General features: G+C 41.0%; 4 protein-coding genes across 7 annotated transcripts; 2 read left to right on the top strand and 2 right to left on the bottom strand.

The window, feature by feature from the left end:
- The first annotated feature begins 252 nt into the window (after positions 1-252).
- On the top strand, positions 253-2,479 carry LOC121197622 (sodium/bile acid cotransporter-like). The gene is made up of 5 exons (XM_041061308.1): positions 253-632; positions 792-996; positions 1,294-1,472; positions 1,948-2,168; positions 2,472-2,479. Exons 1-5 carry the CDS (start codon positions 253-255, stop codon positions 2,477-2,479), a joined length of 993 nt encoding a protein of 330 aa, XP_040917242.1.
- Positions 2,480-3,042: 563 nt separating this feature from the next.
- On the bottom strand, positions 3,043-10,178 carry LOC121197688 (sushi domain-containing protein 4-like). 3 transcript variants are annotated; one of them, XM_041061404.1, is made up of 12 exons: positions 9,982-10,178; positions 9,440-9,518; positions 9,203-9,344; positions 7,807-7,998; positions 7,496-7,687; positions 6,973-7,164; positions 6,188-6,382; positions 5,736-5,927; positions 5,073-5,273; positions 4,857-4,989; positions 4,310-4,707; positions 3,043-4,228 (listed from the first exon to the last, which is right to left on the bottom strand). In XM_041061404.1, exons 3-12 carry the CDS (start codon positions 9,318-9,320, stop codon positions 4,203-4,205), a joined length of 1,839 nt encoding a protein of 612 aa, XP_040917338.1. In that variant the 5' UTR covers positions 9,321-9,344; positions 9,440-9,518; positions 9,982-10,178; the 3' UTR covers positions 3,043-4,202. The 3 variants fall into 3 exon arrangements, with proteins under 3 accessions (XP_040917338.1, XP_040917339.1, XP_040917337.1); XM_041061405.1 differs by lacking the exon at positions 9,440-9,518 and having other exon boundaries at positions 5,079-5,273; XM_041061403.1 differs by lacking the exon at positions 9,440-9,518.
- A 253-nt stretch (positions 10,179-10,431) lies between these two features.
- On the top strand, positions 10,432-37,047 carry fsip1 (fibrous sheath interacting protein 1). The gene is made up of 10 exons (XM_041061178.1): positions 10,432-10,593; positions 10,695-10,752; positions 10,899-11,068; positions 11,192-11,273; positions 11,386-11,478; positions 12,389-12,513; positions 12,740-12,859; positions 15,296-15,457; positions 27,736-27,888; positions 36,926-37,047. The coding sequence occupies exons 1-10, from the start codon at positions 10,432-10,434 to the stop codon at positions 37,031-37,033; spliced, it is 1,233 nt and encodes a 410-aa protein (XP_040917112.1). The 3' UTR covers positions 37,034-37,047.
- Positions 37,048-39,683: 2,636 nt separating this feature from the next.
- On the bottom strand, positions 39,684-48,090 carry LOC121197147 (thrombospondin-1-like). Of its 2 annotated transcripts, XM_041060569.1 has the most exons (23): positions 47,923-48,090; positions 47,716-47,799; positions 46,829-47,388; positions 46,586-46,664; positions 46,339-46,428; positions 46,121-46,230; positions 45,660-45,785; positions 45,147-45,243; positions 44,875-45,048; positions 44,604-44,780; positions 44,343-44,516; positions 43,971-44,251; positions 43,668-43,886; positions 43,455-43,562; positions 42,868-43,027; positions 42,645-42,763; positions 42,106-42,340; positions 41,746-41,973; positions 41,383-41,654; positions 41,183-41,280; positions 40,944-41,083; positions 40,792-40,847; positions 39,684-40,748 (listed from the first exon to the last, which is right to left on the bottom strand). In XM_041060569.1, the coding sequence occupies exons 2-22, from the start codon at positions 47,777-47,779 to the stop codon at positions 40,840-40,842; spliced, it is 3,519 nt and encodes a 1,172-aa protein (XP_040916503.1). In that variant the 5' UTR covers positions 47,780-47,799; positions 47,923-48,090; the 3' UTR covers positions 39,684-40,748; positions 40,792-40,839. The 2 variants fall into 2 exon arrangements, with proteins under 2 accessions (XP_040916503.1, XP_040916502.1); XM_041060568.1 differs by having other exon boundaries at positions 39,684-40,847.
- Positions 48,091-61,605: the final 13,515 nt, after the last annotated feature.

Below are 61,605 nucleotides of genomic sequence, written 5' to 3' on the forward strand. Positions count from 1 at the left end.
ATGATGAGGGCAGCTATTATGCTCTTTGCCTGCAAATAGAGCAAATGCTAAAATTACAGCAGCTGTTCCTTGCTTTGCCTGTAGTAAGTGAAATCTGCAGTCAGTCTACATGCAAATGTAAACTGCTAGAACATGTCTTTAAGTGAAAATCTCCAACAAACAATTAATTTGTTATGTATGAATTTCATTTCCTCTGTGGGACAGGTGAAAGCCACAGAACAGTAATCACGCAGTACTGGGACAAGCGCCACAATGAACGTGACAGAGATCTACTCAGGAATAACAAATGAAGGAAACGCTTCTGGCAATGCAAGCCTGGCTGTCGTGGACTTTGACTCCCCCCTAAACAAAATCATAAACTCCCTCGCCATCGTCAGCCTCTTCATCACCATGATATCCCTCGGCTGTACAATGGAGATTTCCAAGATTAAAGCCCACATCTTCAAGCCAAAAGGAGCAGCCATTGCACTGCTGGCCCAGTTCGGCATCATGCCCCTCACTGCTTTTGGTCTAGCCAAAGTCCTACAGATGGGCCCCATCAAGGCTGTGACTGTGCTCATATGTGGCTGCTGTCCAGGGGGAACCTTATCAAACATTTTTTCCCTGGCCATTAAGGGTGACATGAACCTCAGGTAAACCCTTACTGATGTACTGATTCCTGTCGTGTTGGAAGATAGATAAACAGAAACATACAAAACAAGAGCCTTGTTTTGCATGTACCATTCGAGACATTTATACCTCAGGCACCTCAGGCTAATAATGCTTCTTCTTCTCTTTGATATCCTTCCCAGCATTGTAATGACTACTTGCTCCAGCTTTGCAGCCCTAGGTCTAATGCCTTTGCTGCTTTACATCTACTGCCAAGGTTTCCCCGGTCTTGAAAGTGCTGTCCCATTCACCGGCATCATCACAGCTCTCGTGCTCACCATGGTGCCTTGCGGCATTGGCATCATCATTAATCACTACAAGCCAAACTACTCACCAATGGTCAAAAAAGTGAGACTGTATTATGTATTCTGGTACTTTTCCTACTGTGACATGTTTCCAGAGATGGATTACTGGACACAAAGCTGTGTTTACCAAAAACTATTCCTCACATGGTGTGGGTGTAATTTGTGGTCAAAATTTAGTATCTGCAACAGGAAGCTGTAGTCCTTTAATGCTAACGAAGAGCAGACCTTGATGCTTCTAGATGATGTTGGGAAATAGGGAAGAAGAGAGAAGTCTCAGTGTTTTCATGTTCTGATTCACACTCTTCTAACACACTTTCACTCAAACCGTCCTTCTCGACAGGTTGGCCTCAGCATCCTGATAATCTCCGGCATCGCAATGTTAACTCTGTCTGTCATTGCCATCAAAAAGATTCTATGGATAGCTCTCACAGCAGATGTTGTGGGAGTGGCTGCACTGATGCCACTGATTGGCTTTTTTCTGGGATATGTCATGTCAGTCATATGTGGATTTGATGCTCAGTAAGTGAATACACACTGGATATACCTACCTTTGAGTCTGTTAATCAGCCAGTCTATACAGTAGCTTTGTCCCCGTCACTACATACTAAATGTGCACAGTGGGCTAAAGGCCTAGACTATTTTTTGCAGTACAATCAATGTACTTTACTGTTATGAACTACCAGGACAGACAAACAGCTGGCAACAAAGATGAAGCAACATGTTTTTTCCAAAGATTATTTATGTTTGTTTCTATTGTGGAATGTCTCGCCACCATCTGCATTTATTTTACATTTCTTGCAGCTGTGACAAGTTCCCCCTTTTTTCTTTTTGAGAGAGCTGCAAACATTACCTATTTAACTTGTGACTCCACAAATTGAAAACACAAATGGCATTAAACAAGACGCACATAAATGAGATGTTTCTTATAGAGCAGTTTTTAAAAGAAGCAGTGAAAATCATCAGATGAACCTCCTGAAACATCTTTTTCTTTTAGATGCAGTAGGACCATCTCCATGGAGACAGGGTGTCAAAACATCCAGCTGTGCTTTGCCATCCTAAAGATGGCCTTTTCCCCACAGGTCATGGGACCCCTGTTTATCTTCCCCCTGATATACATCACATTCCAGTGTGCCGAGGCCCTTCTCCTGGCCCTGTGCTTCAGATGTTACCAAACATTCAAGGCAACAGCTGAGGGTAAATGTCACAGCTGCCTCTGTATTTTTTTTTTTTGCTGGGGGGCTGGGGGCATGGACTTTCTCCACACATTTGCAGCCATTGATCTTTTGAATTCAGATCAAACAGAGCAGAAGTCTAACATCGTCCTTTTCTTATACAGTCACAAGAACATACTAAGAGCGTTAACGTTTCACAAGAGGAGGTGAAACAGCCATGACAGGATAGCAGATGACAACCCAGCGCTGGAGGGGAAAAAGAAGAGGAGCTGAATCCTACATACTGAGGATGTAGCTATTCAGTGCACCTCACTGGCTCAGTATGATCTGCTTACTCTTCACTCAGTCCTGTGATACCAACAAAAAAATCATCAAAACATTTGCAACTAATACTTTAATTATTTACTCAATCAAGCCTACATGTGGTTGTGCATGCTGAAGTAGAAAGCTGACTAAAAATAATTTTGTATTTATATTTTTGTATTCAAATGTCTGGTAAAAGACTGAAACTCAGTAATTGTATTAATCAATTTTAACATATTTTGATGTTGTTGAGAATGAATTGTTGACATGTAACTTGCTATTAAATACTTTAATTCAAACATGTCAAACCTAAGAGAGAGGTCAATTTTAGACATGAAAATCTGTCCAATGAAAAGAAAGGAAATAGGCAATTTGAACATGTCAAATAATATTTAATTAAAATGATTGTATGGTATATACAGAGCAAACTTAACTTAGAACTTTTTACATATATTAAAATACCATCTTCACAAAAAAAGAGAAAAAAATTAAATTCCTCAGTCCAAAAGTGGACAGGACTCAATGGACAGCCAAACAAAGTGAACACTGACGTTACACTAAGCTATACACTTACTCATTTTTTGTGCTGGATCTGTCCAGCCACTTTTACAGTGTCACATATAACGTGCCTGCCAGTAGAATTCAAACTGAGGTGGCAAGGTGAAAAGACCTTCTTCTTCTTTTTTTTTTTGTTTCTTTTATAAAGTTTCCAAGAGCTGTGGAAGCATCAAAAGAAGCCACGGCTGATCAACAGCGTTCTGGACACAAATAAATAAAAGACACGTTTCTGTTTCCTGACTTAAAACAGAGTTTCTAAGCAGCCTGAATAAATTAAGAAGATAATATTTTCCAGTATACAAGTGATGTGTCTGACAAAGCCACACATAATATCACTAAGCAGTGGAGGCATTTAACTGACATTCATTTTTAAAACTCCTTATTGTACATATTATAGATACCTGTGCATAGAAGTGGAAAGCTAAGGCCATTGGGGGAGAGGGTATGAAAAAGAGGATACACGTGGAGATGCAACTCTTTGTAGGGGTGAAATGCTTTGAATACAGGCCCAAAAAAATAAGTCACTTAAAATATTTGCCCTCAATCCAGTGAAAAACACAGCAGAGTGATCTCTTGGGTGGACAAGCCGCCTTGTACTGTACAGTGACGTGTAGAATGATGTGAGTATGATTAACAACACCTTAAATAATGATATATAATTACAAAAACACAATGCTGTGAGTGTGCATGACTTGGACAGCAATCTAGATTACCTAGCTTTCATACTTCTTTTCCAATGTGTGCCTTCAAGGGTGTGATACGATATGTGGTTAAAGAAAAGTAGCAGTAACCAAAACACTGATGAGATTATTAGCTCCCAAAACGAGTCTGCAGTTTTGCCCATTGATCTGAAATAACATCAGTCATTTTTTTTCCCAGCAGCCTTTTAAGACACATTCCTTCAGAGATGCCTGCTCCTTTCTGTTTTTATTCTACATTTTCAAACTGAGCTTCAGACATTAGACATACATATGTAGTGTAGGAACTCCTATAAAAAAAAAAAGTAAGCATGTATGTACATGTTGAATCCCTTCTCTGTTCTCCTTTGGGATGGTCAGAGGAACTGTTCTGAGTGACCCACAGCTTCACTCAGGGCCTCTTTAGCCCGGCTGTTCTGTGTTGACAGCTGTGTTGACAAACTCTCAAGAGGCTTCCACCAGTACAGGTCAGTAGCAACTCTGGTGTTCTCGCTTAAGTCCAAAGCTCGCAGCATTTTTCAGGCCTCCTTCAGCAAGGGCATATCTGTAGAGAACAGACAAAAAGGTCTGCATCAGTACAAAGTGGGGAATTTAAATATGTAGGTGTATTTGAAAAGGGTTTTACCATCAGAGTAGTCCATCTCAGAGTCCAGAGACAAGCTGTGTTGGTCGCTGCCTGCAGACGGCCTTCTTTGTGAGGATGAAAGAGCTGTAGCGCCGGCGTGCTCCAGAGCCCAGGCAGAGGATGAGGGTAAGGGTGATGAGGAGGATGAGGCCGGTGGTACGGAGTGAACCACAGCCATCTCTGACTGCTGCTGTTTGAGGGAAGAAGGCCTAGAGGGGCCAGCCTCCGGCGCTGTGGCATGCTGACCCTCAGACAGCACTATTTGGACTCGAGACTCAGAATTGAGAGCTGCAGCTGAGGCTCCACCACTGCTCATAGCCTCCTCATACGAGGGTAGAGTCACCTGGACTCCTTCCACCATGATGGACACGGGCTGGCCGGACACACCCTGATCACGTCTAGGTGTTGAGGACCAGAGAAAACATTAATTAAAATCTCTACAAATCCTTCAAAATTAGTTTCCTCAATGTAAAATGCCTAATGTAGCCCGTGGTTACAATGGTACAATGCTGGCGGTGAACAAACATGACTTTGAGGGCAAACTTACCGATGGAGGGACTTGAGTTTTGGCTGCAGAAGCACAAACAGCACCACGAGGAGCAGGATCAGGGCCACTGAGCTTGCTGTTGATGCCACTATGGACAGGGCTGGCATCCCCAGTGGTAAAGTTGGATCACGGTCTGTGAGACATCAACAGTTGACTCAGTTATCTGTACAGAACAACTGTAAATATTTATCTAGAAGTCCAAATGTGTCATCTAACCTTTACCTTGCTCCATGAGGCAGCTGAGCTTCATTTGGCTGTCCCATTCCCCATATTGACAGGTAAGATATTTATAATCTCCCTTCAGAATATAACCTTCATCACAGAAATATTCAATCACAGTGCCATGAGAAAGTCTTTGGCATTGGGCGGGGTGGCAGGTGTAGCCCCCATTCTCTGGCTCGTATGGAGGCTGGCACACTGTCCACGGAAAGAAAGAAATGCAATGAATATATCAGTGCTAAAAGCTGTTTCACTGCGCTATGAATACTAAACTGGTCCGAATCCTTTTTGACAGTGACTACTTTGTGTCAGTGGTTAATTACACATCTGATTCCCTAAAATGACAAAATTCCCTCAAGGCTCCGTTTTAGGGCATCTTCTATTCAACCTAAAATTACCAGCAATTGTGCAGACAACACACAGATTTATATAACAATATTACCAAGTAAATGTGGTGTTGTGTGCGGTGAAACAGAAAGAATTGCTTTTTTGGAGCCAAAAACCAATTCAAAGTAAGTGCTCAGCTTCAATCTTTACACATCACAAGCCAAGCCAGAAATCTTGATGTAGCCAGGGACTCAGACTTAAATTCTAACAGCCACATAAAAACCATTACAAAAATATAACTGTAGCCAATACTTTAAAGGGGTTTGTCTTTACCGTCACTGCGTATGCAGCGAGGAGGTTCAGGGGACCAATGTCCCTGAGCACTGCATGTGAGGACGCTGGGTCCGTCTAGTAGGTAACCAGAGTCACAGCTGTACTGTAGCACCGTACCCACTGGGAACCGGCTCCTGTTAGTTTCCGTCAGATTAGCTGAGCCATGCTGCACCATGGAGGGTCTTATACAACCTTAAAAAAGGGACAACATTCAAAAACACAGTTACTATCTGTAATTTATCTTTAACAGCAAATATAGGCTTTGTCTATAAAGAACTTTTGATTTATAAAAAGAAAAGAGTTTAACATATAAAAGAAAGGTAAAAAATAAATAAATAATAAAATAGGCTGCAGTCTGGGAGACAGATAAACAGCTGACATGCTTATCTGTACAGCACTTTGTAATTATTATTTATCTAATAATTCAAATGTGGCATCTAATCTACCTTTACCTTGCTCCATGACGCAGGTGACTGTCATTAGGCTGTCCCATTTCCCATACTGACATGTATGGAACTTATTGTCTCCCTTCAAAACATAACCTTCGTCACAGAAATATTGAATGATGGTGCCATGAGATAGTCTTCCGCACGGGGAGGGGTGGCAGGTGTAGCCCCCGTTCTCTGGCTGATGTGGAGGCTGGCACACTGTCAATGGAAAGAAAGAAATACAATAAAAATAAATGAACTCCAGTGTTACTGTTTCACTAAGGTGTCAACATCTAGTCTTGGTGTATCTGCTTGTAATAAAAATGTACTTTGGTCTCCATCCTCAGATAGTCTGAGTATGCTACAATCTAGGCAGACTACTGGTCATAACATGTCTATTTTTGCTATCACAGTTGCGGGATGTTGATTTAAGACACAAAATGCGTCTCTAAACTCCTGTGGAGCTGGTTTGTGTGATCAGAGCCCCAAAATGTCTCAAACTGAATTTACAGGAGAAGTTAAGGTTGTTTTTGCTCAATTCAAATCAATGTTATTAATGTAAGCAAGCCATAGGTTAAAATCACAGATGTAAAATGAAATACAAACAAAAAAAAAAAAACATACAGCAGGTTTGAGAGTGAAATCAATTTTGGCAACTAAATCAAAAATACAAAAATGATGAAAAGATACATCTAAAAATGCCACCTGCTCAATCAGGCTACAGTAAATACTGACACCTGGTATAGGCAGTGTGTGCTGTGTATGTGTATTGTGTAATGCAGAAGTACAAAAAGGAGATTTGTCTTTACCGTCACTGTGTATACAGCGAGGGGGCTCAGAGGACCAGTGACCCAGTGTGGTGCAGGTGAGGATGCTGGGTCCGGCAGGCAGGTAACCAGGGTCACAGCTGTACTGCAGCACTGTGCCCACTGGGAACAGGCTCCTGTTGGTGTCTGTCAGATTAGTTGAGCCATGCTGCACCATGGAGGGTCTTATACAACCTTAAAAAAGGGACAACATTCAAAACAGTTAATATCTGTTCTTAAATCTTTGTGTTTGTGTATAAGTGCTTTCTGAGTAAAAGAGTTTAACACAGATAAAGGAGCATTAAAAATAGAACAAAAAATATAATAATGAAAATAACTAAGGAAGACTAACATAGAAATTTGCTTTTAATTTAAAATACTAATCTTGCACAGCTGAGACTTTTAATAATGCTAAGCCCATTTCTTTTACAGATCAATTTATCCACAAAATCCACATTTTTTTCAGGCATTATTTAAGACCAGTACGTTAACCTGTAGAAAGATCTGAGTTTTAGGACTGACCGACCTTGGCTTACACAATTGATCTGCATGGGGCCGTCCCACTGCCCATCCTGACAGGTCAGGTAGTTATAGTCTCCACTGAGAATGAAGCCCTCATCACAGAAGAACTCGATCACAGTGCCATGGGAAAACATTCGACAGGGGGATGGGTGGCAGGTATAGCCCCCATTTTCGGGTTTGGTGAGGGGTAGACATGCTAATGGGGGGAAGAACATACAACATATGAAGAACCAGCCCAAAAAGTGTTTTTTGTGTGGAACTGGATTGGTCCTTGTTACTTTAAAGGTCAGAAAAGTGGTGGACAAAATATCTTACCACCGCTGCGTATGCAGTGAGGAGGTTCAGAGGACCAGCGTCCCAGCGTGGTGCAGGTGAGGATGCTGGGTCCGTCTGGCAGGTAACCAGGGTCACAGCTGTACTGCAGTACTGTGCCCACAGGGAACGAGCCCCTGTTGGTTTCTGTGAGGTTTACCCAGCTGTTCTGGACCATGTATGGCCTCACACATCCTGGGAAGAGAAGACCAGAGAAGAAGAACAAATTTTGTGAAACTGCCCAAGTTTTTTTTGTTTTTGTTTTTTTTTTGTTCTGTGGAATTTGAGTAACAAATATGTTGAGCCTGGTTTGAAATATGTTACATATTACTGTATTAAGCCAAAGCAATACAGACACTGAAAGACTTATGGTAACTATCTATATTAGACAGGCTTTGCATTTTTATGCATATACATTACATACCACCAAAAAAAAATATTTAACAGTACCAACAACATTCTTATAGCCTTACTGGTAGAGTAGCGCATAATTATGGCAGTGCGTAATGGGTCATGGAATCAACAAATTTTAAAAAGGTTTTTCATCTGAAGAGAATTAATGTGTCATGGAAGTCGTCCTATTATATCAATATCACAATACTGTGTGCAAGTGGGAAATCCTTGATGTAAGAGTGGTGAAAGAGGAGATGTTAATGGGTCACCACAACCAGTTTAATCTTTCAGAGACCATCTGCAAAACATTCAACAAATTTCAAGGGAATTTCATGGTAACTACATGGCAATCCAGCTTTTGTATATTACAGTGTAGTTCTGGTGTTCCTTTTATTACTGGAACTGTAACCAAAGAGCTGTTGTTTGAAGGGCTATTAGTTAAACTTTGATACAAATAAAAACACACTGCAAGTTATTTTTTGTTTGATTAGCTGCAACATCAACTTGGTTTGGCATGGTGTAGTGACATTTTAGTTCGAGGGATGAGTTGGCTGTATGATGGCCCCACTGACTCAAAAATAAGAGTGTACAAAAGCTTAATGTATTCCCTTCAGATTGCCTGAGAAAACATAAATCTGGAACAGTTTAGCTCTCGCTTTAAGTGTAGTTCAATATGCAATATGTACTATATCATAAGTATACTATTCTAAAAAAACCATAATGATGTCAGGAAGTTTTGAGGCTGCACTCTTTCTGAAGAAAAATAGGATGGGATAAAGTGGCACATAATGAAATCAGAGTTTGGAGAGACTGTTTATTAAGCCTCCATGCAGTAGAACAAGATATACAGCCTCACAGTGTCAGGACACCCTGACCTATTTGGTCTGTGTCATGATAAAGCTGATTTGATATTGTTTGTTCAGTAAGGAAAATACAAGCCAATACAATGCAGCCATAATCCACAAAGCTTTGTGTTGAAAGAGGGTGCAAAAAACCTGCCTCTTACCTGAGCCTTGCCCAGTGGACACTACTGTCAGTACCAGCAGCAACAAGAAGGACTGTTTAGTGGCTGAGGTGTGGGCCCAGAAGGCTTTTGATATTGACTCTAACATTCCATTGCACATCTTCCCCTGCAGAGTCAACTCAACCTGGTATGATCAGAAAATCAAAATATTACAAAGGCATATTTAAGTCATGATGAAAAGGCAGTCCCCCATAGCCTTGACCATATGCTGACACCTGCCTGGAGAGCAGGTACTCTGCAGAGCTTGGGCAGCTGCCAGCGAAATGGGTGTGTGTGGGACAGTGACACAATGACAGAACTGATGGGAAAAAATACAATATTAATGATGCTAAAAGCCTTGAGCAAGCTAGCGTTAATTGGAAACCGACGCAAATTCCTCTCCTTAATGCCGTTAATGTTGGCGAAGCATTCGGTTAAGTTAATTTTATCTTCAACATATAAAATACAGCTAACGTTGGTTCTCAATTACTCCGTCTCTGCGGCTACACACCCATTTTCACTTCTTCCTTATTAGCTATGACAGCTAAGTTTGATAACGCTGCAGAGAACAAGGCCAAAACAAAATATGCTACCCCTACACAGCGGTTACATAATAACTATCCAGCAAGCATGTAACCACCTAAAGATGATTAATATCCAGCAAAGCACATCATAGTTGATTTTCAGTCTTTGGTTAGCTACCTGATATAGTCAATAATAGCCTTCTTAGCTTGCTAACGCTAGCTAGACATTAAAATTACTCGTCTGTTAACGTTACCCACCACAAACACACGGCCTCTAAACCTCCACCTTCGCTTTCTTACGCTGCAGTCTTCTATCAACAGTATGTCCACTACACGGAAGACATTTAAAGATACTGCGAAAACAACAAAAAAATATGATTTAACGAGCTGAGCGGTACTACTACAGCTAGCCGCTAGCTAACTCCCTAATGGCTAACCTGTTACCCGCTACGCTAGCTAGCTGCATCGATTGAAGCGTCAGCTGAGCCGCCTCGATTTCGTTCGGTAGCCATAGTAACAAACATGTATGTACACTTCCATAGTTACAACATCCGGGAGTGTTTGCGTCCATAGTTACCAGACCTTTGGTGGAAAACTGTAGAAAGTTTATGTCGACAAGCGGTTGTTGTTTAGCTAAAAGCTTTTTAATAATTGCAAATGCACTGTTGTCGTTTTTCTTCTTGAAATATAGCTTGTGAGAGTCACACTATGGAAATTACTAGGGGTAGCTTAGATGACATTTCCCGACCTGCAACGACTGAGCAAACAGGTAGCCGTGTGTCCAGCGTGTCTTTGACTCATAGTGACAGAATTTGTCCTACAACTCCATTTGCCCTTGTTGTTTTGACCAATGATGCTGCTGATATTCAGGTATTTGAGTAAAGATGGTGACACTGGCAGAACAAAACTGGTGATTGTTAACTTATTAAATTTGATCATTTCCAATAACTTTAGAAAACAATTCCCTTCAGATCCAGAGCAGCTCTGAAGAAGCAACCATTAGCTCCTCAGCCAGTGGCCCTGACCAAGGTAGGTGTTATATGTAATGTGCAATAGAGTAGTACACTCAGTTTTAGAATAGTACTGTTTTTTTTTTTTTTGTTTTTTTTTTGTTTGTTTGTTTGTTTTTGATTAAGTTACTCGACACTGTCTTAGAAAATGTGTGCTTCTTTTAGGTCAGAATCCCGTTGATGTTGCGGATGAAGAGAAGGAAGATTCAGAACTACAGAGAGCCTTTGATGAAATGAGACGACTTGATGAAATACTGTCTCTAAAGATCTGCAAAGAAAAAGAAGTCAAGCGTCAGAGGAAAGAACTTAAAACAAAACTCTGGCAAGAATTATCGGTAGATACGGTCTTTGCATTCACTCCTCAAACATTACCGGTTCACTAGATCAGTGCTGGTTTTTGACTAGTATGTTCATTCTTATGACATATGATATGATGTTATACTGTGTATTTCCTGCAGCAGAATAAGCCTGAAGGCCACTCTGAATGTGCTCATGAAGCTCTGAACACAAGGCTGTTTTTAGCTCTGGAAGCACCCTTTGGTAAATATAAAGAGCAGTATACAGATCAGAAACAGTGCTGAAAGTGTAAATGCAGTCATTCTGAGACATCTAAGATATGTTTTGTTTGTTTTTTGTTTTTTAAATCTTCAAGAGACAGAAGAAGAGGAGGACAACTTTGTGCCTGTGTTTGAAACTCAGGTTCCTGACTGTCACCATGACGGACACAGTCAACATTTTGAGCGAAGTGAGTTAGTGAAAATCAAACATGAAAGAAAACGCAGCACACATATTTCCATGTCTTATCATGTATGCCACGCTTATCTGGGTCCAGGCCCAAGTTGCGGGGGCGACTGCGACCCAGTCCACAATGCATCGAAGTCCTACAGCACCTCCCACGGATGGTGGACCCATGGAGGGTGGTGCCGTCCGGAGTGGGGCTCAAACCCACTACCCCGAGAGAGTCTAATGCTCTACCAACTGAGCTAATTGGGCGGCATGTTCATGTCTTGTTTAATTTAATGTTCTCAGTTGTACTACCTAGATTGGACACTTGATGGCGCCATGAACTCAGGGAACTTACAGCTGTTGTTTTTTCCATTGTCTGCTGGTGCAGACTGTAGTTCACTAACTCAGTTATTATAGCACTTTTCCTGAATGCATAACAATTTGCCCACTATGTGATTCACAAACAGTTTCCTTATTAAAATCTTGTGGCTTTTTGTGATATTAATTCCCTAGCGGAAAAAAAAAAAAAAAACTTTTCTCCCCAAAACAGCAGCCAGGGAACTGTGAGCAATTCAGCATGTTTATCTGCTCAGGAACGCTTAGGCAGGTTGGCTGTTTGCTATCATGAGGTCTTGAACCTCTTACAATTCTGATGAAGCATGGTCCTCTATGCCACCTTGCAGGATTAGATTAGTCTAATTTTCTTTAGAAAGTATTTATGTTTCACTCTGTTTCAAGATTATTAGGGCATCTGCAAACTCTGTGATCATGTGGCTGAAATGACAGAATAAGAACTCATGGCTGAAAAATGACTCCTGCTGAAATTCTGTGATTTTTAAAAAAAATCAGATTTGGCTAATGGTTATTGTTAAAGCTGTGACTTTTTCAATATTTATTTTCTGAAATCTAAAGCATGGCTTGTCTGACAGGTGAAAAGAGGCCAGGCAGCTCAACAGAATCATTGGAGACTGGGGAAGAGCAATTTGAAGGCAGCCACTGTGGAACTTCCAAAGGCAAGAAACAACAGAAGGACTTTGTCAAGAGAAACATTGAGGTATGTCAAAGTTCACGCTGGGCCAAATGCAGTGCTGGAGTGTATCGCATGACTTGGAGCAAGTCTCCCCCACTGTTTGTTTTTCCAGTGAGGAAAATATTTGTCTGTAGTTCAAGAGAAAGACATGTTTTAAGCCTATAATGGCACCACTGAAAAGTATAGAAGCATCACGCAAATAAGGATTTTCACTGTCTTTTTTCCCCCCAAATGTTGTGTAATGCAATAGCTAGTAAGTGGTGATGAGGGCCAAGTGCCTTTGACCCATGCAGAGAAAGCACGTCTGGCTGAGCTTCTCCGAGAAATAGACGAAGAGGAAGAGGACAGTGCCAGAGGCGCAGACAGCGAGGTAGGATGACATGAAGTCCTAACAGACAACATATGCTGTAGGATGAGTCTCTTTCCCCTCATGTCTAGAGGTTTTATGGTGAGCAGCACTGCAGCAGACGACCCCAGCCTCTGCTTCTGCTACAAACATTTTGAGCTTATATTTACCATATTTAAAACATAGTGTGTTATGCATGCTATGTTTATTGTTTCAGTGTTTAGTCACAGCCTTTAACACAGTCTTTGCATTTATGAATTATCTATTTATATGTGCCTTAAATTGCTCCCCGGGGACAAATAAAGTTCTCTGAATCTGAATTTTGACATCTTATTTGTCCTCTGTTGTTGTTTGTCATGACCTAACACTTGGCCTTTTGAATGGTTTTATTGAAGATATTTTTAAATAACTCAGCCACACTTTGGCGCACAGTATAGCATGCGTAGAGTAACATTGGTCAAATATCCATGTTTTGATGACTGCTTGGCAGCTGAGACAGCCTCTGGGCAGAAGATTCTGATTCCTCGGTGCAGTTCAGATTATGAACCAGATGTGAAGTGCCATATGCAGTTCACATGGAACGCCACATTTTAAGGATTCATTCTTATAATCGTGTTTTTATAACAATTTCCTCCCTGATGTCCCTGTGAAATTCAGAAGCCAGGATCTTTCATATAGCACTACTATACGCTTTAAGCCAAACTGAATGAGGCCTTTTATTTTCCTTTGATGGCTCTTCATCTGAGAACCTGTGCCACTTGGAGCAGTAGACTGTTTCAGTGTGAACCCACCTGCACTATCCTAACTTTAAATGTTTTTATCCTCACTTTTAATATGCTTTAACAGCCCTTTTGGCAGCTGTGAGTCTAGTTTGAAGTCAGATGGGATGAAGCCTGTTGGGAAGCGAGAGGGAACATACTTATCTTTCACATACGGTTCCATTTAGCTTGACCCCGACAGCTCTGCATCCGTAGGACAGCTTGCCAGTGTTTCTTTCATGTCTTGCTGCTCTATTTATGATGTTTGCCTTGACTTTTAGAACAATACTGGAGTAATTGTGGTGGCAGATACCAAACTGAGGGGAGTGCCGAGGCTCTTGGGTTTTTTTATTGGCTGGAAGAAGACTTCCTGTTATTGCAAGGCGTGCTATTATGAATGGCCATAACCAAGCAAGCACATTATTTATGTCACCAGGATTTTGGCAGTGATGTGTCTTCAGTTCTTAGGACTTCTCCCATTTCTTGGCAGAATCCCCCAGGACACATCAGCCACAAGCTCCTGCCCTGTACACTTTTTTGATGTTGCTGACTCTCATCCTAACAAGCTCCACGGTGTTGTGTAGTTCTGGTAACCCAAGGCTGTAAATCAGTAGCAGTCAGTAATCGTAGAACATTCTGGGGCTGCAGTGGTGGAACACAGATATTCATCTCTTACCTATGGACTCAGTAATAGTAAGAATTTGATATGGGTATTATGCTTATTTGCTTTCTTGTCAAGAGTTAATGAGAAGATTGATACCACCCTCATGTTTGTATTATAAAGCTACAGCTTGTTGCCAGTTCACTTCTCACTCTCAGCAAGAAAGAAAATAAATACACTTCCTGAAATGACCAACTATTCACTTACACATGGAATTGTTTTTTTTTTGCATGACTAAAAAACTTTCACTCTGTGGTTTATGTCATTCACAGTGAAGAACACCACAGGTTGTAGAGGAGTTTTTGCTCTTTGTAACTGTTTGTGTTTTGTACATACATTCAAAATTTAATTTAATATCAATCATCTATCAGTGGGTCACATTTCTTAAGTCTGTTTAACAACTTATATTTTCATGCAATGGTCCAGAAACCTGCATATGAACACAAAGGGCAAACTGAGGGACTGAATACTTGCAAGCCACTGCGAACATCAGAGTCGCTGAAACAGAACAGATCTGCAGATTTGAAACACGAATCAGCATCATAAGAATTTGTGGGAGTCATTTGTTAGCTTTTGGCTTGGTGTGGTGCTCCACCTAGTTAATAGGCCCTTACGTTTGCTGTTTTCTAATGCCAGCTTTCTTCTACTCTCCCTTGATACCGTTCAGAGGTTACAGCTGTGTTCTTTGTAGAGTTGTGCTCTTCTCTGGAATGATAGCCTTACTGCAAGATCTTATCTCACCATTGGGTCCTGATGAGCTCACTACCCACCCAGTGTCTCCCACAGGATATAATGGAGACATTATATCCTGCGACAGACAGTCACTGTGAGGAAGAAGCAGTTTTGGCATTTCAGTGATCAGCACCAACCAGATGTGCTACAGTCAGACTTGTGCCCTTTCCCTGTTTTAGACATCACTGTTACAAGGTTGCTGAATAAGCAATAGATAATGTTTATCAGTCCCCTACTTAGGTTACCACAAAATAAAACAGGCTTATACCCAGTGGACTATGACTTATTTTGGTGATGCTTTTCTTCCAGGAGGACATGTGGGCTGTGTCAGTCTTGACAGGCCAAGGTTACACCCCAGAGCCCTCTGACCTGGAGCAGATGACTGACATTGACGCCAAAATGCGCCTTCTCCTTCCTGTTGAGGAGTTTCATTCGGTGCAAAGCTCCTATACAAACTTTAGCGTGCCTCAGGTATGTATTCAACAGAACTGCAACACTGCTATCAGTCTGTTTTCTCAGATGCCATCCAGGGCTGCTCTGTGATGAGGTCATTAAGTCTTATTACCAGGTCAGCTCTGTAGGGCACTTATGGCAACATCTTGTAAAATCTTTTGTTACTGACCCTCAGGGAGTTACACCCCAATTCGTAAGTTGGGAAAAATAGTATTGTGTAAGCTGCTGTAATTTGGAACTGAGCGTTGCCTCATTTTTCCATCCACTTTTCCACGATTCCATAGGAAGGCCATATTATAAAGCCTCTTGTGCATCATGTCCTGCTAGTTAAACTTAATGTGAGAATATTTCCTAGACTGTTGTTTCATTATTTAAGAGATTATGTTCTCTCCATATGAGAAATGGTAACTTTGATACATTTATTAATTCATAATATTTTAATGTAACATGTTGAGTGGGTTCATGGTTTGTTTATGTGCCCATTATTTCCATGAATGCAAATGATTTTTGTCTATTTAGATTCATTATTGTTTTTTTTTCTATTTTATCTATTCCATGAGTTGCATGTGTGTATTTAATACATTTTGAATTAGTTTGTACCGCTACAATAACTCATAGTGCTCACCCTTTATACACTGCACATTGTCTGAGTGATCTGTACATCACTACCACATCAGACAGTGGAGAACCAACTTAACAGATATTTATAACTGTAAAAAAAATTTCCAGGCCTTGGTCCTGGGATTGGGCCCACTCGTAGACGTGAGCTCAGTGAGTTATCTCAGTACCTTATCTCACTACATTTTAATGCCAGATGGCATGCTCATCATTTGCGTAGCCTGTCAGTGGAAAATGATGTGTCTGAAGTCATAAAAACTTTATAATGCAGTTTTGTAGACCCAGGGTGCCATTTTCTACTATCACTACTGGATGTAGGCAAGGAAAAACTGCAGTTATTGAATCCCAGAGTTGGAATAGGATGTGATCTATGCCGTGATGTCCTAAATGTCATAAATATTGATGTTACTGGCTTAATTATTTCACTTTCGCGCTTATAAATTTACCAAGTTATTCATCTGATGTTATATGGAGATGGCAGTAGAACAAAGCTTAAGATTTGAAGCTGAGGTATTGAGGTCATTTATGTTGTGTCCGCTCAGTAGTTCAGCTCTCTTCAGTGAACCTCGACTGATAAATCGGCCAGACAGATATATGTCAGCTTATTTCAGATATGCTGATATTGCTTATTTTGGCTGACAAGCAAAAAGAAATTGCAGTACAAAAATACCAAACTAATTTTGAGGGAAGTATTTATCACATTATCAGTTATCAGTTTGTTTGTTTTTTAACTCAAATATCGATATCAGTAACAGCCTCAAAAATCCAGGATCGGCCAGGCTGTAATCTTGAGTGGGTTGGATCTTTAGACCAGGTGTATGATAAAAGTCATGTGCTAAATTTTATAGAGCTGCAGCAGTCAATTTATCAATTAGTTAGCTGACGAAAAATAAATCGGTAACTATTCTGATAACTGATTATTCATTTTTCCAATAAAAATGCCAAAAAGTTAATTGGTTCCTTCTCAAATGTGAACATTTGCTCATTTGCACCTCAGCTTGGGTTCATGATGGGCATCTTTCACTGTTTCACTGATTGATTCATCAGGAAAAAAACTATTGGCAGATTACTTGGTGAAGTAAATAATCACTGGTTGCAGCACTAGCAACATAAAAGAAGTAGGACAAACAGGGGCAGCTTCAGGGTGAAGGTCAGAAAGTCAGCCTGCTGATTTGAGAGAATATGACTGAATCCATTGCCTGATGAAGACAGACTAAATCTCAAAAGCTCAGGATTTAGTGCAATCAATTCCACCGAGAACTGACTGAGCCCAACCAGATGTGTACATGATCAATAGGTGAACTCTGGGGACTCTTTAGATGAAGACGTGACTCACTGCTTCTTGAAATTCTCAAATTTCATAAACAATTGTTTAAACTACTTGTAATGGCCAAACTGGTGCTGTGGGTGAATGAGTACAACACTGTAATTCTTCAATAATTTTGACTGTTGCCTCAAGGCTCTTTTTCAAAATAAGACAATACTCCCTTGTGCAAGACTCCCCACACATGATGTGGAGCGGACTGTCGGCCAATAGCACAAAATTGTGATATTACTGGACAGCTGGATGTGTTACTTTGTGTAACCTACTTTCCCTCCCTTCCCACCCTTTAATCATCTTGTCTGGTAAAAAGAGCTTTTGAGAAAGTAAAATTCCCCATCATCCATCCATCATCTGCTCTTCATTAGTGCTGAAATAGCTAATGCAGGCATGCCTCTTCAACTGATGTAAAGTATGAATTAAACAATGATACAAACCTTTGCCTCGCAAGTAACTGGTTACAGATGATTAACCCTTAGACTGCTAATAACAAACAATTTGAGATTTATTCTATTCTAATGTTTTCATGTAGAATATTACATAAAAATGGAAAGGAACGTAAAACCTGAAGGGGTCAAAAAGTAGCTGTTTTCTTAACCTACCTTAATCCCTCCATACTGTTGTGGCATACATTAAATATAGACTGCACACACAATAAATCTTTTTTAGAGTCAGTCATTCATTCCACATCAGCTACCATAAATCCTACAGGTGGTCATAAAAATAAATATGCTTTTGTTTTGTGGTTACCTTTCTTCTCGGGAGTAGCTTGCTCCAGTTCCTAACAGAAACCATTTGGACAGCAGTTCAGGAACCTGCTTGTTTGCCTGCTCATTCCAGAGCGGTCTCTAATGTACACAAAAGAGATCATCATATCGCAGTTGCGACACCATTGAAACTGTTTTTCCCCGCGATGTTAAATCATGACCTGGATTTCCACGTTTGCCCTTGTCTCTTGCTTTCTGGCTATGTCGGATCAATCATCTGTCACGTTTTACACAGAGGTGGGAGTTATTCACCTCTCCCCAGTGAGCACTCGCTCATAAAGGATCAGTCAGGGCTTGGATCTGTGACTTCAGAACTTGGCTGCATCCTTTCCCAATAAGTCGTGATTGATATCCTGAGTCAAAAAGCAGCCTGTGCATTCCTGTGCAGTCACCCTAGTAGTAGCAGCCTCGCTCTGGCTAAGTGAGTTTGTCAATTGAGCCTATGAGGATGGATACAGTCTGTGAGGCCTGGCACCAGCCAGTATACTTCCACAGAGGAGAGTCAGCCTCTCCCCATCAGAACCTAATTACAGGTTGTGGAGGTAAAAGAGTGCCAGCTCCAGAAAAAGAACAAGGCTTCCCCTTTCATTTGCAGAGATTAACACATGCAGATTGGTTCACTTACATATGAAGTCTATTGTACGCTAGATTTACAGACCAGCATATATTACTGCCAGTCATCTACATGTAGCAGTACATTTTTGCATAAAACTATATAAAAGCGGACTTTGTACCTTTGAACAGGGGAAAATGTCTTGGACTGCGGTGTTCATCTGTGTATTCTGGACTCAAGACTTGCATGTTTAGTGATAAAGTACCTATCAGTGCTCTAGGATCAGCCATTTGTCATTTCGTTTTTCTCTTTCTATCTACATAAGGCAGTGCAGTGGCAGGTGCATATTATTACGGCACAGACTGAATGATAAGGCATAGAAAAATCTGTGCCATAGTGCCATAAACCACAGCATCTGTGTTTGTGGAAGCACAATATCATTCATTACGCTGCCAAATGGTGAGTCATGGCAAAAGTTTTGATGGGAAAAAGGTTTGCTTTCTTTGCCTCTGGCTCTTTTTTGATGAGTTTTGATGATAGGAAAAAGGTCAGGGTGCTACAAACCCTACTCCAACGATCCGGATTGAATGGAATCAACACAGCTTTAAGCACTGTTTTACTTGGAAAACTTTAATATTGTGCTTATGACAGAATTGCTCCTTGTGCATTCTTTATTCTTCTCCCCTTTTCTCAGGCTTCAGCTGAAATAGCCTTCCTGTCATTAAAAACATGTGTTGGCACATAGGATTAATGTACAGTACACCCCTCCTACTGTACCACTGTGTGGTAATGCCTGCACCACCCACAGCTTGAAGCCACAAGAGGAGATTCTGTCATCAGAATTAGGTGGTGTTGGGTGTTTGGTGACATGGGTGTGTGTGTTGCACAGATCAGAAATACATATGTCATTCTCTCAAATGTGGCTTTTCTTGAAAGTGTGGTTACAATGAAAATTAATGAATGATATTATGGTTTTAAATCACTGTCCTGCTGCATTGACTGCATCAGATCCCTCCCTTAATCGACAGAGGGCTTCAACTTCTTGTGTGTTTGCATAGTAACTCCAGCTGTGTTTTTGTTGTGTATTGGTTGGCTATATTTTGATGTAAAACTATGAGGTCACTTAGTCACACTGTGTGGTTGCTGATGAGCACCCACGAATTCAGCTAAATCAAATGTTAAGTGAGAGAGCAGAGTTTTGGGTAGAAGACGCCCTTTTGACCAACACAATGTGGTCAGCAGACAGTTTGCAAATTTATCTTATTTCATCCGGTCATATAATTAAACATGTGTGGAAAAGCTTTGGCCATGTTATATTCATCTAAAATGTAGGTTTGTTCTTATTTTATATCACCAAGCGTATTACAGTTTGTGACATAAAGTCAGGATACCAGCTGACGTATTCAGAATGCAGACATGTGATACAGATGTATACATGCAATATACACTAATCAATCACAACTTTAGAACCAGTTATCGGTTTTAATGTTGTGGCTGATCGGGGAACACTGACCTCAAAATAAAATCAGAACTAGAAAGTTAAAAAAAACAAAGGCGGAGTCATTTTTAGCAGAACAATGTGTTTCTCTTTAATAGTGATGACAGAAGGAGGACAAAAAAGACATTTTATCCTCTGTACTAAGGAAGAAAGTGTCCTCTTTGGAGCATGATTTCCATATCCCTACTGAAATATTGAAACTAAGCTAATTCACAACAGAAATGGATGTGACTATGTTTTGTTCCTTACCGTTGGCTGAAGTTTGCTGTAGTTCAACATTCAGCACTTATTACACTAGTAGCCAGCTTGGCAGTGAATGGATGTGTTTTTATAGTGTATTAGCATGAAAACACTGGAATGTACCCATTTTAATTCAAAGAGTATGCTAACATGAAAAAGTCCAATATCATCTTTGCAGCCTCTGTGGTTTATATATTCTTCTAACGGCTGGACAGCTGCATGGTGAGAATTGAGATGTCAGGTTTGTCATGTGGCACACTTGCCGTTTTTCACATGGTTAACTTGGCTAAAAAGAATAGACTCCACACCCTTTCCCACCCTATAATTCCCATGAGATCCAGTTTATTGTCTTCTTATAAACGCCTCTCCCACTGGTGTTAAGTGGTTTTGAGAGGTTTTTCCTTGTCTTGGTTAAGATCTAACTTTTGACTGTTCCACTCATTATGACACTCCATAGCGGATAATTTAGTCACAAAGTCATCTGTTAACAATAAACCAACCTTAAAATATTCACTGATTATCTCCTGTCTCCATCGCCCAATTTAAAAAACGTTTAAAACGTAAAAAGTATTTTAGAATATTATCACAGTCCCCTATTCTTTATATTTTAATGCATGGGCAGAGCTCACCATATTATAAAGGAATAATTCAGTGTTTTGGGAAATATGCTTATTTACTTTCTTGCCTTACTAAGATCTGTCTAGAAGCACCTCTAACTGTGTGTTCGGAGAGAATGTGCTGTGAATTTTAGATGTGGTGGTGTTGTGTACAGAGTCAAAATAAATAAATAAGATGCCATGATACACAAATTCGCCCTGGGTGGTGCAAACTGATGCAAAAACACATCCAGAAGTTGAAAATGTTATGAATTTGCTTCATAAATGTACAAAGACGAGAAGAAAATGGAGAGAGACCGGAGGAAAATGACACACACAGTTGGTGCACGTGTTGGTAGCTAGCTTACTGCTAATGCTGGCTGTTTGGGGCCTAACGACATGGACTGCACAAACGATCCAGCAGTCAGATCTGTGTGAATGATGCTGTGTGAATGATGACGAAAATTTGGAACACACCTTTAAGCTCACTTAGCTCTTACCTGGCTAACTGTTCTTTTAAGCGTTGCACTAACACTACATTTTCTCTGTAATTGTAGGAAAAGTAACATGTAATTGTGTAAGACTGCTAGCAGCTGAAATGTAGGTCAGATATTGAACTTGACAATACACAGCCTTTGTCGCTGGAGTGCAAAAAGATGCTTGGACAATTTTTCCCTCCAGATGCTTTTGATAAACATTTAACATGGTCTGTTTCTTAAGCTCTTTGTTCAACTTTATTTTATCTGTGTCATTATTTGGCAAACACTAAAATTACCTTATATTAGCAAAGGGAATGAAACAAAGTGATGCTGGGTGGAGATTATCCTGTGAGTCTCTCTTTAACAACAGTAAAACCAGTACACTGTGAAGTATTTACAATGGTTTGGAGGGATTACAAATTCAAGATTTTCTTCCACAATCCAAACAGTGAAAACTTCAAAGAGATCAAACATTTTTTGACCTTTGATTGCTCTTTGGATTATGCTAAGGTGCTGAGAATGTACAGGTGGTATAGATATTTCAACCCGGTATCACATTCAGCATGCTTTTTTGATTGTAGGATGCATCAGGAGGTTTTGATTTGTGCAACAGTGATTGCTCCAGACCACCCTCAGTTCTGAAAAAATAGCAAAAGTATACAAGTCCAGATGACCCACAAGTGAATCTTCTAATACTTCAGGAATGTTCAGCAATCATCAAGTCATCTACCAGGGATCCAAAATACTGATGTAAAAGCATAACTTCTGGAGGGTAAAAAGGCGACATGAATGCAAACAAATATCGTCTCTTGGATGTTTTTAAGATGGTAATATACAAACCCTCACATTGTCTCTCACGGAGCAGTAGACACAGATCTGTGGTCTACGTACAGAGAAAGGAGGGAGGAAAGGGAATTGGCATTAAAACTTGACTTTTGTGCAAGGCAAGTGGTGCAGAATTAAAAACATTTGTTTGCGTTACCTTGCTTACCCAAGTGTCAGCACGCAGGTAGGTATAGAATATGGCAGACAGCTGTTTTGCAGCATCTTTGCTTCAGAACTTGGCAGATGACTATAGGTCATGGCTGGGCAAAACGTCAGTCTGAGAGACAAGAGAAAGAAATAAGAGAGAGAGAAAGACAGAGAGAGAGGGATGTCAAGAGACTCTAGGCCATGGCTTCCGAACAGCTTACTCCCGAGCTCTCACAGGGAGTGCTTGAGGCAAGGCATGTGGACAGGCCTTGGCAGGTGGCCTGGGTCCACGTGGCACAGCCAGAGCTCCTACTATACTTCAGATTCACAGAAATAAGAAAAAAGAGGGAGAGAGAAAAAAGAGAAACACAGAAAGAGAAAAGCGTGTTGTTCTGAGCAACACCAGCCATCTCTGGGTGAGTCAGCATGGCTGGCTCTCTTTCATCATAACAGCACTGTCCATTTGCAACGTGTAGCCAAGGGTCATTAACAACACGCACTGTTCACAAAGACAGGGGAGTATATTTTCCAGTCAACAGGAATCCAATTTTAGATAAGTAGTTTGTCAGTAAGTAGTTACACTGATTTACCAATGGTCAGGTGCATCTTTATAATGTAATAAAAACCAATACAACTGCTCTATATCTGTAAAACTAATAATGTCCAGTTTTTTTTGACACAGTGCCAAAGTTATATTGTTTAGGCTGAAGCTAAAACTATCTTCAACTGTTAATTATATTACAATTATATTGAAAAGTGGCCTTTTCAAAGTTATGCAGTCCAATACAATACAATACTACACTACCACTAGTTACAAAATGACCACAGTATATTGTAGATTTGAATAAAAATAATTGTATTGGACTGAATTAGATTCCCTAATGAATTGGTAACAAAAACATGTTGTTTCCATTATTTGCACAGCCTGTTTTGCCTGTTTTTTAATGACTGAGGGACTTAATGTGACCAACAGACAGTTTTCATACTACAAAGGCCCCCAGAGTCAAGGCCAATGAGCCGTTTTGTGGCTACTGCATGCTAAAACAAACTGCTGTTTGAAATGTTGGCTAGCGTCCACATCACATAAGTGTTTTTCAAGGAAACCCATTTTTTTTTGCCTTTGTTTAATTTGTGTAACTCTTTGCATCATGTCTGTAAAAATTGCCCCAGAAGTCTTTATTTTATTTCCTATGGCACATAGCCTCTCCACTACTTTTGACTTTAGTTAGTTCAAAAAAGTATGGAGAACTTTTTTGAAAAGACCACACATTATACAGATTAGTTTGTTTGGATTGTGCAGTAGCTTTATTGAATATACTGTCGTCTAACTGCCTCAGAACACACTGGCTCTGTTTTGCTTGTCTTGAGTGTGTGAACAAGGTCATCAGCCTGTGTCAGTGGTTTTTCTTGGTCTGGCCTCAAGCACCTAATGTAAGAATGAACCTGAAGCAAGCAGTAGGCTGGTACACCCCTGTTTATAATATACACTTTGCTGTGGGATGCAAAAGACACTGATACACGATGGTAACCTAATCATTTGTCTTGTTTTCTTGCTGTTTATGAGATATATCTGAGAATGCGTGTTCATGACAGGATCCAGCTGTTATATTTGGTGAAGCGCACCACAGATGCAACCCACAGTTACATCTGCAGAGACCAGCTCCAGGCTACCAATCTGAGTGTTAGACATCCAAGATTTGTTTTGAATTAATTTGAAGTGAAATGTTTGGCACACAGCAATCCCCACTATTTTTCCAATTTCGTCACTTTGGACAACAAGAGATCATCCATCAACCGCTGCAGCTGTTGCTGCACTCAAACGCCATGACAACCTCTGGATGGAATGTATTGATTCTATTTGAAATCATAAAACTGATCACAGGATATCAGTAACCACTTAATGAATGTGAAAGGCATGCTTGATTAAATGTATCTGAATCTCATGCAAATAATATACTAATGATCGTTTTGCTCATGGCAGTTGGCGAATCAGTCATTTTTTTCCATTCGGCTGGAGAGCAAAATCTGAACCATAAGGTTAAACAAGGACAGCTTCACTGGAGTCGTCATGTCATGCATGAACGACCTTTTCTCTGTTTTAATAACATTCATGTTGAATTTGAGGTGCACTTGGCAGTCAGTGACATTGTGTTTACAATGCTGTTCTTTATATCTACTCGTGTCAGTAGCGTAACATCAGATCCTAAAGCATTGATTTGATAGTTTATCAACTGGCTGACATACTTTTCTCTTAAAAATTTATTATATTTGACATGTTTTTCAAACTTAAAGAAAACAAAATCCAGGTCTTCAGGGCCTCCCAGCAGTCTTGTGACCCAGATAGGTGATGTGATTGTTGGAGATCTTCAACAGTATGTCAAGTGACTACTTTGAGGAGAGCCAATTACCAGCATTTTGCTGATGTTCAGATAAGCAGATCCCCCGGTCTCTCTCCCCTGTTCTCTTTGGAAGTCACTAAGTCTGACCTCCTATTGAGTTAAAGCTATCACACATTCCAGGAGAAGAAGCACAAATACCATAATGTTTTAGAACAATCGCTGGAGTCTGTTGAGGTCAAGAAACATTATTCCCAAAGTCTTCTCCAAGAAGTGAATCATTACTACAATTCAACTGGCACAAGAGCAAAGACTAATCTACTGTTTAGCCTTGCCAGTGCCTTGGACTAGATCTAAACTTGTTGCACTGATTTATTATTACTGTTTAATCAATTATATATTTAGAAACACTGTGAGCAAAGAATTGGAAATAAGGAGTTATTGGCCATTGAGTCTTTTATGAAACAGAAAAGTTCTATGTCAATTTAACACTTCTGATCTCATATAGTTTTCAATTGTCACTTGTCAAAGCAAGTATATATTCACATATTATAAGATTTCCAACAAAAATGAAATCTTGGCTTCTTTTAACTTCATTTCAATTATTAGAACTGGTCAGTACAGATGAACCTTTCATGACACATATATATTACAGTTTACTTTAGGTGGCTATTCTAGCACTGTAGCTCCATAGAGATTGAAATGCTCCTTTGGGTGGTCAGTTCACCACTTTGTTCCAGACTGAAATGCCTCAACAGCTATTAACTGGATCGGCATGAAATTTTGCACTTTTGCATTTTTGTGTGAGACTGCTGTGTGACCTGCTTCTGGTATGGTATCTAATCTGTTGTTACTGCGACAGAAGAAGAACCAGGACCAATACAGAGATAATGACATAGCTAAGAAAAATGGCAAGTCTTTAATATCATTATTTGGCTGAGATTAGTAACGTTTATACAAAGAGACTGTGGACTTCCCCCTTTTCAGAATTCATAGGGTATTAATTTAGCCAGAGAGAATTGGTTTAGTATGAAAATATGTGACATACATGCCAGATTCATTCAAACTTTGGTCAGTGATAGCTTTATCATTGCTAAACCTTGCAGACAATTTTAAAGTTTGGAGTCTATAGTTCTTGAAAAGTAGGGCAGCTGTCGTTTCCAAATTAAATAAACTGTTTCTCCCAAAGATTTGGGCTTTTTTGGAAACATGCATTTAGTGGTGTGAGGATGGTGGTAAAGCTAGACTTTAATTTTTATTTTTCCTGGTTGGAATGTTGTGTTTCTCACTCTGGTGCATGACAGGAGTCTGATCCCCTCGTGGTCCTGGCTTTTGTAGTTCTGGATGAGTCTTAACAGAAAGGCTCTAGTAACGACCACTTAGAAGAGGCTTCAGACAGAAGCTGTCATTATTTCCCTATAGGGAGACAGAGGGCACTGCTAGGTGAGGCCACACACACTTCTAATGAGGTGCTTGTTTTTGCCAAGATTTAAATATTAAAGTCACACTGGTGTCATCCATTTGCCTAAAAACTGTGTACATGTAATACGTGACTTTAGCCGACTAGACATGGCTGCTTCACTTATTAACAGGGCCAGAAGCATTCATTCTTTTTCTCAACATACTGGCTCAACTTAACTGAACTCCCCTCTTGGGTTTAACTGAGATTACATCCGTAATCATGAATGTGTCATAGCAGATTTAGTAACTCAGTGCTTAAGTTCATAATTTCTTCTGGGTCCCGCTGTCTCCCGTAACCTACCATTTTGCTGTATGCAAGGCCCTACTGAAATGTCGACATTTTATGAAATATCCATCAATTTCAACATTATTAGATCATACATGCGCCTGCCTGGCATCCAGACTAACCAAGAGAGATGGAGATTTCAACCACATGGCGCTGGACTGACACTCCAAAACAGTCCTGCGGTTGTCAACATCCTCTCAGACCCAACAATTTTTTGACCTAGCTGCTGCTTTTATAGAGTAGCTGTGTATTTTTAGAGGTCAAAATATGACCCCACCACAGGTCATTCACTGGTCTGTCACTATGCTATTGTTCATTTTGCAATGAATTTTCCATCCATCCTAAAGAAATAAATGATGGGTGGGGTGGGGAAGGATTTTACCAGTTTGACCTAACCTTTGAGATTTATGACAGTTACGCTAGCTTTTCAGCAGCCACTGCTCATCATACTGCATCTACAGAATCTGTTTCTTCATCGTTGCGCAGCATCTCTCAGTAGCACCAAAATATGTGACAGGGTGTGACATCTTTAAATATTAGAGATAAACCTAAAATCTTAATATGTATCATTTGCGTGTATTGACTTGGTCCCCTCTCTGTGACCTAGCCCCACTGAAAAAGATCCAACCTGTGGTCAGAAAGACAAGCTTCTCACTTATCAGTTGTCTGTTGATGGTACTCCAAGCATGACTCTCCTATTTCCTCCTGACCCATTTTCAGAGTTTGCTTTGGATGCAGCTTGCGGTTCAATGTGTCAGTCCAGTGCACATGGATGCCATAAATGTGTGATTAATGTTGGACCCCATGTAGACCCCCTGCAGATCTTACCTGAGTTGCTATACTTTCTCAGGTGTTATAATGAGCACCTGATTTTACTGTGTAAAAACAGGAAGGACCTGTGGTGTACTATATGTTTGTCTCCACATCTTTAGGACATACCGCAATGATGACATTTTAATGGCAATAAGCACACTATAAGTCAAGGAATGGAAAACTTTCACACAAATAAATTGTGATGAACTATTAGCTGGTTTTGATCCCTCTTTAAATGTTTCTGAGTGACAGCCATAAGCTGTGAGTGCATCTCTAGGAAAGCACCCAAGTATGTCCACATGTGAAATGTGTTGTTTGCTCCCTGTTGAGAACCAGTCATGTCTGTTGTGTATCAGGGCCGTGGCTCAGAGTTTGGCTGGAAGTGCGATGGGGACCCGCAGCCAGGAGAGAAGGTCCTGCAGGACATAAAGGAGAGGAGAGGGCAGGAGAGGCGGCTCCAAGAGATCCAACAGCAGCTGGAGATCCTGGGCCAGAGCCAAGAGATGACTGTGAGTTCAAAGCAGCTATGTTCATTCTCTCTCTCTCTCTCTCTCACACACACACACACACACACACACACACACACACACACACACACACACACACACACACACACACACACACACACACACACACACACACACACACACTTATAACAAAACACGTGCTCAAATTCACACGAGTACTTACATCCACACACTGCGTTGTGTGCTATAACGCTCCTCAGAGTTTCTATCTGTAGACACGTGTGTGACAAATTATTACAAGCACACAGCTCATTCTCAGTCATTCTAACAGGGGGACGATGAAATCGCATGCGATATTCGTGTGTCTCTGCAGGCCCATATTTTTTCTTCTTTTCCCCCCATTTTCTTCTTGCCTTTCCACTCTCTTTGTATCACACTCACTTTACAGTTTAATATTACTTAGCAGCTTTATGTAAAATTTAGGTTGTTATTGAGATGTTTTTGAGTGCGGAGTTAAATTTTCTGCTCCCCCTTTTTATTTGTATACAGCCGTGATCTGAAGACGAGGACAGTCGTTCAATCTGCTTATAGCTTTCTGTCCTCCGTGGTGTTTCATTGCTTTCAAGCGTTCTTCACTGAGATTTGATGTCCACGCTCCACGGTGTTCCCTGGAAACCATTGAGCTCTGTCTGGTTTTTAGGAGTCGCTGTAGAGTTACAACCACAGAACTGTCTCTCTTTCCCAAAACCCTGTAGCACAGGGCACAAGACAAGAATGTTCTAAGAACAAAGGTGAATAGGCCTGATTTCTGCTTTCTCTGACATTTATGACTTTAAATTTTGTGTGCAAGGAAAGGAAAACATTAGAGATAAATGTATTGGTTTGACTTTGTCATTGTTTAAATGGAGGGAGTCTCGCTCAGCCTTGCACAACAGACTACCTGTGTGTTTCGTCACAGTGCTGCTGTCCATGGAAACATTTAAACACATTACCCAACATATCAATTCTAATGCTGATGAACCACAGCGTGATGTATATATGCCTACATTAAACATAAAAGATGCCATTTTCACTCACAAACAGTGAGGTAATAAAAGCACCAAGTGGCAGCCACTCCCTTACATCAAACGAGGCACCATGCCATGCAACCCAAACCTATTCCTGGCCTAATTAAGGAGAAACAAATGGATTTTTTTTTTTTGCTAATTAAGCCAAGCTTCGTTTGAGGAAACTGTTCTTTCATTATGATCACGTAACATCAAAACCACCAGTCTTTTAACTACTTCAGAGTTGCATTTAGCTGTGTGTCACTGCATTTTATATACATTCAGGAAATAATTGAACTCAGCAAGTGACTGCAATGTAAACAGCATACTGACTGTCTATATTCATAGTGCTACTGGGCTTGTTTTGTGGTTAGAAAAGATTTATTTACATGGAATTTGTCTGGGAGGGCACTCTTAAACAGTTTCACACAGCTCCAGTGTACTCATAAAGTTGATTTGTATAACATCCGTGACTCAAATGTCTTCTCACAGTCTTTTTGCACCTCAAGTGTATAACAACTTCACAGAGTTTATGCATAGCTCTCTGGTGGATTAAGAGCATGATACCTAAGTAGGATCAGAGATGGTTGGCTTAGCCTGTGATACCAGTCTTCTTATCTAACTCTCAGCAAAAAAAACAAATAAGCCTTTTTCCCAAAATGTCAAACAGTTCTTTTAAGTTTCTCATAGTGGTATCATTTTCAATTACTACTTAATTTTAGCATCCATAGCTTGAGTTCATGAGCAGTAACTCACTAATACAGCATTATAGGACGTGATTAATTAAGTAATTATTATTAAAATCAAGTCCAAAAACATGTATAAGTGCTGTGATACTTTTGCCCACATGCTGCTATTTCTTTCCTTGTTATTTCCAGCCAGCGATGACATGAGTAAGAAAATAAATCCTGAATTCCAGAAGGAAGCTAACGTAAGAGGATGACTGTTCAGGAATTTATTTTAGGAATATGTTTGAAATAAAAATGTTTTACTGAAGCAGAATACATCTACAAACTACAGAGATGGATTTGATATTAAATGTTCAACCTCCAAATGGGAAGTATTCTGCTCTGTGTTTAGTCTGGCCTGCTGCTGGAGTGTAACACCTACTGTAAAGGTGGAAAATGTCTCATACATTGTAGAAGTGACAGGAACCCGTCCCTGCGCCGCTTTAGTGTGATTGATCCCAGTGTGTGATGTTAAGAATTCAAGTGTTTGTCTAGAGTACTTTTTGAAGTGATTTATTCAAACAAAAGTGGCTTTGAGTTGGATGCAGATATGAGATCAGTAATTTTGTGCGTCATCTCTGCTTCTGCTTTCCCCCAATTCAGGCATAATCCCTTCCAGTGAAATTCACCTCTTTGCCAAAGAATCTCCCCTTTAACCTGTGATATTTCTTTTTTTGCTGTCAATTATATTTGCCCATGCAGTTACGTATTTCCTCTGCAAAGAAAGGTATTGTTAGTTTGCCTGTCATTTTGCAATGCATTTCTTTAGAAATACTGTAAAACAAAACAAGATTGCTAAACATGAATTACTCAGCGGCTGATCTGGTCCTAGTTTTCCTACAACTTCTCTTGGCTACGTTCCTAGATCAACTGCTAAAGGAAGGACAATCCCAGCATTTACAGTAAAGCAGGATGGTTCCAGTCAGGTAATCTTACTGTAATCAGGCCTCCATCATATTTTTTCCCTTACACTAGGATTCCACAGTGCAATTTAATTTTAATTTAATCTAAGTACTAATCAAAGGGCTCTGATTTTACATGTGTATTATACAAGACAAATGGCACACGAAGTGTTATGGTCACAGTTACCACACTGAGTATTTTAGCACACCACTTTTACATGATGGCCCGGTCTGATTTTAAGCATCAGATTTCGGGAGGTCACATCACTGTATATGCACACTTTTTTTTAATACACTTCATATTCATCTCTTTCCATTGCATTTATTAACACTGGGCCTGTAATATAAAATGGCTTTAAAGATCTCATGTGAAAACTTGTGTGTGTGTGTGACTGAATGATAAAAGTTATACTGAAACCTCAAAAAAGTAGTTATAGTATCATGGAATAATACATACATATAAAAATGAAACTTGTAAAGAGAATTCAGCCAGTGGATGTTGATTGCAGTGCAGGGTGTTAAGCAAACACACAAACCTACAATCCTTTCAATACAAAGAGGTAACCACCCACCACTGTAGATCAGAGTTGTCCCCCACCCCTCCACCCCATTTGTTCTGGAAGCTGAGCAGTTTCACAACTCTTTTTCCACAGAATACAAGTCAGGTTTGCCGTCCCCTTCTTTATCTCATTCCGCCTCATACCCCTCTATGCACTGCTGTCTTTACTGCAGCATTGAAAGCTGCTGTTGTGAAACCTCCTTGCCTATAAATTTGAATTAATTAAAGCTGAAGTGAAACTTGAATTCTGCCCACTTTTTGTGAAAGAAAATATGAACTGTGATGATACTATTTATAGCACATTTTTTTTCCATTAAATAGAGACAGAGTGTTTTTGGACATATTTGTGGAAACAGAGTGTAATCTGTCAACTTGTCTGTATGGCCTAAGAATGTTGATACAAGTTTTTCCCCCTTTTCACTGAGCACAGACAATGTTATGTACCGTTACCGATTTAAGACATCTGTCCCTTTACAACATTTGGGTGGATGCATTGTGTCGTAAAGTTTGTTTTCCATTTGAAAATTGGAGGCTATTTAACTTAGTTTCCTGAATTAAGCAAACTGGGCTTGAGTTAGCCTTTAGGTCATGTTACATTAGCACCCGCTGAGTCACAGGCAGCTCCTGAGCAGCTCAGTGCTGTGTTTGTCCCACATTATACAAAGAAGGATCATCTAGGTAGCATTAGCTGTCTCTCTTTCAAGTGTCCAGTTGTGGTGATGGAAAATGACTTGATTGTCAAAAGCAATGGGTAGTCCCCTAACCTCAGCATTCTGTACCTGGTGATTTAAATCACAGTACACATACAATATTTAGTGTAGACTGTCATGGAGAAACATACATCGCACCATGCAGTGTATAGCAAAGTCAGCCCCTCATCTGGTTAACAAGCTGTGTGGCTGTGTGACTCAGTAGTCAATTCCAAGTTGTACAATTTCCAAAGTTTTATTTCCAGTATGTATTTATTTTAGGATTGAGGGCAGATGGAGAGAGCACAGTGGTTAGGTAGAGTCAGGAGAGTTAAGTTCAAAAAAGGTGAGTATAACCTCAAAAAGTCACAACAAGAAGAGCACAGAGATCTAGTCACTGCGAGATCACGGAACGCCATGTCTCTTATTTGAGGAGACGACTGATTGCACCCAGATTGCGCACAAGTGTGCGCACAGGTGTGCGCAATCAGCCTGAGCAGGAGGAGGGAGTAGGGAGGAGCCGCCCAGGAATCCACTACCTGAAAACACACCCACACATACATTCTGACACATGCACACAGAGAGACAGAGAAGAAGAGAGAGAAAACAAAAACAACAAAAAACCCAGAGGCAGCAGAGCTGCCTCACGACATCAATTCTCACATAAACAACATTTTAAAGAAAGCCAGTGAAACAGCCTGAGCTTAAGCTGTGAATCACCTGAGAATGGACAATATTATGTCTCTTAGGGTTTCTTTAATGGTTCAGTCACAGGCACCCGAACAAAATTTTAAGTCACTTGCACAGATACACAGAGGGCGTGTCCAAGTGTACAATATTTTCATTCATACAGTACATGTGCAGGCTGCATTTGTGAAGTAATGAGGTAAAATGAGGATATTGAGATTCAGCCAGCAATCACTACAATAGACTGACTTTAATGAGGTAGCTCAGAAAGTCCCCTGAGGGGGATTATGTATTTATCTTATCTACATTATCTGACATTTGACAAACTTGTTTTTTCTTCTAACCGTGATATATTCACATGATGTCATAGGTATACCATAGCAGAAAGAATTGCTGGCTTGCCTCACAAGTTAGTCTCAGCATCTGAATGGGAGCAAATAGGGTGTAATGAATAGAATTCCTTCCTATATTAACGGAGAACTGGCCCCTGGGTCTGTGGCCGATAAAGCTGAGGTATGTGACTGAAGTCAGTGACCTTGAAAGCTGAGCAGCCCACGCTTGTGGTAAACCAGCCCTGCACCCTGTGTGTACAGGAGCCAACAGTGAGCTGTACAGAGGTGGTGGTCCGTCGCAGGGTGGAGAGCTGCAGGGCTGAACAGCTCTGGCTTTGTCAGGTTCGACTCCTGCTGGAAAGTGATACCAGACAGTGAGCGAGAACCTTCATCTTTCACCAAAGGCCAGGGGGTCGCCCACCTTGCCATTGTTTCTTGGGAGAGGAACTGGACTCCGGTGTCTGGAGGGCAAACAACACACTGAACACATAGCCAGTTTTGTACTATTCAGATGCACAAGGAAGAGGAGTAAAGGCAGTGACAAATGACAGCGAGGACTAAAAATGAATATGTTGTAAAGAGCTGCTAAACAGAACACTGACATGGGTTTTTCCCTTACGTTTACTTTCTCTGCACATGGGTGTGTAACTACAGGCCAGACTGAGACAGATGCAATAAGCCTGCTGGGTCTGGGAAACAGGTGGGACTACAGGGAGCAGTATGAGATGTCTTGAGCAATAATGCTGGCAGTCTGACAATAACCACCAGACATATACGTAGCATGTTAGGATTGATTTGACTCCTACTTTGTCTTTTCCAGTACTCACTGACTTTAGTGATAAGACATTAATGAAGGATGCTCTTTAGGAATGAAAGGGAGCCAATATGCTCAAAGCAAAAGCTGTTTGCAAAAATAGATAATTATCTAAAAATATGTTGAGTTGATGAGCGGCCGCGTCAAAGCTATTTCCTGACTGATGTCTTGTTTTCTCGACACCACAATGCCTCTCAGAGCAGGGGGAAGCAGCCAGTCAGTGAACTGTGAATAAAAAGAATGAACTTTGACAGTATTTGGATTCTTTTTAATAAAAAAGTGATAATAGAATAGAACAGAGTGTTTGCAAAGCAAACCTATCCTTTAAAGCATGTTATCACAGTATCATTCTTGCATTCTTATTTCTTCGTAGTGTTCAACAAGTCAGTATAATATAACACTAGGTGATAGATTAGTGTCATTCCAGAAGGCTGTCAAAGGCCATAACTTTCCCCATTAGGAGTCATTGGGGTTAAGTGCATCTATAGATTCTCCACCTCCAGCTTGTGTTTCACATGTTTATGCCAGAGGATGTATGGGCTGGGAATAACTCCAAAATCTGCCTCAAGTGTAGCAGCTCACACAGCTGCACATTTCTTTCGACTGGGGACTGACTTAAAAAAAAAAAAAAAAAAAAATCAAATTTATGTGTTGACATCCTGTGGATTGGTTCTTTTACCAAAGCCACTTAAAAACAGCTTAAAAACAGAGGTTTTCTTGGTTCTCCAGCTCTTTTCATCCTTTTCCTACTGGAATCAGTTTAGTAACACTGTCTTCACACACTTCCAACCAGGATCAACGTTGTTGCTCCTGTCTCACTGATAACCCAGTGGGGGAAGGGTAATCAGTGGAACTATCTCAGTCAGATTTGTCAGGTATTTTCTTTGGGCAGCTTTCCTGTAATTTCAGCACTTTTCTCAGCTGTTTACTGAAATGAAAGTGGTGCCTGCCGGGCAGCTGCAGCAGATGGACTGAGAGGAGCTGAAGTGGCTGTAACACTTGAGTTTAACTCTCTCTGTAGAGAGTAGGCAGACAGCCAGACAGGAAAACACATATCAGTCACCCACAGGTGCCCTTGGCCTTCCTAGTATTAAGGGCACCTGAGGTCAACCACTTTTAAACAGTCACAGCATTTTGTCACAGCAGTGAAAAGCACTTTTTCTCTCCTCCATATCTTTTCTCTCTCATCTCTGTAGGAAAGTCTAAATTGTAGTTCCCATCTCCAAGACGGCTGGTACTGGTTAAAGGCATTTCTGCCCATTAATGGTCCAGCCGGTGGGGCACTTTTTTTTTATTGCCCCATTCATGAGCACTCAAACACTGACATGCCTATAATTGACCAATGAATTTTTTTGTGCCATACATCTCAAATTGCAGTAATGGCTCACTTATGTTTGTGCAAATTTATGTTAGAGTTGCCATTCCAAGCAAATCATCTTTTTTTATTTTTCTGTGAGCGGGGTGTCAACTCTACCTATTAAAACGTAGAATAACCATAGAAGGGAAAGTATGTGTAACCAAAATGCCTAAAAGCTAAGCCTGTCATTAGTGTATGCATATGATTATGTGCATGCATGGAGTTACATACTGAGGATACGGTCTCCCTCTTTGCCATTTAGAGGTGAAGGTCAAGTGCAGAGGCAAAGGGCCATGTCTTGCCACATACAAAAACACTGAGTGCTGCAGGGGGCCTTTGCGGTTGGAATGTGTCCATGGTGCCTGTAGCCTGCGGTAGAAGATGATATGCAGTGTTTGGGTAATTGCAGGGGTCATAAATGAGTAACACGGCCCAACCCGCCTTGACCTAAAGGGTGTCATTACATTCTGGAGGACTTTGAACATGGACAGGATTGTCTGGTAGAGATATCTATCAGCAACTGGTATCTGGCGAGAGGCTGTAGAGAGTTTCAGGGGGTGGTCTGGTCATAAGAGGAATACTGATGATCGATGAAGAGTATTAGCTTCAGCTAGCGGGGTAGATGAGACACAGGAATGTGATTTTGTCTCGAGTGACTCTGCGGGATATGAGGAAGAGGTGAAAACAACTGCATGGGCATAATGTTCTCTCTGTCTCAGAATTGAGTGCCTGAGATGGGTCACACTGTGTAATAGCCAGATAAATAGCCAGATATTGCCCTCAGAAGTTAGCAGAGATTCATGAGGTGTCCAATGGTACGACTCCAGATGAATGCTAATGCTGCCTCATGAGTGCTGGATGTTAAAAAAGAAAACTGTTCGCTAACATTTTGGCCATATCACTTTCAGATTGGGATAGTGATATGTTTACAGGTTGTTTTGCTGTCCCCCAGGTGAAAAAAAAAAAAAAATCAATTAATCCTGCTTTAAGACTCACATCTGGATTAGGGACAGAATTACTGGATCAGGCGATCCCTGCTTTAAGGCCAGGGACATTCTGTTCAGTGTGGGACGACAGCTAGAAACACCAGTGCACACGCTGAGAGAATGAAGACAATGATTACTATTCAACTCAGAGATTTAAGGTTTGCCTTTCCTGGACACGTTTTTGGCATATATCTCATGTCATGAAAGGTAATGAGTTGATATTATTGGAACAAGTTGACTGTTGAGTTGCAGCTGTTTAAACAAAGTACAGGATTCTCACACCGAGAGATGGCAACTGTCTTAGAGCACTCATGTATAGGTAAATTAGTCATGTCTAACCTTATTATTAGGAATTAAAAGTTTACATAGCCAAATAATTTGAAATCAGAAATTGCGCATGCAGTTGCCAAATAACACATCACTCACATGGACAGATATTGACATTTATTCAGATTCTGAAACTTTCCTCATCCTCTTAACCTAGTTTAAGAAGGCTGGCTTTCATCGTTGAACCCTGAAGGCTGCCTGTGAGGAGTCTGATTTATCAGTACAAAAACAATTGTCATATCCAACTGGAAGCGTTTTTACCCGGACGGCTTCCAACTAGGCACAGGGGACAAACGGAGCACTGCAGTTCATTATTATGAACTGCCACTGTTATCGCAGGTCAAGCATTAATGCGACATGTTGTCTGGATATGTCAAAACTGAGTTTTAAGCCCAGTAAAGGATATTTGTAATGGGAACACATCTAGGGAGGAAGTTAGGAAGAAATCAGCTGTTAAGCTGAAAAATATTCTGTCATCACTTCTGTAATAATAGTCACATGTGACCTTGATACTGCCAGAAGTCTTCTATATGTGTCTGAGTGGTTGTAAAATTCTGGGTTTCTGTGTGCACGCACAAGCACATCTGCACATGCAAACACAATCTTTACTTATAATTTTAAAATCATACATAATGTTTGTGTCTTTCTGCAGGATGTGTCCCCAGACCTTACAGAGGAGCAGTTACTTAGCCTGCTGGAAGAATGTGAGCTGACTGAGAGCTGGAGCCAGGACCTTGAGATGACGGGCACAACACCATGAGACCCCAAAACAACACAGTGACCGCGTCTATCTGAAGCCCTGCTATCAGAACATCCATCAAAATAATGTCAGTCATTACTGGGGTGTTATTGTCAGGCAACCAGGAGTCATAAGAGACACATTGCTGGATGCAATCATATCTCACCTGGATATTTAGCTTTAGATTTAAGTAGCTATAACTAACCTGCCTTATATACAGTCAGATAAAAAGATTAGATTCATGTTTCACCATGTGTCCGTATTGGAAAAAGTGTAGTTTAAAATTTTGGTTAATTGACAAACTGTGGATTAGATCTGTTTTTTTTTTTTTTTAAACCTAACTGGTTTAACCTCCATGTTTTCAATATGCAGCTGGATTGCTTCCCATTGTTTTTATTTGTGTTTATGTCTCAGCATGAGGAAAGAGAGCAGCAGGGCCACCCTTTGTATTAACCTAAGTATCATAGAAGAGAACAGAAAATTGCTGTCATTAAGTCTAACAACCGGGTACGGTGGCCGCAGAATGTTCTGCTGCACACATAAACATTAGCCGATAACAGCGTGTCTGTGGGGTGAAGTCTGAACACTGTTCATGTACTCATGTATTAAAGCTAAGCCCTCTCCTATGAAATGTAGTACGTCTGTGTTAGTAATGTGTGGCCAGACATCCAGCGTGGCTGTTAATGAGGACAGAGGGATGATGTGTGCTCCGCAGGAGTGATAGTCAGATCCAGCTCAGCTCCAAACATTCCTGCCATTCCTGCCTCTATAGGTGATCAGCTTCAGAGTGGGTGAGATTAGTAGGATCCTCTGAAACTGGAGCCTGTCTGACCTCTTTCGAGATTTATTTTCATTTAAAAAGACAGGACTCTGCTGACAAAAGATGGCCATTTTCAGCAATTATCCCCTTTGGTTTGTTTTGGAGATCTGTGGAAGCTGTTGACACAGTTCCTATTTGCTCCTGCTTGCACAGTGTGAGTAACTAGTCTGCACCTGGCTGACCTCAGCCCAGAGGTCCTGCCTTTCCTCTCTCCTGGTGCTGGACACCTACGGGCCTATTCGTCTCATTCTTCACCTCACCTATACATTCTGACCCCGTCTAACCGGCAGGAATTATCTCACATTCCTCTGTTCTGAAAACACGTCAGCCAGGTGAGCCCTCCAAGGTCAAATGAGAGTGAGAGGCCTGCTATCAGTGAGAGCTACACCACTATCTGTCCAGGAATCTAAACAGACGCCTCAGCACAGGTCTGACAGAGCACATGCAATCACTTTTCAGACTGTCTGCACTAGGTTAGAGTTTATTTTTATACTAATTCCATACATTTCTAATACATTCATTCATACATTATTGTCCATTCTACAAATACCATCTATATAATCAATGCAATATATTTTCAGAAGGACGGATATACTGCTCATTTGGGGTAATGGAAACACAGTGAGCTCAGTATGGTAAGAATGAGGTCACTTCTAATGTAAAGAGACCAGCGGCATACTGAGACCGTCTGGGTTTTCTGGCACGACCCTCTCTGGTGCCTTAGATTACGGCTTTCTGGCCCTGGGAAAGATCTAAATTAGCAGATGATATGCTGGTGCAGGGACTTACAACATAGCAGTCAGCGAGCCACAGGTCTAGACTACGGATACCTCATTTATTTTGACAAGTTTTATGCAGACATTTTAAAGACATATTCTTACTGGCAAGACTGGACCACAGCCATAACTTAAAAGTTCACTGCCCCAAAGAAGAGTGCAAAATTCCTTATGTCTACCTTTCATATGGAGTGTTGTCTTCTGAAGGTGCAAGGAGATGCCTGTGTAATGTGTAATTGGATCTGTATAGATGTGCTGTTTAAGTGGGTTATACTTCATGTTGAGTTTTCCTGCTGTTGACTCCCGAGGATACTCCCTTTCTCCAAGGCTTCACTAGACTCAACTAATGGATTCCAGTCGCTTGACAAAGCATGGCTCAGCTCCCTTTGCTTTTCTAGGGAGAAGACCTCAATCAAAGTAGATATGAAGTCCAAAAATCACTAAGAAAGAGGCTTAGGTTTTGCCCAAAAAGACAGCAACCAAGATACATTTTTTTTTTCCTGAAGTTTATTATTCACTTGACATTACAAAATAACAGGTAGGAGTATAAACAGCACGTTGGGTAGAAACTATAGTACAAAGTTTATAGAAAAGCTTCACTAATAATTAAAAAAAAGACACATACAAAAACCAAAATAACAAAGACATCCTCATGTCAGTGTGCAAATAAGTTTATACAGACAGAAACGCTTCCATATGAGGCTACGCTTCTAGATAAATTATTTAAATAGCATGTATCTACACAAATGAAATAACCTCAACATAAAACAAACATAATAATTTATCCCCCAAAAAAATGCACAGGAAATACATATAGCACAACATAGTCAAGACAACATTTCATTAATCCTTTATGTTCCTGTTTGGGCTTCTTTTGCTACAAAAATATCTTATATACAGCATATAAATGATACTAAAGTCTTGCTTTAAAAAAAAAGAAGAAGCCAACCAATTTATACTCTGTTGCTAAGAAAAGTGATTCTTGTGTATTGCTGGCCTCAATACAAAAAGAATTAATGAGGTAATATTTGTACATAAAGGGTTTCCTTTGATTTTCCCTTGTCAGAAATGTACACACAAGCTCAGGCACACCAGTCATGCACACTGTGCAGAAGCAGAATATTTACTGGAAGTGATGCCTATCTTTCACTTTTTTTTCTTTCTGTTTTGGTCATATACAATGCTATATCTTGCCATTAGCAGATACTGATTTGAGTTAACTTGAATAAGTTGAAGACCACATTTTAAGATGGCAAGATGCTAAGATGAGAGAGAATTAAAGCCTCTATGATGAACAAGTAAATACATATAGCCATACTTACAATGGTTAACTAATGACAGGAAATAGACTGGCCCTCGCTGTTTACGTCCCTTGACACTCAGTTAAGTTTTGAGATATTAACAGAATATTTGCTAATAATTACTGTTCCAAAGCAGTGTGAAGTGTGCCTGCTTTGGGGCCCTGTGCTGTCCTGAATTTTGTGCTCTCCTCGTTTCTTCTAGTGCTCTTTCCTGAGAAGACGAATATTCTGGGCCAGTTCTGAGCCTCGGCTAAATACAAGACCCTGTACCAACAGGTCTGTAAGAATGTGGGGTGAGGAGGGTCATCAAAACAATTTAAAACAAATTTTGACTTAGTTGTCTTCATAACTATGCTTGTTGGGTGGCACACATGCACAAACACACAAACAACATTCACTCTCTTTGATAGTAACAGTCCGTCCATACTGTCCATGGTCCCTCAACAGTTCCTTCAAAGGGCACATTTAGCCCGGCCTAAGAAAGTTGTCCTACTGCTTTCTTCATACTGAAACAAGCATCTTTGAGTCCACAGCAGATGTATATTAATGCTCAAAAATAAAAAATAATTAAAAACATGAAACACTCTTTGGTCCCTCATCCACAGAGGAATACCGCCAACCCACAACAGTTCAGGTGTGCAAAGCAATAAAATGCGGCCCTCTTTCAATGCAGATCAGAGCAACAAAGTGAGGGGGCCAATGTCTTCTGAGCAGAGCTGCGCTCACAATTTGAGTTTGGTGCAGTGGTGCAGAATCATCATTGAAACACTAAGTCCTGAGGTCAGTTTACCTCACGTTAGTTCATTTGCCCATCACTCCTCCAATGTGCATTTCTCAAAGGAAAAAGTCAAAGAGATATCGATCCAAGGCTTGTATTATATATTCATACTGACACACTGTTACATTCGTCCGGAAGGCTCTGTGGTCCATTTATGTATCTGAAAGAAATTAAAGGCAAAAAGTATGTTACAAATAAAGTCTAAAGTGATGAAATTGTTCTTTTTTTCAATGTCAAACACAGCTCATGTGCTTACCTCTGCATTCATATTTGAGGTCTGAGAAGTAAACCATCTCCTGAGAGAAGACGTATAAGCCTAGTCGCCCACCAGCGTATGTCTTGTCATAGATGTTTCCAGAATCAGCCATGATTCTCTTGCCTTCATACATGACCACCCTAAAACAGAAAATGTAAAACATGAGCTCATTGCCATTTTCAAAAGTGTGCAGGTTTATAATTGAGAGAAAGAGCATGCGTCTGAGGATCTCAGCTCACCTAATAAGTCCAGTCTTGGGTCTGTGGGTCAGGTGCCACCTGTAGGCAGTGAAGTCCTTCCAGCCAATGTTCTTGGGGTCGTGCCACAGAGTGCGCACCTAGAAAGGAAGAATTGTAAAGGTTAAAATTAGAAACAGTCAAAACATTGTGTTAAATTGTATCTTACATCTTAAACGTTGAGTCCATGAATCTATGCTCACCTGTCCTGGGGTGTCTCCAGTGTGCCACAGGGCATTCCTCAGATGCTCACCAGGGCCGGTGGTGGAGTTGACCACTTTGATTGACAGGCCAGAGTATCCTTGAGCTCTTGTGGGTGTGTGGGACCAGTATGTCTGTGTGATCTGTTTCCACATGACTGTGTAGAAGCGTGAGCTGGACTGGTAGCCAAACACGAACCCGGCATAATCGTCATCTCTGTCCGTGTTGATGAAGAATGTTCCACTGAAGTCCACTGCACTGAATTCATCGTAACCTGAAGTAAGAGAGGAGATGGTTCAGAACAGGTTGGCTACTACTTTGTGTCTGTGTATTTGTTGTGAGAGGTCCATTTGTATATTACGTACCAACAGCAATGCCAGGGTCACAATTGACAGTCTGCACCAACTCTTTGCCCTGATGCCGGACCACCCAGTTGGGGTCAATCTGGGAGGTACCCTTGGGATCCAGAGGAACCATCTGGAATCTGCGAAAGTCTGTTTCGCTGATGTCAAAGTTTTCTGGGCACACATCGTAGATGTCCAGAACATTGTCTTGGTCAAAATCATCTTTGCATACATCACCACGGCCATCACCTGTGAAGAAAATATGGATATTTAGACATATTTAACCATAACGACAGAGAAGGAACTATTCTCTAAAAGAAGAACCTAGAATTTTTAGGAGGGTGTCCAATGATTTAGACCCCATTTGACAGACTGACTTACCGTCAGAGTCCAGTTGATCAGGGTTAAAGGCCAATCGACAATTGTCTTTGTCATCAGGAATGCCGTCATTGTCATCATCATGGTCGCAGGCGTCACCCTTGCCATCCTTGTCGTGGTCTGCTTGGTTGGCGTTGGGGATGTAAGGGCAGTTGTCCAAGTTGTTCTGGTGACCATCCTCATCAATGTCCTGGTTGTTGTCGCACTTGTCTCCTACGCGATCTGAGTCAGAGTCAATCTGTAGGAGAACAGAATTCCTTTATGATGAGATTCCCCAAAGACTGACTCTAATACTGTAAGATGCTTGTGCTTGCTTCGAATAGCTCCCTTCACTGTTTTTCACCAGCCTTGATATGAGAGGTACTGCTCTGGACTTGATTTAAAAATAGCCCCTTGTTTTCAGGTATGCAAGCAATGTGCCTTCAAACAACCTTTCTGTCATTAAAGCAGTTTGTGGTCTTGATACTCTGTCCAAAGGGAACTTCTACATAGTTACATATCAATCAGCTTAGCTGTCATAGTACAGTGAGATCTGCCGTTACCTGATCAGGGTTGTGCTCCAGAGGGCAGTTGTCACAATGGTCTCCCACACCATCTCTATCAGTATCTCTCTGGTCCACATTGTAAACATATGGGCAATTGTCGTTCTCATTCAGAATGCCTGTTGAGTCAAAGCATACTCAGCTTAGTCTTCGTGACTGTGTAAATGCTTTTTAAATCTAAGCAAAGGCATTTCTTGGATAGAATCTGAGAGAGGTCTCTTACCATCGCCATCAATGTCAACAGCACAGGCATCACCCTCTCCGTTGTTGTCAGTGTCAGTTTGGTCAGTGTTAGCCTCAAACACACAGTTGTCACAGCGGTCACCGACATCATCTCTGTCTGCGTCGTACTGGGCAGGGTTGTACACCTTCGGGCAGTTGTCCTAATGTCATCGAGAAAAGTCAATTTATTCACTAAAACAAGGTATGACTCAAAAAAAAAAAAGAAATGTGCAGGAACAAAACTTTGCTTTCAAAGGCTTGTGTTTTTTACTTTGGCTGGAATGTGATATTCCACTGACTGAGAGCTGGTAGTTTTTACCACAGCATTTTTCTTGCCCAACTTTCCAAATCTACACTAAGAATTATGGGCAACAGGCCACCTCGTCCTCAATTCTGGCTTTATGCTGAAATTGTATTTCCCTATTCCTATGCTACTGGCTTTCCACTTAAGCCTTCTGGTGAAAGCACACAAACATGGGGACTTTACATTCCTACTGCCCAGAGGAAGGATGGCTGCAGCTGATTGCTATGTCTGGTCTCTGAGGAAAGCACAGTTTGGGGCTAAATAAAACTGCTGTAATGACTCACCCTATCATCGGGGATCCCATCATTGTCATCGTCATGGTCACATTCATCACCCAGGCCATCTTTGTCATGATCTTCCTGACCAGAGTTGGGAAGGCTGGGGCAGTTATCCTATGAAAGAACAAAAGAGTGGTTAAGGAGGCAATCATCACAATAATAGAGTTCAGATGGGTAATAATGGCCTTTTATATTTCTGTCCATGTGGGGCCTGGCTACCTTCTTGCAGTGGTAGGTAGCATTCTCCACACACAGCAAGTCGGTGTTGGGCCATCCATCCAGGTCAGTGTCCTCTCCGCAAATACGGCCATTCCCAGCGTATCCTGGCTTGCACTCACAGCGGAACATCGACTCGGAGAAGACGCCCAAGTAGATGCAGTTTGCATTTTTATTGCAGTCGTGGCTACCATCCTGGCAAGGGTTACGGGGTGTGCAAACCTAAAGAAAATTACAGAGGGTTAAAAAAATTGCAAGCAGATAGTCTATTAGCCACAATCGCAGCGAGTAAGCAATAACTCAAACCTGTTTCTTAGCAGTTGCCTGTTCCACTCCTCTTCCAAAGGGCTGAGGACCCGAGAAACGCGCAGGGCAGGGCAGACAGTTGTAACCAGGCTCAGTGTTCTCGCAGCGATGTACTCCATTATGGGTGTAGCAAGCATCAGGGACCTCTTTACACTCGTCAATGTCCTTGCAGGTGATGCCATTCCCGCGGTAGCCAAGTGGACACTTGCCACACCTGAAAGAGCCATCAGGGAAGCTGGTGCACTTTGTGCCAGGGAAGCATGGGTTGGACAGACAACCATCTGTAGAGAGAAAGAATGAATACTTTAAAAGCGTGATCTGTTGTGATTTAGGTACAGCTTCTTTAATATTTTTTAATTCTTAAATGCTTACCAATTGGACAGTCCTGTTTGTTGCACACTTGATCCATAGTAGCCTCACCAACACAGTCCTTTCCACCATATTTGGGGACAGGGTCAGAGCACAGACGTTTGCGAGTCTGGATTCCTCCACCACAGGTAACACTGCAGGTGTCCCATGGTGACCAAGGTCCCCAACCTCCATTGACTAAAGAGTAAATTAGATAATATTCATTATTTTGCCTTGAATTAATACATTCTATCTTGTAAACTTTGGTGCTGAAATTTAACTCACTAGGGCAAGGCGACTTCTGACAGATTTCGGTTTGACGTCCTTCTCCCTGGCAGTCCCTGCCGCCCATCTGAGGAGTGGGGGAGTTGCAGAGGCGGATTCGGGTGATGACTCCTTCACCACAGGTCACAGAGCATGAAGACCAGGGAGACCAGTGACTCCAACCGCCATCCTGTTTGACTGTGAGCAGCACATATCCAATTAATTCATCATGCAATCAAAATGAGAATATTTACTATCACAATGGTTGTGTTAAGAACACTGAGTGACTTACAGCGTTTGTCACATTCCTGGGGGTAGCAATCACGGGTCTGGACAGAGGTGCCTTCACAGTTGCTGTTGATGCGGTCACAGGAGCGTCCACGCTGCTGGATGCCACGGCCACAAGTCACTGAACAGTGGGTCCATTCAGACCAGGGAGACCATCCATCCTCCGCATAGTCACTCGCTGTAGGGGAGAAGATGTGAAGTTTGAGGATCGTTGCTTTGAGGGAAAGGCATCAAAAAAGAAATAAAGAAAATCAGATAAAAGAAAATGAAGCTTACGTGTTCCACAGCGAGGGCAGCACTCTCCGTCGGGCACGGTGGCATTAGCACATGGGATGAGAGGGCAGGAGATTTTGCGACACACAGTAGCAGAGTTCTGGATAAAGGAACAGTTGAATTAGTACAATAATAATGAGTTAAGTGAATGGCTGACTACCTACAGAAAAAAACAGGCTTTGCTGGTACTGTTCCAAGCCTAATTGCTACATTTCACATAGGAGTGGTCCTCATCAGGGATATGACACTCCTGCCGTGTTGACGGAACACATAATCCTCACTAACACTCTCACACTAGCTATTTCTAGTGGGGAAAAGGCCCCGTGCTGCTTTGTTGATAGTAGAGAGGAAGTGTTGATGGCTTTCAGACAGAAGCAATGTTATTACAAAGGGAGGTGCTAACACAAGCACTATTATCACTTCATTACAGCAAGGATATGGGAAACATTCTGTCTTTCCTCTGCTAATTCCTGGCCTATCCACAGGTTGAATTCCAACAGGTGTGATGACACTTACCTGACAGGTGCACTCAGTGCAGCCGTCCACGGTCCATTCATCTTTGTCTTTGTACACAATGCCGTTGTGGAAGCAAACTCCACTTTGGATAATCATTTGATTTTTCAGCAGTGTGCTGTCCTCAGACTGGGGGAAAAAAGAGAGGGAGAGAAGGGGGATTGCTCAGGATGGAGGATGGAAAACTTTCACTTTGCCAAGGTTCCAACACAAATGAATCACCAACCGACACTGTGATTAAGACATTGCTTGACTCTAGCAAAGCAGCGCAAATTAAACCAGCAGCCAAACATATTTGTGTATTCACATGGGTCTCATTAAGGACTTGGCCGCCAGGGACTGCCACTACAGCGACAAGTGGCTACGCACTGGGAATGCATTAACTGGAGGCAGGGGGGAAAGATGGAAAGGAGTGGAAAAGAGGGAGTGAAATAGAGCAGACCCTGATGGCCCGTGGAACTTACCACTTTGCGGAGCTCGTTTGACAGCTGTTTAACAACCACACCGAGTCCCTTGAGCTCCTTAAACATGCCGGCGATGTCCTCACAAGAGAAGCCGCAGACAGACTGCAGATCTGAATACAGGAGATGAGAATCCAATAAATTACCTCAACTCTTAAACTTCACAACTGACCAGTAGAACAGAAACACAGACTTGTCTCTTTAGGGAGGAGAGGTCTCACCTTTGGCTTTGTGGCCAGTGTAATCAGTCCTAATGGCAGGGCTGGAGCCGTTGACTGGGTTGTCCAAGGTCATGACATCAGTTAAGGCAGCTGAAGGGGGAAAAGAGGAGAGAAAGTCTAATGAATTTTGGCTCACTGGAGCAAAATGTGGTGTTTGCATCCTTATATACATTTCCAGATTTTGCATATGAATAAGATCCAGTCATTTAAGGCCAACAGAAACATTTAATCTATTTTTATAACTTACCTCCACTCTGGCATCCCTTATTTCTGAGTATGGTATCAAGAGTGGTCCCAAACACAAAGCGCACATTCTGAAGGACTCCCTGAGGAAAGATAAATTCAGGTTAGAGCTACTATTAAACCTTTATTTATTTATTTATTTATTTTTACATGAATTATTATGTGATTGCAAAACATAGCGCACTAAATATTATTTTTCATCACTAGACAGTCATTTAATTTTCATCTGAGTCTCTACTGATCTCACCATAAATCTGTCCTTTACAGCTCCCTTTCCAATCCTGAGCCTGGCGATGTCTGCCACCTCCTGGGACAGCACTTTGTGGATCGGCACATCTAACTCCGACTCATTGATCTCCTCACAGCCCACAAAAAGCTTGGCCCGGTCATCCTGAACGAACAGCGTGATGTTCTTCCAGTGTCCAGAGGCCAAATCCGCATCCTCGATGGACACGACCTGCTGCTGGCTCATGGTGGAGTAGACCACATCCAGAGTGTTCGCCCTGCCGTTGGAAATGATCTCGAAAACGGGTCCGGATCCGTCATTCTTCTCTATGGTCAAAAGACTGCCTCTGGTTTTCTTGAACTGCTTCAGGTTCACCAGGAGGAGGAAGCCCCTCTCGGCCTGGATGGAGTCGAGGAGGTCCCTGAAGGAGGTGTCGACGACGGGGGGGATCAGGTCTGGGTTTAGGATTTTGTACGCGGGGCTGTTGGGATCTGCGCCTTTAACCAAACTTACTCCTTGGTGTTTCTTCTTTACTTGGGCCAGATCGAATAAATCATACACACTGTTATCATCTCGACTCTCTGCGGTCAAAGAAAAGAAAAGAACACCGGTCATTTTTTTTTTCTCATAATGACAGTGTCCACGAAGATGGAGAGAAAAACAAAGAAAACCCTTAAGAAACAGGTTATAATACATGGACCAGAGCTGTAAAATAAAACTGCAAAACATTTGTAAAAATATTGATTTTATAATTATATTATTGAATTATTGAAATGTTCCACTGATACGCAAAGAGCTTAGCCATAGTCAAGCTTTAAGTCAGTTTGGGAACTTTTACTTTCAGTAAGGGACACAGTTATAACAGGTTAAAAAAATATACATATATTACAATTATTTTCCATTCTCACCTGCCAGTCTTGCGCATTCGCAACTCCAAAGCATCAGCAGCAAAAAGATGCCACACAGCATCATCTTGAAATCTCAAACGATCCCTGTTACAACCAGAATAACAGGGTTAAACATCTGTGCTGCATCTGGTTATTGATAAGCAACAATAAATAATAATAATAAGAAGAAGAATAGGAAGAAGAAGAAGAAGAAGAAGGTCTACAAACCTTTAAAAATGAAAATTTCCTACGAAAATAGATTTTTGAAAAAGAAGAGGAAAGTCCTTGCTTGTAAGATTATTTATCCCGTTTCTCTTCCTTTAGCTCTTGTAGAAGCTCATGAAGTCGGAGTGAATAGTTGCAAAGTCTCTATGAGCTCCTGTCCGGGTGTTTTATTCCGATGCTTTCACTTATTCTACTGACTTATCCCACTGATAGAAGTGCTATTTAAACAGTTCAAGGACATTCCTGAGGTCCCATCTGGACCAATGGGATGGCTGCAGGAGAGAGGGACGGACTTGTTTTCTTACCTCACAGCCAGTCACAGTAATATCCGAGACGCACACACACGCAGAGAGAAGGGGGAAAAATGCATTCCTGAGCTGAATTTCCATCACCGGACAAATATTTCATATATGTACCAGAGCCAAGACGTGGTCGTTTCCGGTCAAATAAAAGTTTAATTATTCGCCAAATAGTCTTAATTTTATGTGACTGTCATTTTCTAAGAATATATAGAATTTCTTTTGTTGTTCTTTTTGATGTGATTCAAAATAAGTAGGGCAAATATTCAGTGGATTGGTAACACAAAACCAGTTATGAGCGGGTTTAAAAGCCATATAAAACATTAACTTATATTCCAGAAGCTACAGTCAGATATTAATTCCAGTTTATATTCAAGACTTATAGCAGGAGACTTAGTGGTTTATGGTGTGCCTCTAGCTTTGCTGTTTACCAGTTTGGCCGCCAGGGGACTCATTGAGTAATGAATGTGAAAGTGTATTGGCCTGGGAGAATGAGAGTGATAGGACACTTGTCTCTAGGTTTCTTTGTATGAAGTATAAAAACGAGCAAAAGTCATTTAATGGAACGTATAAGCACGTTTCTAAGCTTGAAAAGTATTTATTAAGCAAAAAATAATATATACAATCACTTTATAGTTTCTGTTACTGTGTAAGTACTAAAATGCCAGAGGTAGACTTGAATTAGTGTGAGGGAATCCAGATGAACAGAAAAAAATTTTTGGTTTGGATCTAAAAAATACAGCTGTTGTGGAAAACAAGGGGAAACATCCCATCCATTAAACACATTCATTAATTATGTTAATGTTCGATTAAGAAAAGCCAATACACATGAACAAAGTGTATTAAGTGGTGGATTCAAATGTTGTGCCATCTTTCCTTACTAGTTATTCTTGTTTGGACAGATTTTACTCCATATCCAATGATAGAAGAAGTACTCAGATCCTCACCTTAAGTCAAAGTACCAGTATATCAGTTTAAAATGCTCCATAAGCAAAAAACCAGCATTCAAAATCCTGCTTATTTAAAAGAAAGAACCAATAAAATATACTTAACTTAAATATACTTAATATGCTAAAAGGAAAAGTCCCTTTTCTGCACAAAATTGACTAATAACAATATAATAATATTTTTATATGCTTTATATACAGTTAGGAATTTTAGCATTTAAGCACAGTGGTCCTCAACCTAGGGGTCGGGCCACAAGATTAATGGGGAAGGAAAGAAGACAGAAAAGTTCAGTGGAGTAGTGGAGTGGGAGTATAAAGCAGCATAAAATGGAACAACACTTGAGTAAATTCACTCAGTTATTTTCCACGGTCTTCACCAGTTGATGGTGAAGAGTGCATTTTAATGGCATGTTCAAGAAGAGGATGTGAGATTATGAACTCAGATATTTTGCCTAAATTCCTTCCAGATCATGACATCAGAGATGAAGGTTAAGGTTTATGGCTGGGACATTTAACCTATGACCTCTTTTCTCTCCCTCTTCTTTCCCGGATCACCACCAAATAGAGAGGGAACCTTCTTGGAGATTTGCTTCGGTTCACCCATGGCCAGAGAAGCATTTGGCCTTTTTCACTGAAAATCGGTGTAACTCTTTGACCAATGCCAACACGCAGAGTTGCGGATTCAGAGGAAATTTGACGAGAGGGAGTGAGTGTGTGACAGTGATGAAAGTCGTCTGGATAAACAGGAGAGCACAGCGGCGCCTACATGCTGTGATGACTTACACTCTAAAATAGAGGGGTGTTTAAAAATAGGTTAGATATGTGGACAAATGATTGTGACGAGACACAACATCTGGATACCTGTTCTTCAGCCATTCTACACATACCACAGGAACTCAGGATTTTTATGACCACTGGTGTTTTTGTGACACACAGGATTTACAGCTAGTACTACTCATCTTGGTGAAGTGTAAGCCTACGGGAAGAGATAAGGCAGTGGTCATGCTTCACTTGTCAAACTGACCTTCAAAAGGAAGATCTCTTCAAATCTGTGAAATGGGATGAAGTTGGAACAAGAGTTTCTCGTTTCATGGGAAAGACTTTTGGAGATGTCATAGGCAGGTGTGACTGGGCACATCTGTGTGGGCATGACTGTGAGCTCACAGTGTGGGAGGTGGAACTGACAAGACTGTGTTGGAGATGAAGAGACTTGCCAAACTGCCGCTAGACTGAGCCAAAACTACAACGGAAACAGGCCCATAGATAGGAGGTGTTTACTCTGAGTGTATTCCCCAGCATTTCTTCCAAACCGGGGGAGATTACGTAGACGCATCAGTGGGTGTGGGAGTTGATTTGAATTTCTCTGCTCTTTTCTGCAGAATACACTTCACACATGCTGTTCCTGTACACTGCTTCCTAAGCTATGCTCCTCTATCGTTAATGTAATCATCTTAAACATTTTCATGCAAAAACCTTTTGCAAGTTTGTTTTGCAGCAAGAGTTCAGTTCACTAAAGGGTTTACAGTCAAAGTTTGAACAGATTTCAATGTTTATGAGGAAGATTTTTGTTTATTTAAGCACTTAAAGAAACCGCTTGAAACAAGTCTCTGTTTGTTTACAGTATGGTTAGGATGAGTAACATGGCCACGCAGACATGCCTCTGTTGTTTCTGATGTTTCCAGTGTGTGTATGAAGCTAAATTAAGCAGCTGCTGCAGGAACTTAATATTTACAGAAATGAGAGTCATATAAATTTTCTCATCTAAGTGTTGACAGGAAATCAAAAGGCATTTATCCCAAAATGTAAAACTTTTCCTCTGAGCACCAGATCTTCAGACGATCTCAAACATGCTCAGGTCAAAGATTTGCACCAACAGATTGGAGAGACTTGAAACTTGAGATCTAAAACAACACAGGGAACCTCCCGCAGTGCTCATCATCATGGAAAGTGTCAGATATTTTTACCAAGTTACAGAGAAACTTAATGGAAAAAAAGATTTTCCTCAGTAGTTACTGCAGGTAGGCTCGAAACTGGCAACAGTCAGGACACGAAGGAAGGAAGGAAGGACTCTATGGCAACAATTACAATCTCAAAACAACAAGAGCTTACACTGTCTGTACATTTAGGGAAGTGATGAGTGATGGCACACATCTGAGCAGGCTGGTGGAAAGACAAGGTAAACATTACAAGTAGTTACTGCCTCGTATTTAACATTGATATTTTACATTGCCTTGGGCTTAAGCAGGTTGAACCGGCTACATGAGAGAAGATATTATACTAAGAACAAATTTCCACCTGAAATGGGCTTATAGCTGTAAGAGAGGATTAACTGTGTTTTCAGGGATTCTGTTGATATCAACACTTGTTTTTACCACTTGTCGTGTGTGTGTGTCAGACTGAGTTCATCCAGTGCTTGAGCAATTAAGTGCTTAAGGAATGAAATAAATCTAAGCTTCATCAGTGTTAGCGGTACAGTTGTATTGTGCATTATCATAGCAACAAGTGCAAATCCCATTTAAAAAGTTATTATGCTGAAATGATAGAAAATGTGGGGATTATACTGGTTTCTAAACCCTAATGTCTGAATTTTGAGCCATTTTGTGGTCTATTAAAAGCTCGACTTCTTCATTTCTCCACTCTGAGCAAATGAAGCCAGGCTGGGTTTTTTCCACCTTTAATGCTGTCAGTCAAAATGTTTATGACTGCATGGAAACAGCACGCAGAGTAACATCTCATGATGGACAATTTATAGGCTTGATATTAGGTAACGTATGACGCAGCAAATCTGTGTTATTGTACGTACAGGTTGAGACTTTCTCCTGAAACTGACTCAGTGATAAGCCATCAAACATGGCTTTCACTTGTCCCCCCCAGCGGCGGTTTTTAACTGCAGAATAATGTGTTTGTTTCAGAAGAGAGGAGGCGTGCATGAAAGACGAACATCTATAAACTGTTTTTGTGGCAAGCAGGCCTTGCTTGAGCGCATCATTTTATTGGTCAAAAAAAAAAACATGCCCAGGGGTAACAAGCATGTGCATGCATCTGTTTGAAGGTGGAACACACAGAACATCATGAGTCACTGTTACACAGTTAGAACATGTGGTTACTAGTAAATTGCTTAATCATTGGTCAGTGATCATTTTTTTATTTTGGGACTAATTGTTGATTCATGTTCCACCGCTGACTCCAATGAGACATTCAGTGATAGTGGAGAGAAAAAAAAAATAGATCAGTGATCATCTTGATGTTTACATTACGGGTGACATTAGAGACTATTTATTCTACTAACCAAGGAAACACTGAATATTTGGAGAAACAATGAACCATCTTATCGAAAAGAGTGGCTGAGTGCTCTTCCAAGAAAATTTGGGAATTCATGACAGGAAACGAAGGCAGTGTGTTGCCAGACTAAACAGATTTTTTTATTCTTTCAGCTGTTTTTTCTTCGGCACATGCCAAAACACTAAAATGACTTTGACCCCATGGTTGTTGTAAATCAATGATCGTAATCCATGCTTGACCTCGAAGGGATAAAAGAGGGAAATACGGATATTACCGGTGGCTTTGGAGCTGGCGTGGCTTGGTGAAAATTATGCTCTGTGAAACAAGATTATAAGAACCTGTTGTCTGTGGTGAAATACAAATTGTTATGTAAGCATTTTCCTATATTTTGCATTTATTCTTATGCATCATTAGTCAGTTATGTTTGATGTATACAGCAGACGTTTAGCTGCAAATGCAAAAATTAATTAGATTTCATTTTCATGGAATCTGTTACTCTTCACACCACCACTGCAAAGAACCAGAGAGGGATTAGATCTTGCGGTGGTAGTTCGCTAGCTCATCTTTCTTTGGATGTACGCATGGAAGAAAATGATTAATTGGTTGCAGTGAGTCTCTGCTTGATTCCGGCAAGTGATGTCAGAGTCTGATTATGTTGGACGGATGCTCTGAAAGCTTGTCTTCTCTTACTGTTTACAGACAGACACCAAGTCATCCGTGATACTCCTCGCATGCCAGTTGTACAAGCACAGAGCGCTTCGGACTTGGTGAGTGATGGCGGTAAATGCTCGCTGCTGTGCTGTGACTTTTCTGCTGCTAAATGCACACCTTTGACTAATGAGCTGACAGACCACACGCCACTCAGCTGTAAGGACTGTACCCAGGAATGTTAAAGGTCTTCTCAAAGAGGCAGGAGAGAGTGTTTGCTTTGCAAAAGAACTGAGGCTCATCACACTGGAGTTCCTGATGACCACACAAGTGGTAATGACTTTTGGAAAGCGTATGTAAATGGTTCAACAAGTACTTGATTTTCAAGGAAAAGTCCATCTTAAGGCAACACTAAGGCAGTATTCTTTGGAGACAGCTAAAATTACAGGAAAACATAAAAAAAGAAAGTTGAGAAATGTCAAAAAGATTGAAAACCTGCAGCAACTGTGCTGTTGCAGATTGTTTAAGAATACTTTATGGATACAGTCATGGAACAAAGGGTAGTTCTCAGCTTACATAGTTTGCAAAAGTGTTAGCAGATAGCTGCCTATTTACACATTCAACATGCACAGGGCAACATAAGCACTCAAAAAAATATTTAATCCAATATTCACTTTCCTTTAAGCTCTGTTTTGGTCTCCACAAACTTCTAATAAAGATGTCTGGCTCAAATTAGTCCTCAAAGCAAGTGAAAGGATTTTTAACGTACTTAAATATATCCAAACAAGACACTGATATCTGCTCAACTTATTCCCAAGGACTACTCCCCAAAGTGCTCAAAAATACGTTGAGCGGATTTCAGTGTCTTGCTTCGGTGAGAGACCTGAACATTCAGTGACAAACAACTGGGGATTTAATGTTTACTGCCAAACATTAAAAATTCTGACACAAAAAGGAAAACATTCAATTGCATGTCATCATGTTATCTTCTTGAGCTCTAAGTGCAGTTTGGCCGCTGAAGTGCTTTCAGCTGGAATCATCAGTTCTTTGGAAAACATCCGCATCCGCTGCAAAAGACAAGACCTCGCTGAAAATTATGGCATGTTGTATTTTTGTTCTTTTTTTTATGGAGGATCAGCTGCGAATTGTGTATGAGGTTTCAGTTCAGTAGTGTAATATCAACACTCCGACTCTATGGAAACTGCTTCCAATGCACTGCGCTGATGTTAGTGAGAAGAGATCCTAGGAAAACCCTTGAAACAGAGCACCACTGGAGCCCGTCTCTCCCACAATTCCTCGATAGGAAATAGTAGTTTTATAAACAAAATACCTCACTGATGGTATTGTGCATTGGGCTGGACAGAACAAACTAAAAGTTAACAGCAGTATTTTATCCTCCCCCGCACACACACACTTCCAATTCCGTTTGCTATGTGACCCTGCTTTTCTTGGCCTTCTCTCCTTAGAATTCCACTGGCTTTAGGAAGTGTGCTCTCACCATGTCGACCCTGAAGGATATTAAACTCATAGTGAAACCAACCTTTGGTGCGGGCAGCCAGGTGAGGCCTACGTGCCGCCACCTCCTCAGACATTAACCGGCCATTTACAGCACAGCGTGTACAGTATACCACTTTGCATCTTTCCCATGACATCATGGGTCTGTGATGGTGATGCATGGGGTCTAATTCTGTCAGAATAACTTAATGGAGTTAGATACAAGCCCACAGGGAGCCCTGCTTCTCAGTGCTGCTGCAATGCAACTTTAAACACTTCCAGTGCTTTTTTTATTTGGCTCTTTACAGGAGCACTGAGCTTACACAGCCTGAACTGATTGATCCTTGACCTATTTACTCCTCAAAAGTGAGCAAAGATGTTGGTTAATTACACAGATTTTAATAAAGGATAATCATTAACACTTGGAACAGGCTAATTTAGAAACACTCAATTAAGAATATTTAATTAGCAACTAAAATTTGCTTAAATGTGCAAAAACGTAATTTTTTTTGGCAAATTAAGGAGCAGTGCAGCAAGCTGTAAACACATTATTTGTTTATTATCACCTTTCGACATCAGCATGTTAGCAAACAGTATGTAGCAAATGGTGAACTTGGCTGAAAGTAGTTGCCAGATTACACGTGTAGCAGACACTGGGCAACATTGGCATTCATTTAAACTGGTGTCTTGGTGTGGAGAAGGAAAACATCACAACATCTATTGCCTCCATGAGTAGCTGTACACAGGCGAGTTCCATTGCTGGGTATCACTGACAGGCAGTCGCTTTTCATCCCAGGTGTTAGGCTTTACTCACGTGTGCTTGGAGATAACAGGGTGTGAAAATCAAGTTGAGAACATGCTTGGAAAACATCGTTGCTCATGTATAGTATGACATTCTTTGCTATATAGGTGAGAAGATCAGAGACAATCCCCTGCAGAGGCAAGCTTGGCACATGAATCTCCTTCACTTCACCTCTAGGTGCACTGGGGGACTTTTGGAGGTAAACGTGTCATTCACGTTCCTTTTACAATCCATGGCACATGACTGACCTACTTTGGAGATAACATAAAAGAAACTAGCTTTACAGTACTGCTCCAAAGCATATATTTTCATTTTTGACCTAAATAAATAAAACTCTAAAAAGTGCAGTGCTGTCATCCCTGCCAATTTCTGGGGTGCTCTGCATGAGTCACTGTGCAGATAAATATTGTTTGTGTATACTAGCTGCTGATTAAAATCTTTTTCATGATGCAAAACCCTAGGTTTTCAGGCAAATGCTGTCCTATCTTTGGAATTCCTTACATTCTTCCAGATGTTTTTGCTGAGTAGAACCAGGTGGGATTTCAATATTTTCCAGTAGCTTTATTGCGCAGAATTGCCTTAAGCTATAGGTTATATACTTCTGCATGAGCTGTCCAGGAATTCCCAGCTCATACTGCACATGATCAACTTTGTCTCCTGCAGGACCTGACTGTAGACATGTACAATTTCATAACCTTTTAAAAATGTATGCATTTGTGGGCAGTTTGTTTTTTTTTGGTTTTTTTTTGCTTTATTGGTCCACCTAATGTACACAAAATTTGTTTGTGTACATGTAGTCCCTGCCCGGACATGTTGCATGTGAGGACTGATTGCATGCACTCTTGCAATTCTGTGGCATTTACTTAGAGGATTTTTCCTATTTGGCATCAGTTTTAAGGTCTGCAAATGTACCATGCAGTGTTTACAGCTGATTCAAAACAGTTGGCTGAGTAGAGCAAGTGTCCACCGTGTCCTGGGAAGTGTGCCATCTAGAGCCATTCCAATGCTCTTCTCCTGGAAACTAATCAACAGAGTCTGTCAGGGTCACTGCGAAGAAGCAAATTAATGGCAGGAGTTTCTTTTATTATCTTCTTTGTGCTTAATAAAGGCAAGAGCTCTTTTTAATTTACTGCAGTTCGTGCTGATTTTTCCAGTCAGTGGCAAGATGTCCGCCAAGTCTTACAGGCAAAGAATCAGACACCAACTTTTCCTGCACCAAGGTTTTCCTCTGCCATGTCGCATGGATTCACACAACATATATATATACGAAGCAGATATTTTCACATAGCAGCTTCACTAAAGTTGTGCGTGACATGGTTTCTTGATTCAGAAGATGTTTTTACCATCTCTAATTCTATTTGGTTTACTTCTCATTCTTTCCATCAATCACCTACTTGGACAATCTTTCACATATTCCTGTATTTTGGATAAACTTGGCAAAGCCAGCGCAGTCTCCGAGTCTCACTGAAGCCACTGTTGGTGTCTGGGAATGCTGCCTAAGAATGTACCCAAACACAGATATTGTCTTGGCTTTTTTTTTTTTTTTTTCAAACTCCAATTGAATCTGTTACCATTAAGCATGCAAGGGCCTCAAACAGCTTGGAGAGCACTTAAAGGAAGTGCTGACTACTGTTTGTAATACCTACATCTTGAAAATCTATCATGCATTTCCCGCAGTGATTCTCCTGCAGCAGCAGCTGCAGGGGGCGGGGTGGGGGGGGGGTTCAGAGTTGAAGGTTCTCATCTATAGGCATAAAGTATACATCAATAAGTTATTACAGTTCCTTTTGAGGTATCATTTTAGTTTGGTACTGTAAGCCCAGTGTGATTTACCTCGTTTTACTGTACAACAGTGACGAGACAGAAATACAGTAACGTCTCACTGACTGCTGCAGCCAAATGGATGCCAGTGCTTAACATGATGACCCCAATATAGTTCACATTGTTACAATCAACATTACAGCATTATTATAGAAGCCCAAGGCAATATGTGAGTGATTTACTCTAATACCAGATACAACAGTTGAACAGTTCACACGCAGTAACTCATGCAAACAAGGGCCCTGTTCGGCAGCGGCATGGAGTCCGAGCTTGGCCTGGTGTTGTCTTGGTTGCTCAGGAGGGCACTAAAACAGAGCACGTCTGATTATTTTTCTTGCAGTTCAACATCAGTGAACCACCACACTGTGTTTAAAATACAGTGGTGCAGTAAATATAGAGCCGAGCACAGCTATTGGGCAATCAGTCCAGTTAAAATGAAAAATGAGGTGTAGCATGTTCATGTTCATTTTAGAGAAAGCGTCTAACTTGTGTGGATAATTTAAAGTTATATTTCTTTGATGCGGTATAATAGATTTCCTTCCTTCGACTTTGCCAAAATGTTTATCATGGCTTTTATTTGAAATCCTGGGATGCAATAAATCCATTTAACAAGATAAATATTTTCTAGGACTCCTGGCACCAACAACAGGTGCTACCTGTGACTATGAAATTGTATTATTTTTACCCAGTGAAGCGTCTTGTGGTATTTTTTTCTGACGGAGCTTAGTTATATGTCCATAAAAGCACATAATGAGTACGAACTGTGGGGTCTAGTTGTTATACATCAAGCCACAGAGATGACTCGTGTACTGGCTGCAAACTGGGCATAACGTATTTTGTGAAAACAGATTAATTCCAGCAAAACTTTTGCAGGCCTCAGAGGGACTGTGCATCACTTCCAGTCATTCGCAATGTGGGACAAGCCAGAACATGCAGATGTTCTTTGGATGGCTCTCAGCTGTAATTTATACACGTCATGTTCCAAATATCACTGCTCAACACCTTTACATATGAAAAAAGACTATATACATATATATATATGTGTGTGTGTGTGTGTGTTATTTATTGATTGATTGATTGATTGCAGGACCTTTCCATATCATATTTGCTGTTAAAATTGATCACTTAAAATATGTCAGCACCATACAAAGACAATTTTTCATATTTACGAAATCTCTTATTATTAAGCCAAGTATTAGTATTAGTAAGAAAAAAAATAGCATCCAGAGTCATCCACTGGCTTACAGGTTTAGAGGTGATTAATTCCCACTCCATATTTTTGCCACATGTGTGGTAAATTTCCCTTATAATCAGTCAATAAATACCTTGGAGAGATTTCTCCAGCTTTTGGATCATAAATGTGTGTGTTGAGGAGGGAGTTTGGAAGCAAACGCCCATGTGTGCTATAAAAAGAGAAGAGAATAGAGGAACAAGAGGAACATGTTGAACACCCGACCAGATTTACTAGAACAAGGAAGAATTTAAGGAATTTCCCACTCTTTGCGAGGGCTTCTCCCCTCTCTGACTGTCAAAAAAATGGCAATTTCTCAGAAAAGGGGGTGAAATATTGGGTCATCACCCTTTACGAGTGCCGGGAACCACCCCCCCAACTCCAAAGACACACACACTACACACGTGGACATATCTTTCCATGCCCTGCAAATCGGAGGTTCCCTCCACTGGTGGAGTTATAACTTTTGCTGTCATGTCAGGGCAATTACGGTAAAGCATGCACATGCTATGTCTCTGGGGACCAAATGGAGACTCGATGTATTTTGCCTGGCTGTTTTGAAGTGAGCTGAGGGGGGACGCCAGTCTGCATGTCTCTGGACAAAAAGGCTTTCCATGACAAAAAGAAAAAAAAAAATGAAGGCACAAAAAAAAGCACGAGGGGGTTGAGTTAGTAACAGTGTTGTCTCAGCAGTGCTGTTGTAGCTGCATAAGATTTGTGTTGAAACTAAAGTATTTATAAGGTGAACAGTGTAAGCAACTTTTTTTAAACATTAAGTGGAAATATATAAACATTTTTTTTATTCCATATGACAGTTTATCAGTAAAGATCTTCACTTGGAGCACTGCAGTTCCTATAGGCAATCAGATAATCTCTGATGAAGTGCCAAGAACAAATGTTAGGCATCATATTTTGCTGTGTGATTTGTTCTGACATGAGGAACACAACGACCAGCCACCAGACATCTGCATGCAACATTTTCCAACTGGGAGCTTTGGCTGCGTGTACAATGTAAACATGACTCCACTTTAAAGTCAGTTAACAAATATGTGAGTTACAGATGCCGATGCAGGTTGACATTGGACGTAGCTGTGGAGCAGTAAAGGAATCAGTGTAATCCCTGTCCCCTGTTTATTTTGGGGAAAGGTAACAGATAGGGCCGCTAAACAAAAACACATGCTCAGACACATTCCTGCATTTGACCCATTGCTGCCTGCTGCTTTTAAAGGCTGACTCCTCATGATTATTTAGCCTCATTAGACTCCAGAGTGCATTAGCTACAGTATGAAGTACTGTACCTCCTTAGTTTATGGCCCATGTCAGATCACCATGGGTGAAGAGAACTTTTTTTTTTTTGTCTCAGTGCCCTCTCTACCAGTTTGTTTTATTCTCAAGTGCATGTCCTTGGTGCAGCTTCATGGGCCAAATCCATGTCCAGAAGTCTAAAGTGAGATTTTTTTAGCAGATGATTGCAGATGGAAGAGAAGAAGAGAATACTCCAGAGCAAGAGCTTTAAGAAATAGCAAGGGATGAGTAATGTTCCAAATCAGAGGGAAGGTCAAAGCGTCTTTCATCAAACTCCTCTAAATGCTGATGAAGACGAACTGGTGAATCAATCAGAGATTGCACCGGGCTGCACTCCTGCACTGAAGCCCTTTTGTTTCCTCGACAACTTTACTCAGACAGCACTGATTGGACAAGAAGCACGCCAGGAAATATCTCAACCCCTGTGTCACTTATTCAGCACATTTCCTCTGAAATGTCAGTTTAATTTTGATATTCACATCAAAAGACTAAGAGGCTTTCCACACCATGCCCCACAGCCAGCATTATAGGTCCAGGATAAGTCGGAGAAACACGGTACCAAGCTCTGTGTGGCTCAAGGAAACACTCAAGCTGACACTCCTATCGCGCAATATTGTGTTTACAGACAGCCGGGCCCGTGAGTAGCTGCAGATAGATGAGTCTTGGTAAATGACATGACACTGAGCAATTTCTCCAATGGAGCCAGTCTTAAACTCACCAACTTATTCATGTCCAGCTCCACCACCATAAACTCTGCATTATGTGTGATACTTCACTGGAGGTCCCGCACAGTGGGCATGTGCCCTTGGCAATGTGCTGTGTCAGGGAAAGTGGAGAAACAGAAGCTAAGTGTTTTGCTTCCCTCAGTTTGCAGATGCCAAAGTCTCATGACTGACACTTTCCGGTGGTGCTCCCATTGGGAGGCATAATACAGGGGTGCGCTGCCTGCTGGGCCGCAGCAATGAGCAGCAGCATCTACTGCAGCCCCTTGCAGGGATATATGTTTTCCAGAGCCCATCAGGAGGCAGAGACACAGCCAAGAAAAGCTGCTGTTAGGGCTCGGATGCCCTGCAGAAAAATTCAAATAGCCCCATATTATTTTCATGAATTTGTTTCCAAATCTACTGTATCTTGGGAAATGAACTGCATGATTGATATTGTTTTTAAAGGTTGTAATTAAGTTTAATAGGGTGTTTCCTGAATGAACGGTAACGTCACACACACATAACAAGTAAACCCTGACTTGAAACGATGTAAACATACTAAGTAGCAACAGGCCAGATGGTGTGTTTCAAATGGTACAAATACTAATTATTCTTTATAATTGATCCCTGAGGAAAACGTCCTTGTAGCCAGTGCAGACTCATAAGGCCTCCATCCTCGCCTCTAGGTCCTGACACACAAGCACAGTGACCAAGTTACACACACGTCAACAAGTCAGTGTATCATGAAGAATGAGCCCATAATAATAGTAATCCTAATAATGACAACAGAGCCCAATTAGTTTCCATAAATCACTGTAATCTCATTATAACTTTTCACAATATTTTACTAAGTTCTGCTGCCTCGGCTGATGAATCCCAGAAACCCTATAATTGAAGCTGACCATGTGAGTGCCACTGGGGAATGTGAAACTGATGAATTAACATAGCAACAGCAAACCAGTAAACTGTGTCCTAAATAAACATGAACTTTAAAATGTCCATCAAAGAAAACTAGGACTTGACTTTTTTTTACCATGTGGTTACTTTCCAGCCTCTGAAGCTCATTAGCTGGTGGCTTAAGGTGAGGATTGTGACAAACTGCTGACACAGCAGTTCAAAAAACTGACAACAGGACACAAAGAGATGACAATCA

This window comes from Toxotes jaculatrix, chromosome 17, assembly GCF_017976425.1.
Source record: "Toxotes jaculatrix isolate fToxJac2 chromosome 17, fToxJac2.pri, whole genome shotgun sequence".
NCBI lineage: Eukaryota > Metazoa > Chordata > Actinopteri > Toxotidae > Toxotes > Toxotes jaculatrix.

Coding starts and splice junctions, on each gene's coding strand:
- LOC121197622 (XM_041061308.1), top strand. CDS start 253: ATGAACGTGACAGAGATCTACTCAGGAATAACAAATGAAGGAAACGCT. Junction 633..791: donor AAGGGTGACATGAACCTCAG/GTAAACCCTTAC, acceptor TATCCTTCCCAG/CATTGTAATGACTACTTGCT. Junction 997..1,293: donor ACTCACCAATGGTCAAAAAA/GTGAGACTGTAT, acceptor CCTTCTCGACAG/GTTGGCCTCAGCATCCTGAT.
- LOC121197688 (XM_041061403.1), bottom strand. CDS start 9,320: ATGTGCAATGGAATGTTAGAGTCAATATCAAAAGCCTTCTGGGCCCAC. Junction 5,928..6,187: donor CACCTGCGTCATGGAGCAAG/GTAAAGGTAGAT, acceptor CCCTTTTTTAAG/GTTGTATAAGACCCTCCATG. Junction 4,990..5,072: donor CCTCATGGAGCAAGGTAAAG/GTTAGATGACAC, acceptor GATGTCTCACAG/ACCGTGATCCAACTTTACCA.
- fsip1 (XM_041061178.1), top strand. CDS start 10,432: ATGGAAATTACTAGGGGTAGCTTAGATGACATTTCCCGACCTGCAACG. Junction 12,514..12,739: donor TTGTCAAGAGAAACATTGAG/GTATGTCAAAGT, acceptor GTAATGCAATAG/CTAGTAAGTGGTGATGAGGG. Junction 15,458..27,735: donor CAAACTTTAGCGTGCCTCAG/GTATGTATTCAA, acceptor GTTGTGTATCAG/GGCCGTGGCTCAGAGTTTGG.
- LOC121197147 (XM_041060569.1), bottom strand. CDS start 47,779: ATGATGCTGTGTGGCATCTTTTTGCTGCTGATGCTTTGGAGTTGCGAA. Junction 46,231..46,338: donor CACTGGCCACAAAGCCAAAG/GTGAGACCTCTC, acceptor TCCTGTATTCAG/ATCTGCAGTCTGTCTGCGGC. Junction 45,786..46,120: donor CAAACGAGCTCCGCAAAGTG/GTAAGTTCCACG, acceptor TTTTTCCCCCAG/TCTGAGGACAGCACACTGCT.